General features: G+C 51.0%; 1 long non-coding RNA gene and 1 other non-coding gene across 3 annotated transcripts; one reads left to right on the plus strand and one right to left on the minus strand.

Moving 5' to 3' along the window:
- Positions 1-1,420: 1,420 nt before the first annotated feature.
- LOC103164869 lies at positions 1,421-32,857 on the minus strand. 2 transcript variants are annotated; one of them, XR_005660398.1, is made up of 4 exons: positions 32,729-32,857; positions 26,914-27,065; positions 9,786-11,482; positions 1,421-2,165 (listed from the first exon to the last, which is right to left on the minus strand). It is a non-coding gene; the product is annotated as an uncharacterized LOC103164869 (long non-coding RNA). The 2 variants fall into 2 exon arrangements; XR_484365.4 differs by lacking the exon at positions 32,729-32,857 and having other exon boundaries at positions 26,914-27,211.
- Positions 8,009-8,146, plus strand: LOC114814420. The gene has a single exon (XR_003762218.1). It is a non-coding gene; the product is annotated as a small nucleolar RNA SNORA7 (small nucleolar RNA).
- Positions 32,858-71,735: the final 38,878 nt, after the last annotated feature.

Raw genomic sequence — 71,735 nt, forward strand, 5'->3', positions numbered from 1 at the left:
TATAAAATGAATAAATTACAGATATGGGCATAAGGCCCGTGGGGCTGAGAAGGGGGAGAGATAAAGGGAGCAAGTCAGGGTAATGCAGGAGTGAGTGGGAGAAGAGGGCCGAGTCAGGGAAGACCTCTTGGAGGAGATGTGCCTTCCGTAAGGCTTTGAAAGGGAGAAATTGTCACATACCGGGAGGGAGGGTATTCCGGGCCAGAGGCAAGACGTGGGCAAGGGTTCGGCGGCGAGATTGATGAGATCGAAGAACGGTGAGAAGGTTGGCATTAGAGGAGCAAAGTGTGTGGGACCGGTGAGGTGAAGTAGCACAGGGGAGGCAGCATGGCATAGTGGTGAGAGCCCAGGCCTGGGAGTCAGAAGGTTATGAGTTCTAATGCCGGCTCCGCCACTTGTCTACTCTGTGGCCTTGGCAAGTATATTCACTTCTCTGCTCAGTGGAAAGAGCCCGGGCTTGGGAGTCAGAGGTCATGAGTTCGAATCCCGGCTCTGCCACTTGTCAGCTGTGTGACTGTGGGCAAGTCACTTCACTTCTCTGTGCCTCAGTTCCCTCATCTGTAAAATGGGGATTAACTGCGAGCCTCACTTGGGACAACCTGATGACCCTCTATCTCCCCCAGCGCTTAGAACAGTGCTCGGCACATAGTAAGCGCTTAACAAATGCCAACATTATCAGTTACCTCATCTGTGAAATGGGGATTGAGACTGTGAGCTCCATGTGGGACAGGGACTGTGCTCAACTCAATTGGCTGATAACTACTCCAGTGCTTAGTACAGTGCCTGGCACACAGTAAGCGCTTAACAAATACCACTATTATAAAAATATATAATAATAATAATAATAATGGTATTTGTTAAGCGCTTACTGTGTGCCAGGCACTATTCTAAGCACTGGAGTAAATACAGGGTAATCAGGTTGTCCCACATGGGGCTCGCAGTCTTAATCCCCATTTTACAGATGAGGTAACTGAGGCACAGAGAGGTTAGGTGACTTGTCCAAGGTCATACAGCCAAAAAGTGGCGGGATTGGGATTAGAATCCACGTCCTCTGACTCCCAAGCCTGTGCTCTTGCCACTAGGCCATGCTGCTTCCGGAGGGGCAAGGTGATTGACTGTTTTAGAGTCAACGGTGAGGAGTTTCTGTTTAATGTGGTGGTAGATGGGAAACCACCGGAGGGTTTTGGAGGAGTGGGGAAACATGTCCTGAACGTTTCTGTAGAAAAATGATCCAGGCAATAGAGTCAAGTATGGGCTGGATTTGGGAGAGATAGGAGGCGGGAAGGTCAGCAAGGAGGCTGATACAGTAATCAAGGAGGGATAGGATGAGTGAGACGCCCCCCCATCTTCACTGTCAACCTTAAAAAAGAAGACAAACGAGCCCAAGAATGCTGCTCAAATGCAAAAAAGAACACTGTTTGGAGTGAATTAAACGATTTAATTGCATTCGAGCTTGACTGAGAAAGACTTCAAATACAAAACGGAGAGTCTCACTTTGGAAACTTTTATTTCAAATGGAAAAGAAATGATAAGAAATTAGCCATCCAAGCAAGAGGCATGCTTTATCTTCCACACGCGTGCTCATATCCAAAATGTAAAAGGAGGCATGGTTTCACTGCAATGCCTGATTCTGTGGGGAAAACAGAATATTCAGGATTTTCCAAAAAATCCATTAATTTATATACCTTCTTTCCAAAAAAATAGCAGAGAACTGCAGGTAATCAATCGAGCAAAGGTATTGATTGAGCGCCGACTATGAACAGAGTACTGTTCTAAGCACTTGGGAGAGTACAGTACAGCACAATTAGCAGACATATTCCTTGCCCCTAACGAGCTTACAGTCTACTCAGGCTCTATTTATATTTTCTTGTAGAGTTCAGCCAGCATAAGCCTCCCTGTGTGCATCTCAAAAGGCTGAGTGGGTGCGGGTCATTCTGGAATAAGCTCTTTCCCTGCCTCCTTATTCTCTTGAGGGTGTGAGAGGGGCAGCCATGCAGGGAAGAGCCTCTTCTGTCTTCTCACTGTCCCCGAAATTTCCCCCGGGATCCGGGTTCGAGGATAAAGTTGCTTCCTGGGAGTTGTCCATTGTTGGTTTCCAGTAGCCCACAGGCCTTCTTTAAGATCAGCTACTGCTGCACTGCCAGAGAATTTCCATAAGCCCGGACCTACATCGGCAAGGGTCAGGAGGTATTCGTTCATTCATTCGATAGTATTTAGTGAGCGCTTACTATGTGCAGAGCACTGTACTAAGCGCTTGGAATGTACAATCAGGCAACAGATAGAGACAATCCCTGCCCACCGATGGGCTTACAGTCTAGTCGGGGGAGACAGAGGGACAAAAACGAGACAACTTAATAGCAATAAATAGAATCAAGGGGATGGACGCTTCATTAACAAAATAAAGAGGGTAATAAAAATATAGACAAATGAGCACAGGGCTGAGGGGAGGGGAAGGGAGAAGGGGAGTTGTGGGGGGAAAGGGGGCTTAGCTGAGGGGAGGAGAAGGGAGGGGCAGAGAGGCAACAGAGGGAGCAGAGGGAAAAGGGGAAGCTCAGTCTGGGAAGGCCTCTTGGAGGAGGTGAGCTCTCAGTAGGGCTTTGAAGAGAGGTAGAGAGCTGGATGCCGGAGAACGGGCATCAAACACCTTGAGGCTCTAGGAACACTGGAGGATTTATTCGACTTCAAAAGAATACTGAGAAACAATGTGGCCTTGTGAATGGAGTGCAGCCCTGAGAGAGAGACCTGGGTTCTAATGCCGATTTCATCACTTGTCTGCTCTGTGAATCACTGAACTTCTCTGGGCCTCAGTTACCTCATCTGGAAAACGGGGATTAGGCCTGGGAGCATCATGTGAGACGTAGACTGTGTCCAACCTGATTTGCTTGTGTCTATCCCAGTGCTTAGTACAGTGCCTAGCACAGAGTAAGAGCTTAACAGATTTTTATCATCAAGGGCTGTCGAGTCGTTTCTGATTCCTAGCAACTCCATGGATATAGTTTCTCCAGAACGTCCTGTCCTCTGCTCTAATCCCCAACCTTTCTAACGGTTCTTCCGTTGTCGTCGTTTTGATCTCTATCCACCTTGCTGCTGCTCTGCCTCTGCCACGTTTTCCCTGGACTTTTCCTGGCATTAGTGCTTAACAAATACCATAAAAAAATGACGGCATTCATTCAGCATTTACTATGTGCCAAGCACAGGGGCATAGATACAAAAGTTTTCAGATGGGATACAGTCCCCGACCCACAAGGGGCTCACGGTCTATTTTATCTCCATTTTATAGAACGATTAATCCAAGGTTACATATATTGAATGTTTATTGCACTGTTCTAAGCATTTGGGAGAATATGAAGCAATAGAGTTGGTAGACACGATCCCTGCTTTCAAAGAGCTTACAGTCTAGAGGAGAAAACATAATAAAATAAATTACAGAGAGGGAAAGCAACAGAGTATAAGTTTACGTCCATGAGAATTCCGAGGGGGGATAGGGTGAATATCAAAGCGCTCGGGAATAGGAATGCAAGTGCATACGTGACGGCAGGAGGAAGAATTAGGATGGGGAGGTGAGAAGGAAGACTTCCTGGAGGAGTTTTGATTTTAGCGGGGTTTTGAAGATGGGGAAAGCAGTGGAAGATGGTGGTTTTGATTTTAGCGGGGTTTTGAAGATGGGGAAAGCAGTGGAAGATGGTGGTCTGTCATATATGACGGGGAAGGGAGATACAGGTAGGAGGGAGGTCATAAGCACGGTCAGTGGCAAAAGAGAAAATTGAGGCACAGTAAGTGGGATGGTGTTAAAGGAGCAAAGAGTGAGGACTGTGTTGTAATGGGAGTTGAGCAAGAGTTTAAAGCTAACGGCAAGACGTTTTGGCCAGTCGCAGAGACGGAGAGGTAACCATGGTACAGTGCTCTGCACACATTAAATGCTCAATAAATATGCTTAATTGATGGATTGATGGATTTAGTGGCGAGACTCGCAAAATGACTTTTCATAAAAATGATCTGGGCAACAGAGTGATGCAGGGACAAGAGAGGGGAAAGGCCAGCGAGGAGGCTGATTCAGTAGTCGAGATGGGACATGATAGTGCCCGGATCAGCGTGGTAGCAATTTGGATGAAGAGGGAGGGGTAGATTCTAGAGATGTTGTCTAGGTAGAACTGATAGAATTTGGTTACTGATTTGCTTACCGTGAGAAGGGAACATACCAACTCTGTTGTATTCTACTCTCCCAAATACTTAGTATAGTGTTGTGCACGTTATAAGCACTTAATTGTAAGCACTTAATAAATACCACTGATCGTTAGGCAGATTGAAAGAGATGAGTTAAGGATAACGCCCTGACTGTGAGACGAGGAGTTGGTGGTGTTGGTGTCTACAGTGATGCAGTGATGGGAATGTCTCCATCCTCATCCGCTCCTCCGCCGCCCACCTCCTCACCGTCCCTCGGTCTCGCCCATCCCGCCGTCGACCCCCGGGCCACGTCCTCCCGCGGTCCCGGAACGCCCTCCCTCCTCACCTCCGCCAAACCGATTCTCTTCCCCTCTTCGAAACCCTACTTGAAACTCACCTCCTCCGAGAGGCCTTCCCAGACTGAGCTCCCCTTCTCCCTCTACTCCCTCTGCCGCCCCCCCTTCACCTCTCCGCAGCTTAACCCTCTTTTCCCCCCATCTCCCTCCGCTCCTCCCCCTCTCCCTTCCCATCCCCTCGGCACCGTACTCGTCTGCTCGACTATATATATTTATTACCCTATCTATTTTGTTAATGAGATGTGCATCGCCTCGATTCCATTTAGTCGCCATTGTTTTTACGAGACGTCCTTCCCCTCGACTCTATTCATCGCCATCGTTCCCGTCCGTCCGTCTCCCCCGATCAGACCGTGGGCCCGTCAGACGGCGGGGACCGTCTCTATCTGTTGCCGACTTGTTCGTTCCAAGCGCTTAGTACGGTGCTCTGCACATAATGAGCGCTCAATAAATACTATTGAATGAATGAATGTCGTGAGGGAGGAGTGTGATGGGAAGATGAGGAGTTCTGCTTTGGACATGTTAAATTCAAGTCCCGGCAGGTCATCCAAGTAGGGCTATCTTGAAGACAGAAGGTAATGAGAGATTACAGAAAAGAAGAGAGATCGGGGCTTGCTGGAATAATAATAGGAATAATTATGGTATTCCTTAAGTCTTTACTATGTGCCAGGCACCGTGCTGAGTGCTGGGGTGGATAAAAGGTAATCGGGTGGGACACGGTCCCTGTCCCAGCTGGGGCTCACAGACTCAATCCCCATTTTACGTGTGAGATAACTGAGGCCCAGAGAAGTGAAATGCCTTGCCTACATTACACAGCGGACAAGTGGAGGATCTGATATTAGAATCCATGACCTTCTGACCCCCAGGCCCGGGATCTATCCACTAGGCCACACTGCTTGGTAAAGGTAGATTGGGAAGTCATGTGAGTAGCGAAGGTTGTTGAGCAGTAGGAGATTGAGAATGGAGGCTTGAGGGACTAATTCAGTTAATTCCATCATAATTATTGAGAGCATAATTATTATTAACTGCTCGGGAGAGTACGATACAACAATTATCAGATACATTCCCTCCTCACAGTGAGCTTACAATCTAGAGGTGGGTAGACAGACATTAATATAAATAAACAAGTTAGGTTATGTACATTAGTACTGAGGGGCTGGGAGGGAGGAAGGAAAAAAAAGGGAGCAAGCCAGGGTGACGAACTCCCAGTTAGGGAGTGGGACGCAGAGGAGGAACTGGCAAAAGACTGAGAAGGACCGGCCAGAACAGTAGAAGAACCAGGTGAGGTCAGTGAAACCAAGGTTAGTGTTTCCATGAAAAGGGGCCGATCTGCAATTGCAAAGGCAGCTGAGAGGTCTAAGACGATTAGGATGGAGTAGATTTGTCAAGAAGGAGGTCGTCGGTGACTTCGGAGAAGACGGTTTTATTGGAACAGAGTGGGTGGAGGCCAGATTTCAGGGAGCCGAGGAAAGAGTTGGGTGAGAGGAAGAGGAGGCAGTACATATAAGCCACTCGCTTGAGGACTTTGAAAGGAAATGATAGGAGGGAGATGGGGTGATCACTGGAGGGTGAAGTGGGGTCTAGGGGCAGGTATACTGAGGCAGGAAAGGGTTAGGTGACTTGCCTAAGGTCACTCAGTTGGCCCAGTGGCAGGACTGGGATTAAATAATAATTATGGTAGCAATAATAATTATGGTATTTGTTAAATGCTTACTATTTGTCAAGCACTGTTCTAGGCTCTGAGGTAGATTCCAGTTAATCAGGTCGGACAAAATCCCTGTGCCACGTAAGGCTCACATCCTAAGTGGGAGGGAGACTTGGGATTGAGAAGCAGCGCAGTTTCGTGGAAAGAGCCCGGGTTTGGGAGTCAGAGGTCTTGGGTTCTAATCCCGCCTCCGCCGCTTGTCTGCTGGGTGACCTTGGGCAAGACACTTTACTTCTCTGTGCTTCAGTTACCTCATCTGTAAAATGGGGATGAAGACTATGAGCCCCACGTGAGACAACCTGATTTCTCCGTATCTACCCCAGCGCTTAGAGCAGTGCTTGGCACACAGTAAGTGCTTAACAAATACCATCATTATCATTATCATTCTTGAATCCCCATTTTACAGTTGAGGAAACTGGGGTACAGAGACGTGAAGTGACTTCCCCAAGGTCATACAGCAAGCTAGTGGCAGAGCCGGGTTAGAACCCAGGTCATCTGACTCCCTTTTCCACTAGACCATGCTGCAGACCCCAGATTATCTCCACATAGAGATGACATGTTCTGAAGAGTGCTATATTCTTAGCGAAAACAAGAATACTGTCTTTGGTGTCATCAGCAGCAGCATTAGCGGCCAGAGCAGCAGCATTTTTTACACACTGACTAAATGCGGATCTTTATACGAGGTGCCTACTTTATGCAGAGCACTGTGCCTACTGAGTCCCTATTACGTTCAGTGGACTGTCCTGAGCCCCCACTGCGGGCAAGGACGATCGCAAGAATGTCAGAGATAGGAGCCAGGACGAGACGCAAGGCGCAGAGAAATGATTATAAATACAGTACATTTAAATACAATAATGGTAAATACCGATATATTCTTCCACTCCGTTTTCTCCCACTGATCTCTCCACAACCTCCTTTGCCTGACAGAGGAGGTTTTCGACGTCCTGCCTAGATGTCTGTAAGATCACTTTAAGCATCTCTGGAGCTGAAGTCACTATTGAGAAGCAGCGTGGCTCAGTGGAAAGAGCCCGGGCTTAGGAGTCAGAGGTCATGGGTTCTAATCCCGGCTCTGCCACCTGACAACTGTGGGACTTTGGGCGAGTCACTTAACCTCTCGGTGCCTCAGTTCCCTCATCTGTAAAATGGGAATTGAGACCGTGAGCCTCACGTGGGACAACCTGATTACCTTGTATCTACCCCAGCGCTTAAAACAGTGCTCGGCACATGGTAAGTGCTTAACAGATACCAACATTATTATTATTATTCCTATGCCCACAAGAAACTTCAAGTGTAGAGAAAGATAATCAGGTCAGAGACAGTCCCCGACCCGCGTGCGACTCACAGTCTAAGTGGGAGGGAGATCAGGTATTTCATCCCTATTTTACAGATGAGGAAACTGAGGCTCAGAGCAGTTAAACGACTTGCTCAAGGTCACGAAGCAGATAAGTAGCAAAGGCAGGATTAGAACCCAAGTCCCCTGATTCCCAGGCCAGTGCTCTTTCCATTAGGTCATGCTGCTTCATCTCGATGGGGCCAGAATAGCATTTGCGGGGAGCAAGAACAGCTGGTAATTGTACAGTGCAGTCAGGCACTTCTAGTTCCTGGTTATTCCTAATTAATTACCTGGGAAAATGACTTGGGAAACCTCCAAAACCCTAAGGTTTCCAATGTGAGCTACTGGTTGCCTTGGAAATTATCTCTAGATTTTTCAGTGTAACAGAAATTCCGGGTCACTGACGATCCGGGTGAAGATATATTTCTTAAATTTCAATTTTCTGTTAAGCATATGTTCTCAGGACCGCACCTGGAGAGTTTCCAGTCCTCTATCAGTCTCGACTATGGGAAGGAGAGCCAAGCAGAGGCATATCCATTCCATTCCTAGCTTGGACAGTGGCTAGCGAGAGGAAGTCCATCTGCTACAAGTCAAAACTCACCCGTGCCGGGCAGCAGTGGCGTGGGTGGGAATCGGGAGCGGGGACTCAAATTTACTGTGCAGAATAAGGCAGTGGTAAAACACTTCCTGATTTTTACCGAGAAAGCTCTATGGTTCCACTTCCAGAACGATTGCAGATGGATGTGGGGCCTTCCCGAAGAGATGTGTTCACGGAGTCGTTATGGGTCGAAGACGACTCGAGAGCGTAAGACAAGATGAACGATTAGGTTCCAAGCCGAGGTTTGCCACGCGCCTCTGCTGTGACTTTGGACAAATCTCGTAAGATCTCTCCGCCTCAATTTCTTCATCTATAAATTGGAGATTCAACATCTATGCTCCCTCCTATTTAGACTGCGAGCCCCATGTGGGGCAGGGATTTTGTCCAACCTGATTAACGCGTATCGAGCCCAGAGCTTAATCGAGTCCTTGGCACATAGCAGGCACCTGACAGATAACATATTGTTAGCATTGCGTTAAAAAGCTTCTCAAAGCTATCATTTGTTATATTCTTATATACCGAAAAAAGTAAAAGGGCCTTTTCCACATATAGCGATCGCCACTTTCTTCATTACACTCCGGCGGAACATCATTCATTCAATAGTATTTATGGAGCGCTTACTATGTGCAGAGCACTGTACTAAGCGCTTGGAACGGACAAATCGGTAACAGATAGAGACAGTCCCTGCCCTTTGACGGCTACAGTCTAATCGGGGGAGACGGACAGACAAGAACAATAGCAATTAATAGAATCAAGGGGATGAACATCACTCAGAGTAAGGATGCTGAATTTGTTCAATCTCTTGGAATTATTCTAGATGTGATGCCAATTTGCTTTGGTAGATTTTGGGATATTTTCCATGTGTCTGTTGCATGTCCCAACACCACTTAACTTCTCTGTGCCTCAGTTCCCTCATCTGTAAAATGGGGATTAAGACTGTGAGCCCCACGTGGGACAACCTGATTCCCCTATGTCTACCCCAGTGCTTAGAACAGTGCTCGGCACATAGTAAGCGCTTAACAAATACCAACACTTTCCTCACCCCCAGGCAAATCACAGATCAGTACAGTGAGACTGAGTGAGACTGATATCAGTGAGACACTGATAGAAGCAGCGTGGCTCAGTGGAAAGAGCACGGGCTTTGGAGTCAGGGCTCACGAGTTCGAATCCCAGCTCTGCCACTTGTCGGCTGTGTGACTGTGGGCGAGTCACTTAACTTCTCCGTGCCTCAGTTCCCTCATCTGTAAAATGGGGATTAAGACTGTGAGCCCCACGTGGGACAACCTGATTCCTCTATGTCTACCCCAGCGCTTAGAACAGTGCTTGGCACGTAGTAAGCGCTTAACAAATACCAACATTATTATTATTATTATTACAGTGGAAGCTTGAATTCGTCTCTCATTTTTCAGATAGCTGCTTGTTCTTTCCATCCCATTTACTTAAAATCTTAGCACCTTACATCAGTGAATTTGTAGAAATATTTCCAAATAACAACTATCAGTAAACATTAGTTAATGTAGTTAATGGTCAACCTCTGTAGAATCTCTGTTTCCCATTATTTATGGCTCAGTTAAAAGGATTCTGGCTGTTTATCTAAGGCATTTTGAAGGAAGGATTTAGTGGAAGACTCACCTTTACAAATCCTGGTTTTCCTGCTTGGGATCAAAACACTGGATTTCAGTGAATTAGTTAATTTTGCTATGACATAATTGGAATGTCGCACCATGATCTTTTCCTGAAGATCGTTTGCTTCCTGTCACAATCAGAGCCAGATTATATTCATAGTAGCTGTTTTGGTTCTAAATGAGCGACTTTCGTTGGAGAAAAGGCATCCTTCCCTCTTTATCTCAATTAATGTCTTTGGATTCAGGGATTCCACTCACCAGCCAATTTAGGTTAGAGTTTATCTTCTGATAACAGCCCCTGCTCTCAGACAACATTAAAAGGAACATCCTGTTGTTCAGATGTTATTTAGTAACAGGAAAAAAAAAAAAACCTTCCTGCAGTTAAACTTTTTTCAGTTCTTGGAAAATGGGGTTACTTTGAGGTAAAAAGGGTGTCCAAATATTTATTTAGTAGCTAAGAGCCAATAATTTCAAAACAGCAAATTTCAGAATTTTTGGATTGAAACACCTACTTTCTATCTAAAAAATTAAACAACTAAAGTCACAGTTTTCATTTTGGCAAATATAAGATACTGAGACAAATAGAAAACATCATCATCATCTACGCTGTAGATTTAAAAGAGCACTTCATGTTCTGACCAGGCCAGAAGTAAATTTGACTTATACAATTTTATTTACATTCATACTTCAACTACATAGAGAGTGATTCAGATCAATTCCTTACAATCCACCCTTAACCCTTTGGCTTTCTGTAGTGAAATATAGGATAATTATCCGTTCTTCTAACAGATCTATTCCTGAAGATCTAGTAAAATTACAGTCAATGGAATTAGATTTCTGGAGAGCAAAAATTAAAGTTCATATGGAAACATCATTCTTTGCTTTCTTATTTGGATCGATTAAAATCTCAAGCGGGCATCAAAGGCAGAGTCAGGCTGATTAAGGTCCAGGCTGGGAAGGAGGGCATTTTGCAAGTTCCCTTTTCAGGCAAATAAAATCACTGCATTGTGAGCCAAACAGCTTCACTTCTGCCTGGGAACTCACTGCGCTCCGTTCAGTAAACAGGACTACTGAACCAAGCCGGCCTTCCTCAGCATTTTTTCCCTCTGTTGCCTAAGAAGCTGAGATTTGTGTTTCTCAGAAAACACAGATTAAATCCTAGGGAAATCATTTCAAACCTTGGTCTGAAAATCACAAAAGAATGGAAGAGTAAGGTGACTAAGGAAATCAAATCCTAGTGATTGACTCCAAAAAAAGAAAAGGAAATATAGACAATTCTTAAGAGCAAAAACCTCAGAACTCATTTCTTTGTCCAAACTTAATTCACAGCTCCAAAATGCATATATTCCTCGCAGCATTTAAAGTACATACCACCTGGGAGTATCGAAGATGATCAAGTCTGAAATCTTGGGATGTTTCTGTAGCATGACAAAGGTGGATAAGAAGCGTGTGCAGGTGTCTAGGGTGTACAGTCCCACTCTTAGTAAATCTAAACAAGTTTGGCATTAGAATGAGGAGCCTTAACATTTTTTAAAGCTTTAACTCTCACCCTACCTTCTTTAAATGTTGAAACAAAGGTCATTCATTCTCACATTGGCAGACTATGTTTTGCAGGCTTTAAGATAATTGAGGAAGGTCAGTTAGGAAGAGCCCATCTGCCATCTCGGAAGGATTCACTCCTCTCCTGGAGCCATCTAGAGCCGTCTGCGGGGGAGATGATGCGAAAACAGGAGCATTTATAGGTTTTTTTCACCATACTTAGTATCGGGCACACTTCCTGCCCTCACTGAACTGACAATCTAAAAGGACCTTATGATCTATCTAAAGAAAGGGGATTTCTTGGGAAGAAAATATGTCCGTCCAGCTGTGCTTCACTATGTCTTCAAATTGTTTCTCCTGCCCTCTGGATTTACATAACCCCTCTTCCACTTCACCAAGCAGCAACTGACTGGATATCCTGCTGTCATAATAATCAACCAGTCGATCAATCGGTTGTATTTATTGAGCACTTTCTGTATGCAGGTGGCTGAACTAAATGCTGGGGACCGAACTATATAATAGTATGACAGAGCTGGTAGACATGTTCCCTGCCCACAACGAGTTCACAGTCTAGAGGGGGAGACAGATATTAATATAAATAAATTACTACTGATAATAATTAGTATAATAATAATTCTACTAATAATACTAAAATTCTATAATACTAATAAAACTACAATACTATAATATATGGTAGTTCTTTGTTAAACATTTACTACGTGCCAGGCACTTTACTAAGTGCTGGGGTGGAATCAAACAAGTGGGGTTGGACACATTCCCTGTCCCACATGGAGCTCACAGTCTCAAACCCCATTTTATAGATGGAATAACTGAGACACAGAGGAAGTGAAGTGACTCGCCCAAGATCACACAGCAGATAAGCGGAGGAGCTGCGATTAGAACCCGTGTCCTACTGACTCCCGGACCCGTGCTCCTTCTTCTATGACATGCTGCCTCTATGAATAATAATACTAATTATACTGACGTTTGTTAACTGCTATGTGCCAAGCACTGGGTTAAGAGCTGGGTGAACATAAGATAATTCGGTCAGATACAGTCCCTGGCCCACAAGGGGTTCACAATCGAATCCCCAGTTTGATCCCCATTTTACAGGCGAGGAAACTGAGGCACAGAGAGGTTAAACGACATGCCCAGGGTCACGTGGCCGGCGAAAAGTAGAGCCGGGATGAGAACCCAGATCTCCTGACTCCCAGCCCTGCGTTCTCTTCACTCTATTCTCTTTATAATTCCTGAGGAGCAGAGCAAAGTCACTGCGAGGTTCAAAGAAGATGATCTGGCTGGCTGTAGTAGGAAATCTCAACCGTCATTTGATTTGAGTAAAGTCTGTAGGTGACACTGTCAAAAAAGCTTCAGAAATTAGATTGTATCTTCTGATTTAAATCCAGAACCCGAATCCCGGCTCTACCACTCGTCAGCCGTGTGACTGTGGGCAAGTCACTTCACTTCTCTGTGCCTCAGTTACCTATTCTGCAAAAATGGGGATTAAAAAATGTGAGCCTCACGTGGGACAACCTGATCGCCCTGTATCTCCCCCAGCGCTTAGAACAGTGCTCTGCACATAGTAAGCGCTTAACAAATACCAACTCTATTATTATTATAGAGAAGGCAGACGATGGAACCCAGCAGTTCACTGTTGGGAGAGCTTTGCAGCAGGGAGACCAGCCGGGCGGCCAGCGACTGCGAGAGGGATGGCTCTCCTGGAGGAAAGACTTCTGAAATTTGATCTACCAAGAGGAAAGTCTGAAACCCACTATCTTTAACAGGCCAACCTTACGGAAGGGTGTGCCCTCAGTCTTTTCAGCCACGCTCACGTGCACAGATAGGATCTCACTTACAGTAGTGTCAAAAAAAAAAATGACACATTTCTAAAAGAAGCCGCGTGGCCTGATGGAAAGAGTGTGGCCCTGGCAGTCAGAAGGACCTGGGTTCTACTTCCGACTTGGCCACTTCTCTGATGCGTGACAGCAAATCATTCACTTCTCTGTGCCCCTGTTATTTCATTTCTGAAATGGGAATTAAGACTGTGAAAACCCCATGTGGACTGTGTCCAACCGGATTAGTTTGTATCTACCCAGCGGTAGTACAGTGTCTGGCACGTAGTAAGCACTTAACAAATACCATTAACGAAAAAGTGCCTAGGTGTTGGGATTAAATACACGGCAGCCGGGCGCCGGTTTCTTCTGTCATCCCACACCTATGGAAACAAACTCATGAACCCCGGGATGATAACGTCCCCTCGGGGTGCTGGGCTACACCCATTTAAAATAATAATAATAATGTTGGTAATTGTTAAGCGCTTACTATGTGCAGAGCACTGTTCTAAGCGCTGGAGGAGATACAGGGTCATCAGGTTGTCCCATGTGAGGCTCACAGTCTTAATCCCCATTTTACAGATGAGGGAACTGCGGCACAGAGAAGTGAAGTGACTTGCCCACAGTCACACAGCTGACAAGCGGCGGAGCCGGGATTAAAAAAGAAGCAAAACCGTGAAGGGTTTCATTTTATTTTAGCCAAGGACCACTCTCTTTTATAAATGTGTATCTCCAGTACCTTTATGCTTCAGGCAACTGAGCCTCTTCCCCACACTCAGAACGATCCTAATGGAATCTTTCTGTACCTCTTAATGTACTCAACTGCAAAGCAAATAAATGAACTCAGTGACAAGGTCGGCAGGTTTGGGGAAGAAGAGATTTAGAGAGGCACCTCTCCCTGATTTAAAGTGGAAAAATCTTGAGGTAGAAGCGCAGAGAAAGAATAGGGTGAAGACCTGGCCTGGCTTCGCTGGAAAATGAAGGGAGTTTTGCTGTATTTATCAATTAACGTTTGGGGGAAAAATGAAGTCAATGACGATTGCACTCTTATCTGTGAATATTCAAGGCCGAAGAGATGTTAGTGTCTACCTTGACCGGGCGCTGCGTTTTAACCCTGTAAAACATTAGCTTGGATGTTGAAGTTCTTCACATGGCCCCATGATATGTGTGGATTCCCCAATCTGATGAAGTCGTTGAAGGATTTGAGCCGCCGGTCCCTATGAAGTAGCATTAACACCCCGATTGTGTCACTTAATAATAATAATAATAATCATGGTATTTGTTAAGCGCTCACTATGTGCCGAGCACTGTCCTAAGCGCTGGGGGAGATACAGGATAATCAGATCGTCCCACGTAGGGCTCACATTTTTTAATCCCCATTTTTGCAGAATAGGTAACTGAGGCACAGAGAAGTGAAGTGACTTGCCCGAGGTCACACAGCAGACAAGTGGCGGGGGCCGGGATTAGAACCCACGACCGCTGACTCCCAAGCCCGGGCTCTTTCCACTAAGCCACGCCGCTTCTCACCGCTTACTTTTGTCTTCTTGATCAGAACCAGAACATAACGACCAAAAATAATAAGACGGTTAAATAGTTCAACTTAAAAGACTGGTGCTTGACAAAATGAGAGATGAACGTCGGAGGGAACTGGGTTACTGTGACTGAAGGACTTACGGGAGAAGCAGCGTGGCTCAGTGGAAAGAGCCCGGGCTTGGGAGTCGGAGGTCATGGGTTCGAATCCCGGCTCTTCCACTTGTCAGCTGTGTGACTGTGGGCAAGTCACTTCTCTATGCCTCAGTTCCCTCATCGGTAAAATGGGGATTAACTGTGAGCCTCACGTGGGACAACCCGATGACCCTGTATCTACCCCAGCGCTTAGAACAGTGCTCTGCACATAGTAAGCGCTTAACAGATACTAACATTATTATCACCATTAACACGGTGAAGAAAAGCTAAAGATGATGGTAGAAATCAAAATTAATAGGTGAAGAAGCCCCACCTCTCCTTTCTAATGCTCTCCATCCTGCCCTCTCCACCCTGTTTTAGAGCCTCCATTCTTTTAATCTCTCTTGGTTTTTTTCTCCCTTTGGCCGTCATCTCTGACCATCTGGGCTTATTTTCTTCAACCCCTCCCGTATTTTCTCTGGGCCGCAGCCACCACAGTGCTTAATTTCCTCGGTCCTCAACTGTCCCCTTCGGCTTGGGAGTCAGAGGTCACGGGTTTGAATCCCGACTCTGCCACTTGTCAGCTGTGTGACTGTGGGCGAGTCACTTAACCTCTCGGTGCCTCATTTCCCTCATCTGTAAAATGGGGATTAGGACTGTGAGCCTCACTGGGACAACCTGATGACCCTGTATCTACCCCAGCGCTTAGAACAGTGCTCTGCACATAGTAAGTGCTTGACAAATACCAACGCTATTATTATTATTACATCTCCTCGGGCCTAAGGATTGAGCAAATGGAACGAGGAAGTCACATTGTCAAAACTATCTCCTAACCGCCCACAGTATGTATGTTTCCAATAGCGCTGGATTTTTCTTTTTTTCTTTAATGGAAACTCCTGGAGGGAAAAAAAATTCATCTTGTTTTGGGACAGGAGCCAAATAAATGCTGGGGCAACTGGGTTCTCTCCGGTTCTGAGCTCGTTCTGGGAAGAAGATCTGGCCTTCGTAATGGATGGAGCACGGGCCTAGGAGTCAGAAGGCCATGGGTTCTAATCCCAGCTCCGCCACATGTCTGCTGTGTGACCTTGGGCAAGTCACTTCACTTCTCTGGGCCTCAGTTACCTCATCTGGAAAATGGGGATTGAGACTGTGAGGCCCCGGTGAGACAGGGACAGTGTCTAAGCCGATTTGCTTGTATCCACCCCAGTGCTTAGTACAATGCTTGAAACGTAGTAAGTGCTTAACAAACATCACATTTCTTATTATTATCATTATTGTCATTTTTCTGGAACCATTCCTGACCCGGGTTATAAAGATTCCTTTAGCTCCCTGAATACTAACTGTGGTTTCACTGCAGCGTGATTCGGTATCTTTACATGAGTCGCGGGTGACATAACCATGTGCAATGTGACATATTATGTCATGTGCCATGTGAAGGGTGGCACTTCCAATCAATCAGTGGTATTTATCGTGCACCTACATTGTTCAGGGCACTGGAGTAAGCACTTGGGAGAGTTCAATACAACACCACCATCTTTCCTGTCTCACAGGCCTGTAACCCTGGCCCTGTCCTTGATGCAGCTCTCTCACTGAACTGACATATTCAATCTCGATGAAGCCAAGTCCCGTTGGTTCTAGCTTCACACCGGCTCTGAAATCTTCCTTTTCCTCCCCCTCCAAACTGCTTACATTTTTATCCAAGTGCTTATCCCAGCCCACCTTGGCTCCTGTATCAGCTTCTTCGCTGACTTCTCTGTTTCCTGTTTAATCCCTTATCCAGTCCTTACTACACTCTGCCGTCCAGATCATTTTTCTAAAAAAAGTTCAGTCCACATCTATGCATTCCTCAATAACCTCTAAAGGTTGCTCATCGGTCTCTACATCAAACAGAAATGCCTTACCATAGACTTCAAGGCACTCGCTCGGTTCTCCAGAGAAGCAGCGTGGCTCAGTGGAAAGAGCATGGGCTTGGGAGTCAGAGGTCATGAGTTCAAATCCCAGCTCTGCCACTTGTCAGTTGTGTGACTGTGGGCGAGTCACTTAACTTCTCTGTGCCTCAGTTACCTCATCTGTAAAATGGGGATTAACTGTGAGCCTCACGTGGGACAACCTGATTACCCTGTATCTACCCCAGCGCTTAGAACAGTGCTCGGCACATAGTAAGCGTTTAACAAATACCAACATTATTATTATTCTTCTCCCCATCCCACTTTACCTTGCTGATTTCCTTCTACATCCCAACCTGCATGTTTCGCTCTTCTATCGCCAACGTACACTGTGTACATCCATCTCATCTTTTCTTTCTTTTTTTTTCCTAATGGTACCTGTTAAGAACTACGGTGAGCCAGTCACTGTACTAAGTTCTGAGGTAATGATTGTCGTATTTTTGAAGGGCTTACTATGTGGCATGTATTGTTTTAATTTCTGGGGAAATTACAAGATCATCACATCAGACAGTTGTTTTTTCATTATTTTATGGTGTTTGTTAAGCGCTTACTATATGCCAGGCCCTGTTCTGAGTGCTGGGGTAGATACAAGCTAATCAAGTTGGACACGGTCCATGTCCCGCGTGAGGCTCACGGTCTTAATCCCTATAACTGAGGACCAGGGAAGTTGAGTGACTCACCCAAGGTCACACAGCAGGCATGTGGAGGAGTCGGGATTAGAGCACAGGTCCTCCGATTCCCGGGCCCAGGCCTTTTCCATTAGACCACACTGCTCATCTGTCACTGCCAATCCCTTGCCCATCTACTGGCCTGAAACTCCCAACTCCTTCATATTGGACAAACCGTCATTCGTTCCACCTTCAAATCTCAACTAAATCACATCTCCTCCAAGGGGGCCTGTCTGACTAAACTCTCATTTCCCCTATGCCCACTCCTTTAGTTTCATCTATGCTTTTGAACTAAACCCTTTAAGCCCTTTGATATTCACCCCAACCCACAGAACTTAATATGCACTTGTCCTTCTACCCTGTCATTTCTCCTCTCTATAATTTATTTCAACATCTTGTGTCCCCTTCTAATCTGTAAACTTCTTGTGGGCAGGGATCCGGTCTACTATACTATATTATATATTATATTGTATCCTCCCAAGCACTTAGCATGGTGTTCTGTACGCAGTAAGGCCTCAATAAATACCACTGACTGATTGAATTGAGAGAGATTTAACAGTGTGAGAGTTTGGCAAGCAAGAACTAAGGCTGACCTTCCCTTCCACAGTCTACGGACTCTATGGCTATCCTTCGCTCTGCATTTTCTAGCTGCATTTAAGAACGGTGCCGTGCCCTTTAAAAGTAGATGTCAGGGTTTCAAATAACTCCATGTGAAAATCCAAAGGGTTTGGAAAGCGGCATTTTGCGAAACATCAGGGAAATTTCTAAAAGATTCCTCTATGCGTTTCGGCGACCTGGGAACGGTGCCAGGAACCTAAGGCAAATTTATTTTAGTTAAACATTAAATGTTGTGGGTGCTGTTTCTCAAGCCTCAGTATTATTCTGCCCCTCAACCATTTCTTCTCCTCCCTATGGTGACTCTTTAAGACATAGAATGTCCCAACTCAGCGCCATGAGCATTTCTCAGGCTTGGAGAGCAAACCTGGCAACCTGAGGAGGGCTCTGGGACTTGGACACAATGTACTTTTGGACCCCGACACCTCTGGCCGGGAGCTGGGACAGTATCCCACTCAGGTCCCTGGAGGGGCACAGTCATTAAGGACCCTCTAGACTGTAAGTTCACCATGGCAGAGAACATGTCTGTTCTATTGATAACAATAATAATTATTATTGTGGTACTTAAGTGCTTACTATGCGTCAGGCACTGTAATAAGCCCTGTGGCGGATACAAGCAGATTGAGTTGGACACAGTCCCTGTCCCACGCGGGGCTCACAGTCTTCAACCCCATTTTACAGATGAGGTCAATGAGGCACAGAGACGGGAAGTGATTTAACCAAGGTCACACAGCAGACAAGTGACAGAGTCGGGATTAGAACCCATGTCCTTCTGACCCTCGGGCCTAAGCTCAATCCACTACGCCAAGCTGTTTCTCACATGCCATGCCGATTTTTGCATTTCTTCACATACTGTTTCTCTGGGCTCCGAACAAATAAAAAGAGACCTGCCAGATTTCCGATAAATTACTTGATAGAACTTGGAGAGAAAAGCGGGAAGTTTCTGGGATATTTTCCTGGGTGGACAAAATGCCTTGCAGCTCAGGAGTTCATAAATGGAATGAAGGTGTATCATCGATCGGACTCTAGAGTTAGTTGCATGGAAATGAAATAGAAATACGTAAATAGGTGTTTTCATTCAAGATGAAAGGATGCTTGCTTTTATCTCTGGGCATACTATTTTACATTAGTGAAGAAGGAGTTTTATCCAATAACGTGCCCAATTTAAATAACCAGATAATATTGGAAAATACACAAAAATGAGATGTCAAACAATTTAGTGCAAAATTCAGCCTCCTCAAAGAAGTATTTTTGAGAATAGGACCATCTACAATGCTTCAGCAACTTATAAATCTTATTGCAAATTGCTTCTGATTCTCAGATAACAGAAGCTCCTACCATGGAATCCCCTTCAGTAGAAATCCCAAATGGAAACAAAAATGCAACAGATGGAGTGCTCTATACCTCTCCTGATCAGGATGAGGAATGTTGAAAGGCAATATTCAGAGGGATCGAGAAAGCTATAAAACCGGGTCAGAGAGCAGTCACTGGCCATTTCAATTAATCTTGCATAAATGGGTGTGGGGTTTGGGGGCAGGATAAGTCACTGTTTGCTAGAACACTTCGAGTTCACAACATACTCAATTAATGTTATTTAGTGAGCGCTTGTCATGTGCGGAGCGGTGTACTAAATGTTTGGGAAAGCACAATACGACAGAGTGGGTAGATTGATCCCTGCAGGCAAGGAGTTTCCAGTCCAAGGGGAGACAGACACTAGAACAGATAATGGGGAGGGGAAAGAGTCCCCTCTCAGGGTGGCACCTGGAGAGTTTCCAGTCCTCTACCAGTCTCGGCTACGGGACGGAGAGTCAAGCAGAGGGCTTCCCATTCCATTCCTAGCTTGGGCAGTGACTAGGCGGCGGAAGGCCACCTGCTACAAGTCAAAACTCCCTTTTGCCGGGCAGCAGCGACTGCGGGAGAGAGTCGAGGGTGGAGACTCAAGTTGACCGTGTGGAAGCAGGCAGTGGTCAACCATTTCTGGATTTTTGCCAAGAAAACTCTCGGGATCCACCACCAGAACGATTGCAGATGGAGAGCGGGGCCTTCTGGGAGAGATGTGTCCGTGGTGTCGCATTAGACAAGACAAGGGGAAAGAGTGAAGTAAGAAAAGATGCTCCTCAGGATTTAATTCTGTGTAGTGACAGGATCTGGTGTAGGAAATGCATGAGGGAAGCCATCCTGAAAAGGAACTCCAGGCTCAATAAATTGTTGCTCAAAAAAATACTACCACAGAGGGCAAGGAAACTCCTTTTGGATCTTGCCAGTGGTAAGCTCTGTTGCACTGTGGACAGAGCATTATATCGAGCTGTGTGAGAGACTCCAACAGAAAGAAGCAGTCCATGCTCTCAAAGGGCTTGCAATTTAATGCGGTAGGTGGGGAGGAGGGAGAAGGGCAGGCAAACAAATTACTTACAAATACTGGGGGCAGGAAATCACTGTTGGGAATAGGAGTACATCATCCTATTGGTTGAACTTTGATCTCATCTATCCCGTCGTCAGTGTCCTGCCCACATTCTCCCTTTGGTCGGGAACTCTCCGCCCCTTCATAGCCAGCTGACCACCACGCTCTCCGCCTTCAGAGCCCTCCTGCATTTATACCTCCTCCCGGACTAACCCCTCATTTCCCCACCCTATCCACCCTCTCCTCACTTGGATCTGTACCCCTTAAGTACTTTGATACTCTCCCCATCCCCAGCGCCCCGGCACTTATGTTCATATAATAATAATTATGGCATTTGTTAAGTGCTTACTATGTGCCAGGCACTGTACTAAGCACTGGGGTGGATACAAGCAAATCGGGTTGGACACAGTCTCTGTCCCATGTAGGGCTCACCGTCTCAATCCCCATTTTACAGGTGAGGTCACTGAGGCCCAGAGAAGTGACTTGCCCAAGGTCACACGGCAGACAAGTGGCAGAGACAGGATTAGAACTCATGACCTTCTGACTCCCAGGGCCGTGCTCTATCCACTGAGCCACGCTGCTTCTAATAATAATAACGATGAAGATGTTTGTTAAGCGCGTACTATGCGACAAGCACCGTGCTAAGTGCTGGGGTGGGCACAAGGTAATCAGGTTGTCCCAGTCTTAATCGCCGTTTTACAGATGAGGTCCTTGAGGCACAGAGAAATGAGGTGACTTGCCAAAGTCACACAGCTGATAAGCGGCGGAGCCAGGATTAGAACCCATGACCTCCGACTCCCAAGCCCGGGCTCTTTCCACTAAGCCACGCTGAAAGGGGGGTGGCTAACACTCTGCCATTACACTCACTCTGCCATTTCCCCTCTCTATAATTTATTTGAATATCTGTCTCCCCCTCTAGACTGAAAGATCCTTGTGGGCAAGGATTTGTATTTATCAACTCTACCGTTTTGTATTCTCCCCGGCACTTAGTGTATACACAGTTAACGCTCGGTAAATACCACTGATAACCTGTTTCACTTATTTTTTCCACTATCAATGGATCAATTAATGGGATCTAGTGAATACCTACTATGTGCAGCGTATTCGTAGATGTTAAGGTTAGGGGAATCAATGGTATTAACTGAGTGCTTACTGTGTTCTGCGCACTGTACTGAGCGCCTGAAAGAGTACGAGAAGCAGAGTGGCTCAGTGGAAAGAGCCCGGGCTTGGGAGTCAGAGGTCGTGGGTTCTCATCCCAGCACCGCCGCTTGCCAGCTGTGTGACTTTGGGCCAGTCGCTTCACTTCCCTGTGCCTCGGTTACCTCATCTGTCAGATGGGGATTAAAAACTGTGAGCCCCACGTGGGACGACCTGATCACCTTGTATCCCCCCAGCGCTTAGAACAGTGCTTTGCACATAGTAAGCGCTTAGCAAGTACAACCATTATTATTATGATCCAACAGAGTCGGTAGGCATGTTCCCTGCCCACAGTGAGCTTACAGTCCGTGTAAGGTGCTAGTAGTGAGTAGCTGTTTGGTTGACACGATAGTCGGCGGGGAAATGCCTCCTGGACGAGGTGGGGCTTTAAAAATGGGGAGAGCAGATCTGAAGGCGGAAGCCATTTGTGACAGGGAGGACGTGAGTAGGCTTCAGTGACAAAATGAAGGTGATAGTTATAAAGAGAGCAGGGAGGCACAGATGACATTAGCTTCTAGGACAGTGAGACTGGTGGTGGTGTCAAATGGGACGGGAAAATTAGGAGGAGAAGCATTTTAGGAAGGATGTCGAATGGCTAATTTAAGGTACCAGTGAGATATCAAGAAGGAGAGGTACTGGAGGCAAGAGGAAGCGCTCTATGGAACAGTGGGAGAGAGCTCGGGGTGGGTGAAGGCAATTTAATAATGGTGGTATTTGTTAAGGGCCTACTATGTGCAAAGCACTGTCCTAAGCGCTGGGGGGATACAAGGCGATCAGGTTGTCCCACGTGGGGCTCACAGTCTTCATCCCCATTTTACAGATGAGGTCACTGAGGCACAGAGGAAGTGAAGCGACTGGCCCAAAGTCACACAGCCGACAAGCGGCAGAGCTGGGATTAGAACCCACGACCTCTGACTCCTAAGCCCGGGCTCTTTCCACCGAGCCGCGCTGCTTCTCTGTAAGAGGTCATCCTCTTAGAGGTAGAAGTCGAAGCCGTGACGAGTGAGGGTAAAATGAGAAAAGTAGGGAATCCAGAGGCAGAACCCTGTTACACACCGACAGGTAGGAGCAGAGAGGAGAAGAGCCGGCGAATGAGCCCGAGAAGGACCAGTCAGAGAGGTCAGATTGAGATAGAAGAGTATTTTCAGTCAGTCGGTCACATTTATTGAACGCTTACTGTGTGCAGACCACTGTATAAGTGCTTGGGAGAGTACAATATAGAAGTATGATAACGTTCCCTGCCCACAGTGAGTTTACAGTCTAGAGGGGGAGACAGACATTAATATAAATAAATCAAATCAGAGATATGTACATAAGTGCTGTGGGGCTGGAAGGGGGGTGAAAGAAGGGAGCGAGTCAGGATGACGTAGAAGGGAATGGGAGAAGAGGAAAGAAAGGCCTCTTGGAGGAGATGTGCCTTTGATAGGCTTTGAAGGTGGGATAGCATTTTCGCCGGTAAGGAGCGGTCACGCCCTCTAGACTGTAAACTCCGTGGTACCGTCCTCTCCCGGTCGCTTCGTACAGTGCTCTACGCACAGAAAGTACTCATTAAATACCATTGATTGAGAGATTGGTCGGTCAGTATATTTGAAGGCACCGAAAGTCTAAGGAGGAGTAGGACAAAAACCATAGGTTTGGGACTCGACCGTGACTTGGCTAAGAGAAGGTTACCGTAGACCTTGGAGAGCACAGTTTTCGTGGAGGGAGGGGGTAAAAATCAGATTATAGTGGGTCGAGGAAGAGAGGAAGCTGGAAGAGAGGAAATGAAGGCAGTAGGTGAAGAGCCATTCAAAGAGTTTGACCTGGAATGGAATCAGGTAGGTGGGTTGAGAGCTGGAGGGTGTGGGGTACAGAAGAGGAATTTTTTTTTTAGGTTTAGAAGATACTTAAGCATGATTAAAGCCAGAAAGAAATGTGTCAGCCAAGAGTAAGAAGTTGAAGATAGAGGCGAAATAGAGGACAGGAGGAAGAGTTTTTAAGTGAGAGGATATAGCACACAGGGAGAAGCAGCGTGGCCTGTGCAAAGAGTCGGAAGCCCCGGGTTCTAATCTAAGCACCGCCGCATGCCAGCTGCGTGACCTCGGGCAAGGCATTAAACTTCTCTGGGCCTGAGTTTTCTAATCTGTAAAATGGGGATCAAATTCCTGTTATCCCTCCCTCTCAGACTGTGAGCCCTGTGTGGGACAGGGACTGTGTCTGATATGATTATCTTGTATCTTTTCCAGTGTGGAGCTCAGTGTTTGGCACATACTAAGCCCTAATAAACTATTGTGATTACTATCGAGGTCGCAGGGTCAAATTTGGGTGAGGAAACTCCCTCTTGAGAGACAGCTGGGCAGAAGGAGGTAAAAGAGGAGGAGAGAGAAGAGCATTAAGGAGGGAGTGTCTTGGGGAGGTTAATGTCTAATGAAGAGGTGGGATCCCTGGAAACTCCAGACAAGCATTAAATGTTTGGAATTCTTGGCAGGGAGATGGTCGGCTGGCGAGTCGATGAGGGCCACGGAGTAGTGTTGCTGAACACAAGAGATTTCGGTGTTTTAGCGGCCAGAAGAGAATGCAAAGTAGGAGAAGCCGGCCTGGTGCTTGGATTTCTGCCCACGGTTTTCGTCATGGGAACGGAAGAACAGAAGTAGTGGACCGAAGGGTTGATCTAGGGCCGGGGATTGGTGCGAAAAGGAAATGGTGCGAGGTAGAGAAGAAAGTGTTGCCGGTATGAACTTCTCTGCATCCAGTTAGGGGAGGATTGACAGGGTGTCCAGGAGGGGCGGGAAGGCCTGGAAGGAGTAAAAAGCCTTCGGAGTTCAGGGGTCACCGCATCAACAGTATAGAATCGATAAGGTTAGAAATGATCTGTTTATGCTCAGGTCTAGCGCGCGTCTAGGTCGGGGTATGGCCGATGTGGGACGGACCAGGAAATCAGAGGAGCCGAGAAGGGTGTGAAAAAAAGTGACTGGGGTCAGGAGTGCTATCGGCTGAAGCAGCCAGTTCCACCTGAGGGGCTCTCAATAAATCGATCGGTAGTATTTATTGAGCGCTTTTTAGGTGTAAAGCATAATATTCAGCACTTGGGAGAGTACAGAAGAATCAGTGGTCACCATTCCCTGTACTCAGTGAGTTTAAGATTTAGAGGCTCTGTTAGGGCTGACGCAGTGTCAGTAGGAAAAGGATGAGTTCCAGCGTCAGCTGTCTTCGGGTGCAAGTCGTCTGGGAAGCTCGTTTTGTTTTTACCAAGAAGAGAGTGGGTTAAATGGGGTAGGAGCGGTGAAAGATGTTGGTCCCTGGATGAGGACTGATCAGACAGCCTTAAAATTTACAGTGTGCTTGTCCTGTTTCAATTATTTCCAAGGTTTTCTAGATTTAGCTCTAAAGCACTTAAATTTCACTGTGTTTCGAGTTTAGTAATCTTTCCCTTGCTGCTATTAGTGCAAACACAGTGACCCTTGTTACCGATATAACTTTACCAATACAAAAAAGTAAGAAGCGAAAGTGAAGCTGACGTGTTCGTCGTGCGTTAAGTTTAATGGTGCTGTGATATCTATGCAGGTCCTGGACAAAATGCTCCGTATATTTAGAATCAAACCCTCCGGGTTTTCCAATTATGCAATTTGTAGCAACTCTCTAAATTTTCCAATGTTTCTCAGGCCTGAGGAAAGTTCAAATTTAAGAAGGATAGCACGGTACAAGGACCTGCCGGATTAGGAACCCAAAAATCTCTTCCGTGGAAACGTGTCTGTTATATTGTCGTGGAGTGCTCTTCCAAATGCTTAGGACACTGCTCTGGCCCACGGTAAGCTCTCAAATAAATATTGATTTGTTTCTTCCCCCCTCGCCAAACTACTCACTTCATCTCAATCTCAACTGTCTGGCCCGGAAATCCCTCCACCTTCCTAGCTGAGAGAACACTACTCTGTCCACATTCAAAGTTTTATTACAATCCCATCTCTTCCAAGAAGCCTTGCCCCAGGTAAAGTCCTTATTTCCCTTACTCCTTCTTGCATTGTCTGTGCGCTTGGATCTATCCCCTTTAAGCACTTGATATTCACCCCCCCCCCAACCCTGCTTTGCACACAGTAAACAATCAATAAACATTACTACCACTACCAATAACTGTGGCATTTGTTAAGCTCTTCTTATATTCCAGACATTTAGCACACTGGGGTGGATACAAGCAAATCGTATTGGACACACCTTCTGTCCCACAGTGGGGCCCACAGTTTTAATCCCCATTTTACAGATGAAGTAACTGAGGCACAGAGAAGTAAAGCCACTTGGCCACGGTCCAAGAGCGGACACGTGGAAGAGTCGGGATTAGAACTCGGTTCCTTCTTACCTAGGAGATGTAAATTACGTAGGAGAAGGAGCATGGCTTAGGGGCAAGAGCCCGGGTTGGGGAGTCAGAGGTCATGGGTTCTAATCCCGGCTCCGCCGCTTGCCAGCTGTGTGACTTTGGGCAAGTCACTTCACTTCTCTGTGCCTCAGTGACCTCATCTGTAAAATGGGGATTAAAAACCGTGAGCCCCACGTGGGACAATCTGATTACCCTGTATCCCCTCAGCGCTTAGAACAGTGCTTTGCACACAGTAAGCGCTTAACAAACACCACCATTATTATTATTATTATAATTCTTCCCAGGCCTGTGCTCTATCCACTGGGCCTCGCTGCTTCCGATCGACTCACTGATCGATTGGCTCTACTTCTCAGTGAGACATGGCCCATTTTGATTTCATTTAGCTTTATCTACCTAACCCATACAAAGAGCCCAGGTTTTTTTTTTAAGGCCACACTCTATTATGAAGTTTCATTTTCAAAGGCCAACAGTTTAAGCCACTCCATAGTATACCTTTACACTTATGGACCTGTGAATTGATTGCAGACGTGAAGTGTCCTAATTCCCCCTCGATGCTCGGCATGTCAACTTGCAGGCGGTAAATCTGTAAATCCGGCTGGAGCTTCCTTCTGTCGTTGTCATGAGAAGCAGCGTGGCTTAGTGGAAGGAGCACGGGCTTGGGAGTCAGAGGTCTTGGGTTCTAATTCCCGGCTCCGCCGCTTATCAGCTGCGTGACTTTCGGCAAGTCACTTAACTTCTCTGTGCCTCAGTTATCTCATCTGTAAAATGGGGATTACGACTGTGAGCCCCACGTGGGACCACCTGATTACCTTGCATCTACCCCAGCCCTTAGAACAGTGCCTGGTACATAGTAAGCGCTTAATAAATACCATCGTTATTATGATTACCGTTGCATCTCCCTCTCCAGAAATCATCAAGTCCTACCTGGGGTGAAATGACGAGGCCTAGCCTGAGACAGTATGGACGGAGCCTAGCCTGTGTTCTCCGCTGCTGTGATCCTTGTGTTTTCGGTCGCGGCTCCTTCCTCCCACGGATGCCGTTATCGTGTAGCGGAGATCTGGAGTTCCAACAGACGGCTGGGGAAAGGACGAGAAATGGGAGCGCGGGCAGAGCACAGTCAGAGGATCGTGGCAGCTGGGCGGTTGCTCCCCTGCTCCTACGAGCTGAGTAGGGCAGGGCAGGGATCTTCCCGGAGAAGCAGAATGGTCTAGTGGATGAGGTACGGGTCCGGGAGTCAGAAGGACCCGGGTTCTAATGCCGGCTCCGCCATTTCCTGCTGTGTGACCTCGGGCCTCTCTGGGCCTCAGTTCCCTCCTCTGTAAAATGGCGATTAGGACCGTGAGCCCCAGATGGTATTACTGCTGCTATGCGGCTTTCAGACCCGGATCTACGGCAGAAGGCACACGGTTTTTCAAGCGGTTTCTTCCTTGTCACCTCCCGCCCATCCTCAGCATAAAATGACCAGGCCGAAGAACCGAAAACGAGGTCTTGGATCACAGGGCAGTGGGGAAGCGAAGGCCCAAGGATGGCACGGTTGGGATACCACCCTGGCACGCAGAAGGCTAGAGAGGGCTAGACTCAGTGGAAAGAGCCCGGGCTTGGGAGTCGGAGGTCGTGGGTTCTAATCCCGGCTCCGTCGCTTGCCAGCTGTGTGACTTTGGACAAGTCGCTTAACTTCTCTGTGCCTCAGTTACCTCATCTGTAAAAGGGGGATGAAGACTGTGAGCCCCACGTGGGACAACGTGATCACTCTGTATCCCCCAGCGCTTAGAACGGTGCTTTGCACATAGTAAGCGCTTAACAAATACCACCATTTTAGACAGGGTGGCAGGTAGAGGGCGAGCTTTGGGGGTTTTTTAATGGTACTTAAGTGCTTTCTACGTGCCAGGCGCTGTACTAAACGCTGAGGAAGACAGAAGCAGGTTAGATACAGTCCGTGTCCCACCTACGTTCAGAGTGTAAACTCCTCGTGGACAGGCCCCATGGATCAGAAGCAAATTCTCACATCTGCTTTGAGCCGCTTTGTCATCGCCTCAAGCGTGGGAGCATAGACTCGGTTAAAAATAGTAGAACAATCAATAAAATACGAATAGTAGCAATCAATCAATCAATCAATCGGTGATGTTAATCGAGCACTTGCTATGTGCAGATTACTGTAACAGTGTTGGTATTTGTTAAGCGCTTACCATGTGCAGAGCACCGCTCTGAGCGCTGGGGGAGATACGGGGTCGTCAGGTTGTCCTGTGTGGGTCTCACGGTCTTCATCCCCATTTGACAGATGAGGTAACTGAGGCACCGAGAAGTGAAGTGACTTGCCCACAGTCACACAGCTGACAAGTGGCGGAGCGGGGATTCGAACCCGTGCCCTCTGACTCCCAAACCCGGCCTCTTTCCACTGAGCCACGCTGCTCTCTTGGGAGAGTACAATGCAACAAACTTAACAGATCAATAATAGTGGTTATAATAGTAACCGCCATATTTATTGAGCACCCATTTTGGGTGGTTTTGACACATTCCATGTCCACGAGGAGTTTACCTTCTGAACGTAGGTGGCTTAAAATTCGGTACAACCGGAGTGGTCAAAATAAAGAGGTGAGCACCATTATATATGCGAGTACTAAAGAGGATCCCCTCTCAGGACCGTACCTGGAGTTTCCTGGACTCTGGCCATTCTCGGCTACCAGAGGGATAATCAAGCAGAGGCCTACCCATTCCATTCCTAGCTTGGCCAGTGGCTGACGAGCGGAAGGCCATCTGCCGCTGGACGGTACCGGGAGAGAGCCGGGGGCGGACACTCAGGTTTCGCGTGTGGAAGAAGGCGATGGTAAACCGCCTCCGTATTTTTACCGAGAAAACTCGACGGCTACACCACCGGAACGACTGCAGATGGACGGTGGGGCGTTCTGGGAGAGATGTGTCCGTGGATCGGAGAAGACTCCACAGCGTAAGCGCTTAGTAGAGTGCTCTGCACACAGTAGGTTCTTAATAAATATGATTGAATGACTAAGACAAAAGAGGGCGTCAACGATCTGGAAAGTGCTGGAACTGGCTGAAGGGATGCTATGGCACTGGGGCCTGGGAAACCCGCCGGTGGAAGCTTATAAGTGGGATTCGGGGGCAGGGATTGTGTCTACCAAATCCATTTTACTGTACTCTCCCAAGTGCTTAGAACAGTGACCCGTACACGGTAAGAGCTCAATAAACGCCACCGATCGATGAGTTGATCGACTCCCTCCTAAATTGATCCGCTTTAGAAAGGAAGCTCACCGCGGGCAGGGAATACGTCTGCCAGCCCCGTTGCACTGTACAAGTGCTCAGTACGGTGCTCTGCACACAGCACTCAGTAAATACCATTTATTAATTGATCGATTAAAAGAAAAGGACCAAATTCACCACACGGTCCCGCTTTCCTCCTTCGATAATGGGCCCAGGCAGGGTACCTTCAATTCTGACTCAGATAGCTATATCGTCCTCAGACTCCAACATCATATCAGCTTTCCAAAGGATGACCTTATGGTCACCACTATCACCAGCCTTTATTAACTACCGACTGGACGCTCAGCCCTGTACTAAGCACTTGAGGTCGTAAAATCAATCATATTTATCGAGTGCTTACTGTGTGCGTCCATTCATTCATTCAATCGTATTTACTGAGCGCTCACCGTGTGCCGAACGCCGTATTGAGTACTTGAAAAGTACAATTCAGCAACAAGTAGGGACAAGCCTCCCCACAACGGGCTCACAGTCTAGAAGCGGGGAGACAGACATCAAAACAAGTGAACGGGCAACAATAGCATCGATATAAATATATACGATTACTGATAAATACACATCATTAATTAAATAAATAGAATTCTTCATCTGTACGTATATATCACACAAGTTCTATGGGGTAAGGAGGGGAGTAGTGGGGAGGGGAGGGGAAGCAGAGGAAAAGGGGGGCTTAGTCTGGGAAGGTCTTCTGGAGGAGGTGAGCTTTAGTAGCGCTTTGAAGGGGGGAAGTGTGCTAGTGTGGCAGATTTGAGGAGGGAGGGTATTCCAGGCCAGAGGTAGGACATGGGAGAGGCAAGAACGAGTCACGGGCAAGAGGAGGTTAGCGGCACCAGAAGAGCGGAGAGTGTGGGTTGGGCTGTAGAAGGCGAGAAAGGAGGTGAAGTAAGAGGGGACAAGAGGATGGAGAGCTCTGAAGCCAATAGTGAGGAGTTTTGGCTTGATACGGAGGTTGATGGGCGACCACTGGAGATTTCTGAGGAGGGGGGCGACATGCCCAGAGCGTTTCTGTAGAATGATAATCCGGGCAGCAGAGTAAAGTGAAGACTGAAATGGGGAGAGACAGGAGCTGGGGAGATCAGAAAGGAATAATCATGTTGGTATTTGTTAAGCGCTTACTATGTGCCGAGCACTGTTCTAAGCGCTGGGGTAGATACGGGGTAATGAGGTTGTCCCACGTGAGGCTCACAGTTAATCCCCGTTTTACAGTTGAGGTAACTGAGGCACAGAGAAGTGAAGTGACTCGCCCACAGTCACGCAGCTGACAAGTGGCAGAGCTGGGATTCGAACGCATGACCTCTGACTCCCAAGCCCGGGCTCTTTCCACGGAGCCACGCTGCTTCTCAGCTATGCAGTAATCCAGTCGGGATATGATGAGTGATTGTACTAACGTGTGCAGGGCCCTAAGGGTTTGGGAGAGTACAATATAACAGATTTGCTAGATGGGTTCCCAACCAACAGGGAGCTTATAGTCTAGAGCTATAAAGATAAAATAGAGGTGCAAAGTGTGTGTGTGTATATATATATATATATATATATATATATATATATCAGACTCCTTTCATTATATATAGATATACATATAAAGAAAGGAGTCCGAGTATCACAGAGGCTGAGGAGAGGACATGAGTGGAAAGGTGAGGGATCCATCACGGAAAGCTTCCTGGAGGACGATGCCTTTTAGAAGTGCTTGAAAAAGGGACACAGCTAGTCAAAATCAAGTTGGCGGAGAATATTTTACAGGGGGTAGGAGGAAGGAGAATCAAGAGAGAAAAATAGGAGATTTGCTTGAGACGATGAACTGGGATGTGATGGGAGAGAGAAGAAAGAGCCAGCTGGAATTTTGGTTCTGAAGGGGTGGGGGGTGGGGGGGCAACTGGAGCCACTGGAGATTTCTGAGGAGGGGAGTGATGTGCCCCACTAAGAATTTTAGGAAGATGATGTATCCCGAGGTGTACGAACCAGAAAATGTGGCTACAGTTATGATTATAGAAATACACTTTTGAAAAACAGAATTCACCTTGGCGTCAACTCATTTTAAAACCTGGGAAACTGCATTAAGAAATTAAATAGCTTAAATAGCTTTCTCCACATCACGGAGCAGTGGGTGGGCACATCCAGCATTATCATTAATAAAGATACGTTAGTGAGAATGATAATAATAATAACTTCGGTATCCATTAAGCACTTACTATGTGCTAAGCCCTGTACTGAGCAGTGGGGTAGGAACAAGATGATCAAGTTGGATACAGTCCCTGTCCCCCCTGAGGCTCACAGTCTAAGAGGAAGGGAAAACAGGTACTCAATCCCCATTTTATAAATCAGTTACACAGAAGTCAGGTGACTTGCCCAAAGTGTTACAGCAGGCAAGTGGTGGAACTGGAATTAGAACTCGGGTAGCCTAGTGGAAAGGGCGTGGGACTGTGAGTCAGAGAAATGACGTTCTAATCAAGGCTCCCTCACTTGTCTGCTGTGTGACCTCAGGCAAATCACTGACTTCTCTAAGCCTCAGTTTTCTCATCTGTAAAATGGTGATTACCACCTCCCCCTCTCACTTAAACCGTGAGCCCCCGTGAGATTGGGATCACGTCCAGGCTGATTATCTTGTGTTTATGCCAAGGGTTTAGTACAGTGTTTGGCCCATAATAAGTGCTTAACAATTATCTGCCCTTTCCTCTCCATCTAAACTGCTACTTCCTGCCCGGATTACTGCATCGGCCTCCTAGCTGACCTCCCTGCCTCCTGTCTCTCCTCATTCCAGTTAATATTTCACTTGGCTGCCCGGATCGTTTTGCTACGAAAACATTCAGGACGAGTTTCCCCACGCCTCAAAAAACTCTAGTGGTAGTTCAGCCACTTCCACGTCAAGCAGAGACTCCTCACTATTGGCTTTAAAGCCCTCAGTCACCTTGCCCCCTCCTACCTCACCTGGCTACTCTCCTACTACAGTCCGGCCCGTACACGTCGCTCCTCTGACGCTAACCATCTCACTGTGCCTTGATCTTGTCTATCTCAGCGCTGACCCCTCGTCCGAGTCCTGCCTCTGGCCTAGGAACACCCTCCCTCCTCAAATCGTACATATGATTACTCTCCCCGCCTTCGAAAACCTTCTTGAAGGCCCATCTCCTCCAAGAGGCCTCCCCCGACTAAGCCCTCCTTTCTTTTACTCCCACTCCCTTCCTCGGCACCCTGACTTTCTCCCTTTGTACCTCGCAGCCTCACGGCACTTATGTACATATCTGTAATTTATTTAATTATATTAATGGCTGTTCTCCCCTCCCCACCCCCAGACTTTAAGCTCGCTATGGGCAGGGGATGTGTCCGTTCATTGTCGTATTGCACCCTCCCAAACGCTTAGTAAAGTGCTCTACACACTGAAAGTGCTCAATAAATACGACTGACTGAACGAATGATGATGATGACGACGATTATAGTTTGTGGTTATTATTATGGCAATTTGATCTCCTACCTCCCAGGCCTTTATTCTTTCCCACCTTCATCGTCATGTTGCAATCACAGCTTCCAGGCAGACACTCTTCATGTTTGGAATGGTTCTTGAATGGCGAGAGGAAATTTGAATTTCAAACGTGTATCCTATAGACAACCACTCTCCTTGTGTAATGGACGGGTATTAGGTGAATGAATAAATAATAGACTGATAGCAGGGTTTGGACCGTAACACTTACCGTATTTCCTTGGCAGTGATACCGACATTTCAGGGAATCATTGCTGAGTGAATTTCTGGGCAGCTAGCTTAATTTCACAATTCTTTATTTCCCACTGTAAATTTTCCTTAGGCATTGAATACTTATATTCCTCTAGATGCTCAGCAGGAATTTGTGTTCCCTAGCATCATGCCACTGAATTTCCATTTCTCTTTCATAATTTGCAGTTATATGAACTTCTAAAATCACAATAACGACAGAACCTGCAGAGGTACGACGCTGTATGTCTGTCTTATTAATGTTGTAGTTTAACAATTCCTTTTTTCACACAATCGAGATTTTTTTAATTACCAAAAAGTAATTTGAGTTCCTATAGGATTTCAGCCACCTATTTAAAACTGTACCCTCTCAAGGTCACACCTGGAGAGTTTCCAGACCTCTACCAGTCGCGGCTACGGGAGGGAGAGTCGAGCGGAGGCCTAGCCAGTCCATTTCTAGCCCGGCCAGTGGCTAGCGGGTGGAAGGCCATCTGCTACAAGTCCAAACTCCCCCGTGCTGGGCAGCTGCGGCATACGGGAGAGATTCGAGGGCGGAGACTCGGGTTTTCTGCGCGGGAGGAGGCGGTGGCAAACCGCTTCCGTATTTTAACGGAGGAAACTCTATGGATCCACTACCAGAACGATTGCAAATGAAGGTGGGGCGTTCTGGGAGAGATGCGTCCCTGGTTTTGCTACGGGTCGGAGATGACTCGACGGCATAGAACAAGACGACTTGAAGCCGATGTCGCCGCGAATGAACAGATCTCTCTCTCTGAACAAAAGAGTTCCAGGTGAGTCGGTAGGTTAGATGCCTTCCTGGTGAGGAAGGTTTGCAGATATCTGGAATGTGAATATCTTTAAAATGCTCAGGGACTTGCATATATAGGTAGAATTTGCTTTGGGTGACTCAGTGAAAATTGCTCTTCGTTCTCTCGTTACTGATTTGGGGTGATCCCTGCCACGCGGCACGCCGATTTATAACACCGGCCAAAGGTTTGCACAAACACAGATTTCTTCAGTTCGAAGTCCATCTATTTGTGGTCTCCCTCTAATAAAGTTGGGCCTTTTGACTGGTTGCCTCGTAATCCCCGGGGCTCAGGAAGAAACGTCTTTACAGCCCGGGTGATAGGGACTGGGGAAAACAGGCGGATACCGGTTCGACCTCCCGGTTGCTCTGTTGTTCACCCTCAAAGCCCATTCTGACAAACAGTGAGTCAGCAATATCGACTCCGTTGCGGTGGATCGCACAATTGGGCCTCCCAAAATCTCGCCGTTGGATGATAATAATAATAAAGTTGGAATTTGTTAGGCGCTTACTATGTGCGGAGCACCGTTCTAAGCGCTGGGGGAGATACCGGGTCATCGGGTTGTCCCACGCGAGGCTCACAGTCTTAATCCCTGTGATGAGGTAACTGAGGCACAGGGAAGTCGAGAGACTTGCCCTCGGTCACACAGCTGACAAGTGGCCGAGCGGGGATTCGAACCCATGACCACCTCTGACTCCCAAGGCCGGGCTCGTTCCACTGAGCCACGCTGCTTCCCTTGGGATAAGGCGTCTGTCTCTCAGCTGGTGGAAGACAAACTCACAAATTTGGTAGATGACGTATTCATTCATTCAATAGTATTTATTGAGCGCTCACTATGTGCAGAGCACCGTACTAAGCGCTTGGAACGAACAAGTCGGCAACAGATAGAGACGGTCCCCGCCGTCTGACGGGCCCACGGTCTGATCGGGGGAGACGGACGGAAGGGAACGATGGCGATGAATAGAGTCGAGGGGAAGGACGTCTCGCAAAGACAGTGGAGACTAAATAGAATCGAGGCGATGTACATCTCATTAACAAAACAGATAGGGTGATGAAAATAGATACAGCCGAGCGGACGAGTACGGTGCCGAGGGGATGGGAAGGGAGAGGGGGAGGAGCGGAGGGAGATGGTGGGGGGGGGAAGAGGGTTTAGCTGCGGAGAGGTGGGGGGGGGCGGCAGAGGGAGTAGAGGGAGAAGGGGAGCTCAGTCTGGGAAGGCCTCTCGGAGGAGGTGAGTTTTAAGTAGGGTTTCGAAGAGGGGAAGAGAATCGGTTTGGCGGAGGTGAGGAGCTCAAGCTACTTATGAACACACAGTGCACTTTGAAAATCACTTTCAGCTGCTCCTTGAGGGTTTTTCTAATCTCATCAGCATTTCGGTTACTTGCTTAGAGCCGTGTAGGAGACCTCTGAGAAAGGTCTACAGCATAGAGGCGGTGAATTAGGGGAATGAGCACCACCGATTGTGTCACTCCCTGCTCCTGACCTCCCTGCTCCTTCAGGTTATGAAATTGGGTTCTCGTGACCTGAGAGAATCGAAACCATTCCCAGAGAGGCCCGACTTGTCGCTACCTACAATTTCTCTTTCCGACCTACCTCACTCATTCATTCAGTGGGCGTGGCTCAGTGGAAAGAGCCCGGGCTTGGGAGTCAGAGGTCACGGGTTCGAATCCCGATTCTGCCACTTGTCAGCTGTGTGACCGTGGACGAGTCACTTCACTTCTCTGGAACTCAGTCACTTCATCTGTAAAATAGGGATTAAGACTGTGAGCCTCACGTGGGACAACCCGATTACCCTGTATACCCCAGCGCTTAGAACAGTGCTCTGCACATAGTAAGCGCTTAACAAATACCCACATTATTATAGAGAAGCGGCGTGGCTCAGTGGAAAGAATCCGGGCTTTGGAGTCAGGGGTCACGGGTTCGAATCCCGGCTCGGCCACCTGTCAGCTGTGTGACTGTGGGCGAGTCGCTTCACTTTTCGGGGCCTCGGTTACCTCATCTGGAAAATGGGGATTAACTGTGAGCCTCCCGTGGGACGACCCGATTACCCTGTATCTACCCCAGCGCTTAGAACGGTGCTCTGCACGTAGTAAGCGCTTAACAGACACCAACATTGCTATTTAATGAGCCCTTACTGTGCGCGGAGCACCGTACTGAGCGTTCGGAAAGTACGACTCAGCAACAAAGAGAGGCAGTCCCGGTCCACAACGGATTCACAGTCTAGAAGGGGAGAGGCAGACATCGAAGCAGGTAAACAGGCATCAGTGGCCTCAATGTAAATAAATAGAATTATAGATATATACACATCAAAACAAGTAACCAGGGATTAATAGAAATAGAATTATAGATATGTACCTATATGCACAAGTGCCGTGGGGCGGGGGGGGTAGAGCAAAGGGAGCCAGTGGGGATTATGGAGAGGGGAGGGGGAGCTGAGGAAAAGGTGGGGCTCAGTCTGGGTTTACTTCTTCGGTGACCTACTTCTTCAGGCTATAACACATGGCCCTCGTGATCCGAGGGAATCAAAATAATAATAATGATAATAATGATGTTGGTATTCGTTAAGCGCTCACTAGGTGCCGAGCACCGTTCTAAGCACTGGGGTTGATACAAGGTGATCAGGTCGTCCCACCTGGGGCTCACGGTCTTAATCCCCGTTTTCCAGAGGAGGGAACTGAGGCACCGAGAAGTGAAGTGACTCGCCCAAAGTCACACAGCTGACAAGTGGCGGAGCTGGGATTAGAACCCATGACCTCTGACTCCTAAGCCCGGGCTCTTTCCACTGAGCCACGCTGCTTCTCTCAAAATGCCTGACAGGTAGCGAACGGAGTTCACTGTCCGCTGTCTACAAAGCAGACCGATGTGAAGGTTCTGACTAAGCCATTTCTTAGAAACTAATAAGGAAGCGGGGAGCTGTCGCCCAGCTGAAAATCTGAAAGAAAATTGACAATACCCAACTGCACCAACAGGTAAACCCTGCCAGACGATAAACACCCCAGACCACAGACTCCTGATCAAGACTCTGAAAGCTGAACTGAAACTGTAAAAATTCCTTTTCAGGAAGAGTCAGTACAGCACCGGCTGAACGTAATTGTATGTAATTAATGCTTTTATCTTGATTAGACTGAGAGGGATGACTCACTTGCCCGGGGAATGGATAACAACTAATGGGGTCATGAAGCTTGAGGTAGAGAGGAAATCGTGCTCATTTCTAGACTGACCCAGGTATGTTCAGATTCACGCAATCTGTTTTGGGCCCCTTAGACCATAATCCCTTAAAATAATACAATCCTCCTAAGTGATTCGCTCATTACAGCGTGAGTTTCCACTCTGGGCCTCGACTAGATCTTCGCTAGAGAATTAGCGGAGGCCAGTTGTCTGACAATACTGAGAACAATCACGGTATCTGTGAAGTGCTCGCTGTGTGCCAAGCCCCGTTCTAAACCCTGGGTTAGTTACGAGGTAATCAGATCGACCCATATGGGCCTCAGAATCTTAATCCCCATTTTATAGATGAGGTAACTGAGGCGCAGAGGAGTAAGTGGCTTGTCCATGGTCACACAGCAAACAAGTGGCAGAACTGGGATTAGAATCCAGATCCTTCTGGCTTCCGGGCCCATGCTGTATCCACTGTGCCGTGCTTGGCTCGGTTTGGACAGGTGATTTGGGGGTTTTTTTGGTGGGGGGGCTTTTTTGGCATCTGTTAAGCACTTACTATGTGCAAAGCACCGTTCTAAGCACTGGGGAGGATAACAAGGTGATCAGGTGGGGCAAACAGTCTTAATGCCCATTTTACGGATGGGGGAACTGAGGCACAGAGAAGTTAAGTGACTTGCCCAAAGTCACACAGCTGAGAAACGGCGGGACCGGGATTCGAACCCATGACCTCCGACTCCCCAGCCCGTGCTCTTTCCACTGAGCCACGCTGCGGGGTTTGATGCCCCTCCTCCCCTGCGTGGGCAGAATTGGATGCATTACCTGCCCCTAGGTGAAGAACTGGGGAAACCATTCTGACCTCCATTTTCAGGAAGTTATAGAGCCTGGTGAAGGAAGAAAGAGCTTGCCCCGGTTTGCCAATGAATCAGCTTGGACCAGAAGTCAAATTTCCTGACTTTCTGTTTTTTTTTCATCCGCGCCGCCTTCCTGGAACATCTAAAAATGACCATTCATTCATTCAATAGTATTTACTGAGCGCTTACTATGTTCAGAGGACTGTACTAAGCGGTTGGAACGGGGTAACGGATAGAGACGGTCCCTGCCCTTTGACGGGCTCACAGTCAAATCGGGGGAGACGGACAGAGAAAAACAATAGCAATAAATAGAATCGAGGGGATGAACGTCTCATTGAAACAATAGCAAATAAATAGAATCATGGTGATGTACATCTCATTAGAAAAATAAATAGGGTAATGAAAATATATGCAGTTGAGCGGACGAGTACGGCGCTGAAGGGAGGGGAAGGGAGAGGGGGAGGAGCAGAGGGAAAGGGGGGGAGAGAGGGCTTAGCTGAGGAGAGGTGAAGAGGGGGGTAATAATAATAATAATGTTGGTATTTGTTAAGCGCTTACTGTGTGCAGAGCACTGTTCTGAGCGCTGGAGGTGATACAGGGTGATCAGGTTGTCCCACGTGAGGCTCAGAGTGAATCCCCATTTTACAGATGAGGTAAGTGAGGCACTGAAGTGAAGTGACTTGTTCAGAGTTGGTGACTCTGAGCTCCCCTGAGCCTGCAGAGGCTAATTTAGGGGCCGAAGCTCAGGGCCTCGGGCAGGAGCTGTCACTGTAATTCCCATCGCCACTGGATCAAATACCACGTGCCAGTACCCTGCCCCTTTCACTGCGATTTGCTCCCGCCATAACTCCTGGCAGTGGGGTCCTCCGCAGCCTACAGGAGTTTTCTGGGAATGTGGTGGCAGCTGTCACCCCACTCCGTTCGTTGTGCTCTTATCATTATTTCTAATAATAATTGTGGGTTTTTTTAAGCACTCACTACGTGCCAGGCCCCCTCTGCGGATCACGCCTGGGAGCTTCCAGGACTCCTTCAGTCTTGACTGCGGGAAGGAGAGTCAAAGAGAGGGGTAGCCGTTCCGTTGGACGGGGAGCAGAGGGAGAAGGGCAGTTCAGTGTGGGAAGGCCTCTCGGAGGAGGCGAGCTTTCAGTAGGGTTTTGAAGAGGGGAAGAGAATGCGTTTGGCGGAGGCGAGGAGGGAGGGCGTTCCGGGCGGCCCGGGGGGTCGACGGCGGGATGGGCGAGGACGGGGGACTGTCTTATACGGTAGGAATATTGATAGCCAGAAGCACTGTGGCTTAGTGGAAAGAGCATGGGTTTGGGAGCCAGAAGACCTGGGTTCTAATCCCAGCTCGGTTGCTTGCTGTGTGACCTTGGGCTAGTCCCTCAACTTCTCTGTGTCTCGGTGATCTCATCTGGAACGTGGCATTTCAATCCTCCTCTCTCCAATTTAGACCGTGAGCCCGATGTGGGGCAGAGATTATGTCCAACCTGATAATCGCATGTCCGCCCCAGTGCTTAGAGCAGTGATGGACACCTAGTAAGGGTTTAACAAATACCATAAAGGCAACAGTATCTGTCACTTAATTTGCTACTCTCTCTGTAGGTATTTATAGGCACATACACACTTCCAACCTTCTAATCGATCACAAAATCTGGGACAATCACATTCTGGGACAATCACAAACAATCACAAAATCAATCTATCAATCTAATCAATTACAAAATCTGGGACAATCACAAACAATCACAAAATCAATCTATCAATCTAGTCTAGAAGCAGCGTGGCTCAGCGGAAAGAGCCCGGGCTTGGGAGTCAGAGGTCCTGGGTTCGAAGCCCGGCTCTGCCACTTGTCAGCTGTGTGACTGTGGGCGAGCGACTTCACTTCTCTGGGCCTCAGTTCCCTCATCTGGAAAATGGGGATTAACCGTGAGCCTCACGTGGGACGACCCGATGACCCTGTATCTACCCGGCGCTTAGAACAGTGCCCTGCACCTAGTAAGCGCTTGACAAATACCAACATTATAATCAATCACAAAATCTGGGAGTCAATCAACCCTTAAATCAACCCTAGTAAATCTAGGTAGAGTTGGGAGAAATTTAGAGCCGGATCTTTAATTTGCCAACGGGAACCTCCTCCCAAAATGTAGTTTATCTTCCTACAGGATATGAACTCGTAACTCCAATAGTAAAAGGAGGTGGGCAGATTTGCGTTTAGGGGTTTCCTTCCGAATTTCGTGACTTAGTTCTGGAAAGAGGTTAAGCGGGTGGGTAGATTGACCCAGATCGGCCTCACTGACCCTCTAACCTACATTCCACTACCTCGTTTGCGCGAAGCTGATTTACTAAACCCTTCTTCCTCCTCACACTTCTTCCGGAAAATGAGCCATTCACCCTCATCTCCTGGGCTGGAGCTGGGCTGTTTACTAGAAGGCCTTTTTCTCATGGTCGGTAGTTAGTTGTTAGCAGGGTATTGTAATGCTCTTGACATTTGGCCCCAGGTCATTTCGACAGACGAGTTTAATTAATTTGCCGTCTAAATTACTCCACCTCCTGCAGTTAGGGATTAAAGTTCAATTGGGTTGGGTGGTTTTGTAATTCTTTAAAGCATTGTTTCTTACTAATCCCCTTGATCTTTTGTGTTTTCCTTTGGGACCAAGGGAAAAAGGTAAGGAAGGGGGAGGAATGCTTGTCCTAATTGGTCAGCGTGTGCACTTTGATTAGGAAATGGAAGGCCAAAGAGAACTAGAAACTGGATTGGGACAGGGGAAAACTGCCTCTTTATCCAGAATAGGGCGTGATCTTGTGACCAGAGAGTCCTTTTCTTGAGAGAAAAATAGTTTACTACCTGGATTCACTAATTTACTACTAGTTTACTAGTTAATTTACTAGTTTACTGCACTAGATTCACCAATGAACTAAAATCCTTATGAGCTACGGTAAATAATGATGGTATTTATTCATTCATTCATTAGTATTTATTGAGCGCTTACTGTGTGCAGGGCACTGTACTAAGCGCTTGGAAGGTACAATTCGGCAGCAGATAGAGACCATCCCTGCCCAGTGCCGGGCTCACAGTCTAATCGGGGGAGACAGCAAAGCAAAAGAGAACAAAACATTTATTAAGCTTTTACTATGCGTCAAGCACTGTTCCGAGGGCCAGGGTAATGATAATAGTAATAATGTTGGTATTTGTTAAGCGCTTACTAGGTGCAGAGCACCGTTCTAAGCGCTGGCGTAGATACAGGGTCGTCAGGTTGTCCCACGTGAGGCTTACGGTCTTCATCCCCATTTTCCAGATGAGGTAACTGAGACCCAGAGACTAATAATAATGTTGGTATTTGTTAAGCGCTTACTCTGTGCAGAGCACCGTTTTAAGTGCTGGGGTAGACACAGGGGAATCAGATGGTGCCTCGTGGGGCTCACAGTCTTAATCCCCATTTTACAGATGAGGTAACTGAGGCACAGAGAAGTGAAGTGACTTGGCCGCGGTCACACAGCTGCCAAGTGGCAGAGCCGGGATTCGAACCCAGCTGCTTCTCGTAGAAAGTGGATCCAAATGAATACATTTTATCCAGTTCCTGTTCCTCAGTAGGCCCCGAGTTTAAACCGGAGGAAGAACAGGTATTGAATCCCCATCTAACAGTTGCGGAGACCGAGTCATAGAAAAGTTAAGTGAGTTGTCCAAGGTCACAGAGCAGACGTGTGGCCGAGCTGAGATTAGAACCCAGGTCCTTTGACTCCCAGGCCTGTGCTCTTCCCGCTGGACCGTAAATGGAATACTTTTTGCCCGGGCATGAGAAGTCAAGGACAAGGATTAGATTTGGGAGGATGGGGACGGGAAAGGATGCCTCAGTGACCTCATCTGGAAACGTGGGGCAACCTGATGACCCTGTATCTCCCCCAGCGCTTAGAACGGTGCTCGGCACATAGGTAAGCGCTTAACCAGTACCAACAATATTATTATAGTTGCTCTGAGCTACTAGGGAGATCTGCCTTGTGAAGACTCTATCTCCAGATCGCAGTAAAACCCTCTTAAACTGTGGGAAGGCATGTTGCATAGTGGACAACCTGGGTTCTAATCCCACCTCGGCCATTTGCCTGCTGTGTGACCCTGAGCAGATCACTCAACTTCTCTGTACCTATGCGACCTCACCTGTATCAACTATGGGCAGGAGCGGGTCCGCTAATTCCACCGTCAGGCGCTTAGGACAGGGCCCGGCACATAGTAAGAGCTCAATAAATACCATCGATCGATTGAGTAAGCAGCGTGGCTCAGTGGAAGGAACCCGGGTTTGGGAGTCAGATGTCATGGGTTCGAATTCCAGCTCCGCCACTTGGCAGCTGTGTGACTGTGGGCGAGTCACTTCACTTCCCTGGGCCTCAGATACCTCATCTGTAAAACGGGGATTAACCGTGAGCCTCCCGTGGGTCGACCTGATGACCCTGTATCTACCCCGGTGCTTAGAAGAGTGCTCTGCACATAGTAAGCGCTTAACAAATACCAACATTATTGGTATTAACAATACCAGGACAAGGACCAGGAAAAATATCAGAGAGGCTGTGCACTTGGCTCGGGTCACTGAATGGTTACTCCAGCGCTTAGAACGGTGCTTTGCACATAGTGAGTGGTTAACAAACACCATCGTTATTGTTACTCAGTGGAAAGAGGCCGGGCTTGGGAGCCCGAGGTCACGGGCTCGAATTCCGGCCCCGCCACTTGTCAGCTGTGCGACTGTGGGCGAGTCACTTCGCTTCTCTGGGCCTCAGTTCCCTCATCTGTAAAATGGGGATTAAGACTGTGAGCCTCACGCGGGACCACCTGATGACCCTGTATCCACCCCGGCGCTTAGAACGGTGCTCTGCGCGTAGCGAGCGCTTAACAAATACCGACGTCATTATTATTATCATTATTCCGCTCGCTACTTTGAAGAGTTTCTCCCCAGACCCTTCTGGCTTGTAGGATCCGGGACAGAAAGTCCCCCTGAGAAGCAACAGGGCCTAGTGGATAGATCACGGACCTGGGAGTCAGAAGGACCTGGCTTCTAATCCCCGCTCCGACATTTGTCCGCTGTGTCACCTTGGGCAAGTCAGTTCACTTCTTTTGGCCTCGGTTATCTCATCTGTCGAATGGGGTTTGAGACTGTGAGGCCCTTGTGGGGCAACCTGATTAGCTTATACATACCCCAGCGCTTAGAACAGTGCCTGACACGTGATAAGGGCTCAATAGATACCATAAAAAAAGTTCAGGGGTCTAATCAATTGCATCAATTTGGTGCTGAGTCTGGGCAGACAGAACACATGGTTATGTGGCTCAGCGGCTAGAGCCCGGGCTTGGGAGTCCAGAGGTCATGGGTTCTAATTCCAGCTCTGCCACTTGTCGGCTGTGTGACCGTGGGCGAGTCGCTTCACTTCTCTGGGCCTCAGTTCCCTCATCTGGAAAATGGGGATTAACCGTGAGCCTCACGTGGGACGACCTGATGACCCCGTATCTACCCCAGCGCTTAGAACGGTGCCCTGCACATAGTAAGCGCTGAACAAATAACAAATACCGACGCTATTATAATAGCTCAGACACACAGAGGGCTCGCGGTATCAAGTGGGAGGTTGGGGAAGAGCAGACAAATAGAAAAAGTTCAAAAAATTGAGTCCCAACAGGTTAAAAAGCAGATCAAGGAATCCCGGAAGTAAGCTGGAGCCCAGCAGGATTGCATACAGTACGAGAAAAAATTCTGGAATGAGTCTCCGCTTCAGAGATTGACCGGCTGCCCACTCCTGCCTTTCTAATGATGTTCGTTAAATAATAATAGTAATTATGGTATTTGTTAAGTGCCTACTATGGGCAAGGCACTCTACTATGCGCTGGGGTGGATACTAGGTAATTGGGTTGGACACAGTCTCTTTCCCACCTGGGGCTCACAGTCTTAATCCCCACTTTACAGATGAGGTAACAGGCACAGAGAAGTGAAGTGATCTGCCCAAGGACACACAGCAGACAAGCGGGGGAGCTGGGATTAGAACCCATGACCCGCTCAGTCTCAGGCCCGCGCTCCATCCACTAAGCCATGCTGCTTATTATGTGACAGGCACCGTACTAAGCACCGGGGTAGATATTCATGCATTCATTCATTCGATCGTATATATCGAGCGCTTACTGTGTGCACAGCACCGGACAAAGTGCTCGGAGAGTACAACAGATAGAGACAGTCCTTATCCAACGATACGGCCTAGAAAGGGGAGACGGACAACGGAACGAAACCCGCAGACAGGCATCGGCACCATCAAAATAGACAAATGGAACTATAGATAGATACACATTAATAAAGTCAATAGAGTAATAAATATGTACAGATATACAAGGTAATTGAGTTGGACCCAGTCCCTCTCTCGCAGAGGGCTCAAGGTTTTAATCCCCATTTTACAGCTGAGGTAACCGAGGCACAGCGAAACTAATTGATTTGCCCAAGGTCAAACGGCAGACAAGTGGCGGGGCGGGATCAGAACCCAGGTGACTCCCAGGCCGGTGATTATTCACTAAACCGTGCCGCTTCGCTTGCCCAAGGCAGGGAGGCAGGGTGGTGAGGGTCAGAGTCCCTTTTAGGAGCAGAAGTAAGAGCGTTTATTAAGCGCTTCCTGTTCGCAGACCCTCTACTAAGTGCTGGGAGAGAATACGTAGGTGGGGAAGTCGACTGGTTAGAATTTTTTTATTTCTTTCGGCACTGAATAGAAGGTGCAAATGAAAAATTGCACCGCAGGAGTGTAATGGCGTTTAACTGTTCAAAGGGTTCTGTTTAAAAACCTCCCTGCTAGATTGTAAACTCCTCGAAAGTAAGGAATCGGGTCTTCCGATTCAATTATGCTCTCCCAAGCGCTTAATACAGTGCTCTGCAAACAGGATGGGCTTAATAAATATGAGTGTGTGATCGACCATTAATAATGATAATAGTGATGGTAACGGTAATGATAATGATGGTAACAGCAATAATAATTGAGATGATAATAGTGACGGCATCCGTTAAGCACTTGCGATGTGCAAAGCACCCTTCTAAGCCCTGGGGAGGATACAAGGTGATCAGGTTGTCCCACGTGGGGCTCACGGTCTTAATCCCCATTTGACAGACGGGGTAACTGAGGCACAGAGAAGTTAAATGATTTGCCCCGAGTCACCCAGCTGACCGGTGGCCGAGTCAGGATTTGAACCCGTGACCTCCGACTCCCAAGGCTCTGCTCTTTAGTAATAATAATAATGCTGGTATCTGTTAAGCTCTTATCGTGTGTCAAGCACTGGTCTGAGCCCTGGGATAGACACAGGGTAAATCAGGTTGCCCCTCGTGGGGCTCACGGTCTTCATCCCCACTTTCCAGATGAGGTCACTGAGGCCCAGAGAAGTGAAGTGACTGGCCCAGTCTCACAGCTGACAGGGGCGGAGTCAGGATTAGAACCTGCGACCCCTGACTCCCAAACCCGGGCTTTTTTCACTAAACCACGCTGCTTCTCTTCCTAACTACCACACACTGCACTGAAGTAGACGCGAGATAATCAGGTTGGACACAGACCCTGTCCCGCTCGGGACTCGCGGCCTGAGAAGGAGGGCAAACAGGCGCCGAATACCCATTTTGCGGATGAAGAAACCGAAGCACAGACAGGGTGGGTGACTTATGCGAGGTCGCGCTGCAGGCAAGTGGCAGAGCTGGGAGCATTCATTCATTCCTCCATTCAGCGGCATTTATCGGGCGCTTACTAGGTGCAGAGCACCGTACTAAGCGCGTGGAACGGACAGTTCGGCAACAGACAGAGACAGTCCCTGCCCCGTGACGGGCTCACGGTCTAATCGGGGGAGACGGACGGACAAAAACGGTAGCAGTAAAGAGAATCGAGGGGATGGACGGCTCACTGACAGAATAAATAAGGTAATAGAACCCGGATCCTCTTACTTCCAGGCGCGGGCTCTTTCTACTAGGCCACACTGCTCCTCAGAGGACCTTCCGTTGGGCCCCGGCCTTGGAGGCCACGGAAACGCAGGGCGATCGGCAGCTGTGCTGTCGGGAGTTGGATTGGCTAAGATTTCTCTCTCCCTGCTGCCTCCGGCTAGGGTCCCCTTTGCGGTCACCCCTGCTCCCGTTACCGGGTTCCCCCGAAGACCGTGAGTTTCTGGTGGATGGGGATTATCTCCCTTTATTACTGCGTCGTGCTTTCCCGAGCGTTCAGCGCGGCGGTCTGCGCACAGGCAGCGCTCGGTAAAAACGAGTGAATGAACGAAATGGATGACGGACCCCCAGCTGAGGTCGAAAGTGTATCTTTCTGGTGTTGGGATAGGAGGAAATTTGGGAATCGTCCCTCCCGAGGTGGGAGCCTCCTTTGTTCCCGAAAGAGGGTCCGGACCTCCTTCGACTGCCCTTCAGATCGGGCCTGGGGAAAGAAAATCGTTTCCATCCTTTCACTCGCTAGAACGTTGGCTTTACCTCTCGAAGACGGGGTCTTTGGATCGAAGAATGGAGGCTGGCTCTTTCATAAAAGGGATGGCTTTTCTGCCGCGGAACCAGCGGGTCCGGCAGAATCAGGATGGGAGAAGAACAGTGACAACTGCCGTGTCCGCGAAGCACGCGCACTGTGCCGAACGCCGCGCTCTGCGCCGGGGACGTTACGGTTCAGTCAGTCCGGACCCAGTCTCTGCTCACGGTATATGTGGGAGGGAGAACAGCCGCTAGACGGATGAGGAAACCGAGGCGCAGCCAGGTGAAACGACTTGCCCGAGGTCACGCAAATGGCAAGTGGGGGAACCGGAGTTAGATCCTAGAGTTAGAGATCCTAGATCCTAGAGATCCTAGAGAGAGTCAGGATCCTGGAGGTAGAGAAGCGGCGTGGCTCGGTGGAAAGTGCCTGGGCTTGGGAGTCGGGGGTCATGGGTTCGAATCCCGGCTCCGCTGTGTGACTGTGGGCAAGTCTCTTCACTTCTCTGTGCCTCAGTGACCTCATCTGTAAAATGGGGATTAACCGTGAGCCTCACGTGGGACGACCTGATGACCCCGTATCTCCCTCAGCGCTTAGAACGGTGCTCTGCGCATAGTAAGCGCTTCACAGATACCGACATTATTATCCCGAGTCTCCTCCCTCCCAAGTCTCCTCCTACTGGGCCTTGCCAGAGGGCAGCCATTTTCGAGGGTATTCCCTTCCTGAGGGTTGTTGATAATGACCAAGAAAACAACAACAACACACACGAACACACACACAGAGAAATAACGGGGCAAGCCGGTGTTGCTTTTCATTTCCTTCTATTTGAGTTGACTGGATGCCTTCGCTCCCAATTAAAGGACAGTTGCGCGGGCAGAGTAATGAGGTACAAGAGAGAGGCATAGAAACCTAGGAGTAAAAAAGTAGGAGTCGGTTTCCATCACAGCGAGGGAAAGGATCGAAAACATGAGCAGAGCGAGGCATCTCGCGTGGTATAAAACTCTGGCGGAGCTTCGAAAGCCTTAAAATTCGGGAACTCTGCGGCCTTAAGCGTTCGCTAGTACCTCGGCGTGACAGCGGGAGACCGAGCGGGGTCAGGGCGCCTATCGGTATTTCTTAATCGTCGGGTCGTAACTGCCCGGGGAACCTGGCAAGTTCTTGAAATCAGAGAGCCCGACTGAGAGACGCACCTGCTGCCGGGGGCCGCAGAACCACCTGGCTGAGGTCACTGACTGCGTTTGAAGGGGGAGGAGGAAGTCTGCCGTACGGTCCCGGCGAGACTTCGGTTCACGGACTTGCCGGGGCGGGAGAAGGGGCTAATCACGTCCGATGGAGTAACAATGATAACGTTGGTATCTGTCAAGCGCTTACTATGTGCAGGGCACTTTTCTAAGCGCTGGGGGAGATACAGGTCGATCGGGTTGTCCCACGTGAGGCTCGCAGTCTTAATCCCCATTTTACGGATGAGGGAACCGAGGCCCAGAGAAGCGAAGTGACTCGCCCACGGTCACGCGGCTGACGAGTGGCAGAGCCGGGAGTCGAACCCGTGACCTCTGACTCCCAAGCCCGGGCTCCTTCCACCGAGCCACGCTGCTTAATCAGTCGATGGTATCTACTGAGCACTTACCATGTGCCGAGCCCTGTCCTAAGCGCTTGGAAGAGTATCTTTCCACCGAGCCGGGGAACTGGGGGTTGAGGGAAGGGGGGGAGTTGGGCTCCTGGGCGGGGTCTATTCATTCGATCGGATTTATTAAGCGCTTACTGTGTGCGGAACGCTGTACTGAGCGCTTTGACGGAGGGCGAAGGAGGAGGGCGGAGCGGGGCTCGGAACAGCCGGACTTCGGCGTCCCCGGGTCGCGTACTGTCAAACTGTTAGCGGGGTAGGGAATTGGGCTCTGTCAACCCTCCGTTCGCACCGCAGAGCGTTCATACTACTCTACTAATAACGATAGCGTTTGTTACGCACTGTACTAAGCGCCGAGGTAGAGACAAGAAATCGGTTTGGACACGGTCCCTGTCCCTCACGGGGCTCCCGGTATTAATCCCCATTTTACGATGAGGTGAACTGAGGCCACAGAGAAGTGAGGTGATTCGCCCGAGGTCACACAGCGGACATGCGGCCGAACGGGGATTAGGAGTCAGGTCCTTCTGATTCCCGGGCCCGGGCCCCGAGTGTTCCCGGCGCCCCGGCGCGAGACATCCAGGCCGGGATAATGGATCGATGGATCGGTCGGTGGTATTTATCGAGCGCTCCCTACGTGCGGTTCCGCCAGCCCCACAGCTCTGACCCAGCTCTCCCGGTCCCGCGGCCCCGCCCGCTCAGGAGAGAGACGATGAAGGGCGAGGGACCTACGGAGTTTAAGCCGGGAGGGTGGATTTTTGATTCTGGGTGGGGGGATGAGGTCCCCGGGCAGGAGGACCGAGCTGGGGGAGAATGGAGGCCCAGACGCCCGTGAGACGGGGAGGAGGGAACCGGTGGCCGACGTCTTCGCCTCCGACGCCCGTTTTGGGTGACTCCCAAAACTACGTGGGCCTGGACACTTGTCCGCAACTAGAGCGGCTCTCTGTCTGCGGCCTCTCCCCTCTCCGGTCCGCCCTCCACTGTGCTGCCCACCTCACGGGAAGCAGCGTGGCTCAGTGGAAAGAGCGCGGGCTGGGGAGTCGGAGGTCACGGGTTCTAATCCCGGCCCCGCCTCCAGTCGGCTGTGTGACCTCGGGCAAGTCGCTTCGCTTCTCTGGGCCTCAGTTACCTCGTCTGTCAAATGGGGATGAAAAAGCCGTGAGCCCCACGTGGGCCAACCTGATCACCTCGCATCCCCCAGCGCCTAGAACGGTGCTCTGCACGTAGTAAACGCTCAACAGATACCACAGTTTAGCAAATTTCGAAATGGTCATTCCGCACGCATCTCCCCAGGGGCAAAATCAGGGTTAACGGAGATTAGGTGGTCTACCAAGAAGACCAGCCCTCACGAACTACAATCCCCTAGAGCGCTTCCAAACCTGGCGACAGATCACCTTACTTGTTAAGCCAGTTCCCATCCCTAGAGCTACCTTTTTTTCTCCCTCCTAACTGGAAATCCATTTTTGTCTTCCTCCTCTTTCAGAGGCTGAGCCCTTTAAGGTTGGGTCTCGTGAGTTCTGCTTCTGTTATGCTTCCCCCGGATACTTATCGCGGTGTTCTTCACCCAGTAGGCGCTCCGTAAACACTACTGGATGAGTGATTCCCTCTGCCTTGATTCCTACCATCCCTGCTCTGCCACTCGTCAGCTGTGTGACTGTGGGCAAGTCACTTCACTCCCTCTGGGCCTCAGTGACCTCATCTGGGAAATGGGGATTAAGACCGTGAGCCTCGCGTGGGACAGCCTGATGACCCTGCATCTCCCCCAGCGCTTAGAACGGCGCTCTGCACATAGTAAGCGCTTAACAGATACCGACATCATTATTATTCTCATCACCATCCCGCCAACCTCCTAGCCCCCCTTCTCCCTCTCCAACGCCGCGCTCTGTCGCCGCTCCCCATAAACAGTCAGGGGCCGCGATTTCTAATCCCGGCTCCGCCACTTGTCGGCCGTGTGACCTCGGGCAAGCCGCTTCGCTTCTCCGTGCCTCAGTCACCTCCTCTGTAAAAGTGGGGTTGAAGGCTGTGAGCCCCTCGTGGGACCACCCGATCTCCTCGTATCTACCCCGGCGCTAGGCCGGTCCTTGGCGCGTAGTAAGTGCTTCACGAATACTATTATTATTACAAACTCGGTGTGTCGTCCAAACTGTCTCTCGGTCTCTTCTAGCGATTCTCCCTCTCGTGCCTCAGTGTTGGCAGGGAACGTGTCTATAAACTCCTCTGTACTGTACTCTCCCCAGCCCTCACTACAGCGCTGTGCACACAGTAAGCACTCAGAAACCCCACTGATTGCCTTCTTACCCCAAAGCAGAAGCACCGTGGCCTAGTGGAGAGAGCTAGGGAATTAGAGGACCTGGGTTCTAATCCCGGATCCACCACTTCCCTGCTGTGTCACCCAAGGCAAGTCTCTTCACTTCTCTGGGCCTCAGTTATCTCGTCTGTAAAATGGGGATTAAGACTGTGAGCTCTAGGCAGGGAATGTGTCCGTTTATCGTTACACTGTACTCTCCCAAACGCTCATTACAGTGGTCTGCATGCAATGAACATGGCTGTGACTGAGTGGCAGGGACTGTGTCCAACCCGGTTATCTTGTATCTGCCCCAGTGCTTAGTATAGTACCTGGTACAGAGTAAGCGCTTAACACGTATCATAAGGAAAATCGGCATCGAGTAAGATAAAGAGAGGGAACCAAAAACTCAACAGGGTCAGACTTTCTGGCTTCTACCCTTTGACCAGCCCCTGCCCGGGCCCCTGACCGCTGCAGACCATGACAGTCTGGGTCCGCACGGGCTGGGCATCCCCCTGACCTACTCAGTTTTGCCACCGCTCCTCCCCGGTCCTGCCGTTTCCATTCGGTCGTCGGCCGCCACGACGTCGCCTCCTCCACCGTCACGGTTACCGGCCGACCTCATCGTCACTTCCGATCCCACGGCTGGCCCGGTTCGCTGGAGACTTTATAGAACGAAAGGAGCCACAGCGGGACGGTCTTCATTCTGGGTCACTTCTGTTGACCAAAATCCCCCGGTTAAGCAGAGCAGACTCAGGAGCCACGATGAAAGGGGAAGGACAACGGAGGAGGAGCCGGCGATGACGGGAAGGCTTTCGGCTGCGTGGCCCGCTCACCTTTGACCCCTCCTGGCGCTGACCCTGCCCTTGACTTGCGAGTTCTGTTGGATTTTAAAAACTACGTCAGTGGCATAGACCCACAGTTGGCATAACTCGTCTCTCTAGTCCAAGATGACATTCATCTTTAAATGAGAATTAGAGAAAAGACCGGACGTTTTTGATTAGGAGGCCCCCTGAGGGAGAGGGGACAGTGTCTAATTCACACTGGTGTAGTTCTCTCCGATCACTTAGTACAGTGCTCAACAACCAGTAAAAGTTTAATAAACGCCGTTACTACTCTTACCGCCGCTCTTTTATCGGACTGTCTCTAATAATCGGGCAATTTCAGGTATCCGTTCGTCCCCTCCATTCACAATATCCCTAGTGAAATCAAATACTTCTCCGAGGGACCACGGCTGTCCGGGCATATCTCCGTCAGATGCGTTGGGAAATTCAATAGCCGCCGGCCTAACTGGATGCTTCGGGGTTAGGTTTAACGGGCAATAGTCACTTCTGGGGCAAACCGACCTCTCTAAGTTGAAAGATCACCTTGCCCAATGTGTGCGAGAGGATCAACAAACATGTCTACGGCATCCAATGGAAATAAATGGCTTGGTCATTTTGGCCTTGGCGTGCTCGGCCTGATGACCGCAGAGAAGGGAGACGGTCAGAGATGGCTGCATCTGAAGGCTGGACGGCGGAAAGGATAAAAAACCCCGATGGCCTCTCCCTCGGTTTGACGATCTCAGAATGTACCTTTCTCATTCATCCACGCACGGGAGATTGTTCATCCTCTTCCCCGAGGAACTCTAAGACCAGGGGAGGATGGCGGGGGAGTCGCATCTGCTCGGGATCATATCATCATGAGGTTCCGCTTGAAGGCAGGGGGATGCCCGGCAGGACTCCTTGAGGTTCTTCCTAGCTGAAGGACTCTGCCAACCCGTGGACTCACTGCTGCTTTTTCTGAATATTTGTGTTCCAAGTCCCGAGGGGACAGATTGCCTTAGGAGTGCACAGGGTGTCCTTCTGCCCCGCTTAGAGAGGGAGAGGAAACTCTGCCCCTTAAAAAAATGGGGTTGATGGAAGGTGAACCACTGGGGCATCGTGGGCTGGAACCTACCTCCTTGCTTCCAGACAAAGTCAGTCGAAAGGATTTGACAAAGGGCCTCTGGAAGCAAATCTCTGTTTTGGGGCGGTTTTTTGTGGTGGTTTTCACGGGGGTTTTTTATGGTATGGTATTTTGTTGGTATTTTTTATGGTGCCCGGAACCGGGCACCATACTATACCCTGAGGAAGATACAAGCTGATCAGAGGGGTCGCAGTTCACGCCCCACCTGGGGCTCCCCGTCTGAAATCCCCATTTTACAGATGAGGTAACTGAGGCACAGAGAAGTCAAGTGACCTGGTCAAGGGCACAAAGCAGATGAATGGCAGAGCCGGGCTTAGAACCCCGGTCCTCTGACGCGCGGGCCCTGGCTCTTTCCACTAGGCCGTGCTGCTTCCCTACTTCTTCCGCTTCGGGAAAAACAGGCTACGTTTCCTGCCCTTAAAGATTTGGGACTAATCTCAAATACGCAAAATCCCATCGCCCCCAGGGAAGCCTAAGCACACTGACAAAATGCCTACGGAGGAAAGAAACATCTTTCCAGCAAAAGATAGCTGGGCAGTGGGGTGATTAGAGGAATAAGGCCAGACCAGGCAACTTCTGTCCTCCCGCTGCTGCTTTTTCCCCCTCTCCTTTCTCATTAGCTCGTAACCTTCGCCCTGCTTCTGTTTAACAGCCTCCCCCTTCTCCCCTGCCCCCCCCAGACCTGTCCCTATCGCCACGACTTTCTGGTGAGTGGCTAGGTGGACGAGTCACTAATTTAGAGTAAATATTTCGAGACCCCAACATCTTATCCGGCGGACGTGAGCGCCACGGTCCCCGGCGGTGTGAAATACAGATGAGGGTGGAGAAATGTCTACTCGGTGAAAAGGGCACACGAAGGTATCTTGGCCCCTCGCCACAGACCGCCCCGCCGACTCCCATCGGCCATCTCGCGATGTCTCCCGCTGGTCACGGGGGAGGGAGTGGAGATGACTCTGTGCAGACGTCACCGCTACTGAAAAAGTGACTCAAGTGGCTGTTGACCGACAGTAGTGCGCCCTATCCTCGTTCCCCTGCCCGGAGGCCCGTGTACGTAGTCGGTTCGGGCTAGGATTCCTTCGGTCGCTGGAGAGGAAGCAGCGTCGACTGAAAACACGCTTTCTGAGGAGCCCTATTCGGTAGGCGCTGCATGAAACAGTGTCCTAAAGGACGCCTGCCTCGTTAAACTCAAACCTGCCGCACCGGAGGATAGTGCCCGGTAAACCTCTATCTCGTCACGTGCGTGTGACCGCACCAAAAAGGTCCGGTGGTTATCCGTCCACCTTCCACATCGGACGGAAACTCCTTGCCGTCAGCTGGAAAGCGTTCGGTCGCCCCGTCCCCTCCCACCTCCCCGACTCGCTCGCGTTCCGCAGCGCCGCCGGCGCACTTCGCTCCTCTATCGCCGACCTGCTCACCGTACCTCGATCTCGTCTGTCTCACTGCCGACCTCTCTCCCACATCCCGCCTCTGGCCTGGAGCGCCCGCCCCCTTCCCGTCCCACGGAAGATCCCTTTCTCACCTTCGGACGCTTATTGAAGGTCCATCTCCTCCGAGGCTTAAGCCCTCCTTTCCTTCTCTCCCGCTCCCTTCTGCGTTGCCCTGGGCTGCCCCCTTTATTCACCCTCCCCGACACAGTAGCACGTAGCTGTGATTTATTGACATTAACACGTCCCCCGCTCTAGACCGCAAGCTTGTTGAGAACGGGTTTTGCTATACTGTAGTCTATTAAAGCGCTTAAAACGGTGTTCTGCGTGCGATAAGTGCTGAATGAATAGGATGGATTGACTTATACCAAGCTAACCTGCTCCTCCTTCCGTCCCCTCGCCACACCGTTTCCCCAGCTTGGAATCAGTCGGTCAATCGGCGTTACCTAGTAAGCTCTTACTCGGGGAAGCAACGTGGGCTAGCGGAAGGAGCGCGGGGCTGGGGGTCCGGGGACCCGGGTTCTAATCCCGGCTCTGCCGCTCGCCTAGTGTGTGACCGTGGGCAAGTCACTTGACTTCTCGCTGTCTCGGCGTCCTCATCTGCAAAACGGGGATTCGGCACCTGTTCTCCTTTCTACTTTATAATGTGAGTCCCGTGAGAGGCCTCGTTGTCTTCCATCCACCCCAGTGCTTAGGATAGTGCTCGGCACATAGTACTTAAATACCACGGTTATTATTATCGTTATCGTTATTGCCTGTACTAAGCACTTGGAAGAACGCAACTGAGCTGATACGTTCCCTGCCCACAGGGAGCTCACAGTCTAGGGGGACAGACGTTAAAATCGAATCAATTTGGATATAATAATAGATGACGTTGGTATTTGTTAAGCGCTTGCTAGGTGCCGAGCACTGCTCTCAGCGCTGGGGGAGATACAGGGTCGTCAGGTTGTCCCACGTGGGGCTCCCGCACTTTTAATCCCCATTTTACAGATGAGGGAGCTGAGGCACAGAGAGGTCAGGTGACTCGCCCACAGTCACACAGCCGACAAGTGGCAGAGCCGGGAGTCGAACCCGTGACCTCTGACTCCGAAGCCCGGGCTCTTTCCACTGAGCCACGCTGCTTCGCCACGCTGCTTCTTCTCATATGTGGATAAGTGCTGTGGGGCCGAAGGTGGGGCGAACATCACGCGCTTAAAGAGTAATAATGATAATAACGACGGTATCTGTTAAGCGCTTACTATGTGCCAAACACTATTCTAAATGCTGAGGTAGATACAAGGTAATCAGGTTGTCCCATGTGGGGCTCGCAGTCTTCATTCCCATTTTACGATGAGGTCACTGAGGCCCAGAGAAGCCAAGTGACTCGCCCACGGTCACACGGCTGACAAGTGGCAGATCCGGGGTTCGAACCCATGACCTCTGACTCCAGAGCCCGTGCTCTTTCCACTGAGCCACGCTGCCTCTCTAGCACTCGGGCACCCACCTTCGTCCTCAGAGCTTACGTAGACGCATTTCTTCCGTTGCGCATTCAATTATTTCTCTCAATTATTCCGTTGGGAAATATTTTTGGCCGCCCGCCCCCCCGATCGTGTCCACTCCTCGCGGTCGGCGATTACGCCACTTGCCTGTTCAGTTTTGACTTTACCACAGTCATTACCCCCGGTGGACCCTTAATGGATATCATTACCCTGACTTGTTGGAATTTTGAGGCCGCTCCTATACTTTTCAGGGAGATCATCTTTCGTTCGCTCAGTAATGTTTATTGAGCACTTACCACGCGCAGAGCACTGTCCTAAGCGCTTGGAACGGACAAGTCGGCAACAGATAGAGACGGTCCCTGCCCTCCGACGGGCTCACGGTCTAATCGGGGGAGACGGACGGACGAGAGCGATGGCAGTAAATAGAATCGAGGGGAGGGACATCTCGTAAAAACAATAGCAAATAAATAGAATCGGGGCGATGTCCATCTCAGGAACAAAAGAAAGCAAAAGTTAGAACAAAGGAAGCATTAGGTCCCGCAGAATCGAATGCATCGGTGCAGTACGAGGCAATCTTTACAGGCACATTTTGTTGGCGGGATCAGCTCCCGTCCCCTAAATCGCGACGCGTTTTCTCTTCGTATCCGACGGGCGGTTACGCTTCCGACCCTCAAGGCCGTATCGAAGGCACATCTTCTCCAAGAGGCCTTCCTTGACCTCCTCTCCTCTTCCCCCCCCCTTCCTTCCGCATCACCTTGACTTGCTCCTTTTATTCCTCCCCCCCGCCCCAGCCCCACGGCCCTCATGCACGTATCTATCATTTCATTCACTGATAGTAACGTCTGTGTCCCCATCTAGACCGTAAGCTCACCGTGGGCCGGGGACGCGTCTTTTATAATGGTTGCTCCCATGCACTCGGCACGGCGTTCCGCACACAGTATGCGCTCGGTGAATACCTGTCTGCTGGGTGACCTCGGGCAAGTCGCTTAACTTCTCTGGGCCTCAGTTACCTCACCTGTAAAAACGGGGATTAAAAAACGTGAGCCCCATGTGGGACCATCTGATTATCCCGTATCTCCCCCAGCGCTTAGAACAGTGCTCTGCACATAGTGAGCGCTTAACAAATACCGTAACGGTTATTAAATACGATCGGCCGACCGACTTCCCACGGTCGAGCTGATACTTCAGTTTTCTCTCTTTTTTTACGGTATTCGTTCAGCTCTCACCCCGTGCCGGGCCCCGTACTAAACACCGCGGTGGTCACGCCAGGTTGAATCGGGGAAGTGGTTTGCAATCATTTCCCTAGATTTAGGGGTCCTCCGTGTCGGGGTTTAGTCATCTGCAAGCGGTCATTCTTGAATGATTGTTTCTTGGAGGACGCCTGAAGTCTTACTGAGGTGGAAAAGCTCCTTAGGGGTGCAAAGCCATTTCCTAAGCCCGGCACAAAGGATTCTTCCCGCGTCTCCCAGCACGGCTGCACAGAATTAGTCGAACAGGCCCAGGGCCTCTGCGCATCCCTGCTCTACCCCATTTGCGATGGGGAACAGGTCAGTCGGTCGGTTGTATCTATTGAGCGCTGACTACGTGCGGAACATTCATTCAGTAGTATTTAGCGAGCGCCGTACTAAGCGCTTGGGACGGACAAATCGGTAACAGGCCGAGACGGTCCCTGCCCTCTGATGGGCTTACAGTCTTGGGAGAGTGACGGTGTAACACTAAACGGACGCGTTCCCTGCCCCCGGCGAGCTTACAGCCTAGAGGGGGAGACAGACGGCAATATAAATAAATCACAGATCTGTACGTAAGTGCCGGGGGGGCTGGGAGAGGGGGATGAATAAAGGGAACAAATCAGGGCGACGCAGAAGGGAGTGGGAGAAGAGGAAAGGAGGATTTAGAAGGCCTCTTGGAAGGGACGCGCCTTCAACGAGGCTCTGAGACGGGGGCGGGGAGTCACCGTCTGTCGGAGATGAGCCCTGCCCTCCCACCCCGGAGCAGCAGTTCCCGGTCACTCTGGATATTTCCCGCTCTGTCTCAGTTTCACAGTCATCCTCAAACCCAGGTGTCTGCCTCCGGCGTCTTCCCGCTCCTCCCATACTTCACTCTGCTGCCTAGATCACTGATCGAAGAAAAGTCCTGTACTCATCTCCCCACTCAAAACGAGCCCCCAGAGGTCACCCATCCTTACCCATGTAAGACAGAACATCTTTACCTTTATTTAGTTTTTTAAGACACTCAATCAGATCCCTCCCTCCCACCTAACCTCAGTTCCCTCCCACTGTCACCCAGACCACACATTTCGCTCCTCCAACATCAATCCGTTTACCGTGCCTCGGTCTCATCGGGGAAGCGGCGTGGCTTAGTGGAAAGAGCCCGGGCTTGGGAGTCAGCTCCGCCGATTGTCAGCTGTGGGCGGGTCACTTCTCTGTGCCTCAGTCACCTTATCCGTGACACGGGGATGAAGACCGTGAGCCCTACTTGGGACGACCTGATCGCCTCGTATCTCCCCCAGCGCTTAGAGCAGTGCTCGGCACATAGGAGGCGCTTAACGGACGCCGACGTTGTCATCGATACACGAGGAGGGAGGGCGTTCCGGGCCAGAGGCGGGACGTGGGCGAGGGACCGACGGCGAGATAGACAAGATCGAGGTAGATGGAGAAGGGTAGCATTAGAGGAGCGGAGTGTGAGGGCTGGATTGTAGCAGGGGAGTGGCGAAGTGAGTTCAGAAGAGGACGTGTGCATCCAGTCGCTCATCCGGCCGCACTTGATGAGCGCGTACTGTGTGCGGAGAACTGTACTCGGTGCTCGGGAAGTACGGTTCAACGACAAATAGAGACGATCCCCGCCCGCAACGGGCTCACGGTCTAGAAGAGATGGAGCCAGATATCGAAACAAGTAAACGGTCATAGCAAAAGAAGTAAACGGTACGCACGGAGCTCCTACTGTGCGCAGAGCACCGGGCTAAGCACTCGGGAGCAGTACAGCACGGTCGGTGGATGCGATCCCCGCCCAGGAGAAGCTTCTGGGGTGGAAGAGGGACATCTGAATAAGTTGCAGATAGGGGCCATTTACATAAGCGTTGTGTAACCCCGGGGGCGCCGTGCGGATCTTGATAAAATCCTCAGGACGCGGGAAGATTTTTAATAGATGCCGGAGCCGCCCGTGATGACGACGACGGCCAGGGCGTTTTCCGAGCGCTTACTACGAGCCAAGCGCCGTTCTAAGCGCCGGAGTAGTCACGGGGTAATCGAGCGGTCCCCCGTGGGGCGTACCGGCTCAGCACTGTACTAAGCACCGGGGGAGAGAGAAGATGATGAGGATGGACGCATTCTCTGCCCCGCCCGGGGCTCACGGTCTCGATCCCCATTTTCCAGATGAGGTGAGGCTGGAGTGCAGAAGATTTAAGTGACAGGGGGTGAAGCTGGGCTTAGGACCCGGGTCCTCTGACTCCCAGGGCCATGATCTTTACTTTAGGCCATTTTTCTTTAAGGGTAGCTGTTAGTTATTTACCGTGTGCAGGGCACTGAATTAAGAACCGCAGTAGATTCGCTCATTCTTTCGTTCCACCGTGTCCGTCGAGCGCTCGTACGACACGACGACGAAGGGTGGCATTCCCTGCCCACGGCGGGCTCGCAGTCTAGACGGGAGGGAGACAGACACCGATGATAATGATAACAATAACGTTAGCATTTGTTCTATGTGCAGAGCACCGTTCTAAGCGCCGGGGGAGAGACGGGGGTCATCGGATTGTCCCACGTGAGGCTCACGGTCTTCATCCCCATTTTCCAGAGGAGGGAACCGAGGGCCAGAGAAGTGAAGCGACTCGCCCACGGTCGCACGGCGGACAGGTGGCGGAGGCGGCATTCGAACCCATGACCTCTGACTCCCAAGCCCGGGCTCTTGCCACCGAGCCACGATGCAAACAGACAGACCTCAAAACGAATAAATAGAACCCCCCCGGATACCTACATGAATGCCGTGGGGCTGGGAGAGGGAGGAAGCGCTGAGGGGGCGGGTCAGGGTGACGCAGAAGGCAGCGGGAGATGAGGAAAAGTGAGGCTTCTCCCGGGAATCCTCCGGGAGGAGACGTACCTCAGTGAGGCTTCGAAGTCGGGAAGAGCAACCGTCCGGTGGATTTGAGGAAGGAAGGCGTCCCGGGCCGGAGACGGGATGTGGGCCCGGGGTCGGCGACGCCGGCGGGATCGAGGCACGGTGAGGAGGTTAGCACAGAGGGGCGAAATGCAAACTAATCAGGCCGGACACAGTTTATCTCCCACGTGGGGCCCGCAGGTCTCATCCCCATTTTGCGGGAGAGGACCCCGAGGCACAGAGAAGCCGAGCCACTTGCCCAGAGGCGCGCGGCAGACAGATGGCGAAGCCGAGATTAGGACCCGGTTCCTCCCGACTCCCCGGCCCGGGCTATTTCCGCTAAGCCCTGCCGCTTCTCGCATTTTGCGGAGCGATGAAGTCCTTACTTAATTAAGGGACTGTTTCCGAAGATGGGGCAGCGTAGGTCGGAAGCGCCAGAGGAAAACCGAAATTAATCCTCTTTAGTCCAGCTGACGATAAACGTCCGGAGACGTCCGGCGTTTAATACAGTTTTAATAAGGGGCTGGTTGGGTCTCAGGAAGGAGAGAGAACCCCGGAATCCTCTCTTGAAAACACGCCTCATTTTGGGGTTCTCCGGGAAGATTCCCTATACCATTACCGGGTTACGAACGTAGACGATAAGTCAAAAGCGCGCTTCATTTTCACGCCGCGGGGCAGGCGGGCGTGTTCGGCCGCGGACGTCGCTCTCCTTAGAATACGCAAAGCTTTCGTGCTTTACGTAACTCCCCTTGACAGCTTTAAAAGTCCGCTGAGCGCAGCACTCAGGGTAACCGTTCTACCGTTCGGTCCTAAATAACGGGACCCGCTAGCTGGGCTTCTTCCGGATCTGAAGCGAACGAAGAAGGCGAAGATGAGTTTGGCTACCAGGGCTTCTCCCCTTCCGGCGCGCCGCCGGGCGGGGTTGTTTTTCTTCGCGAGTAATAATAACGTCGGTATCCGTTAAGCGCCGACTACGGGCGGAGCACCGTTCTAAGCGCCGGGGGGAGATACGGGGCCATCGGGCCGTCCCACGGGAGGCTCGCGGTCAATCCCCATTTTCCAGACGAGGTGACCGAGGGCCGGAGAGGCGAAGCGACTCGCCCGCGGTCACACGGCGGACGGGTGGCGGCATTCGAACCCGTGACCTCTGACTCGCGGGCCCCGGGCCCTTCCCACTGAGCCACGCCGCCTCTAGCCCGGACTCCCCGCTCTTTCATAGCTTGGTTCCTTGCCGGCAGCGTGGCCTCATTTCCATAACGAGGAAAGGAGCGGGTAGTTAGGAGGAGGACGAAATTAAAAGGCGCGACCTCTCGACTGCGCCGATCTAGAAGATATTTCCTTGCCCCGGAACGGCAGCCCCGTCCCCGGCCCCGCACGGAACTCCCCTGTGAATTCACAGCGACCCGGGGCTGCCCTTCCATTCGGTCATTCGTTCGACTGTATTTATCGAACCCTACGCGGGGCCCTGGACCGAGCGCCTGGGAAACTGCGGCATAACAGTAAACAGACACGTTCCTCGCCCACAGCGAGCTTACAGTCTGGAGGCTCTTCTCCGCCCCTTCCCGGGAGCCCCCGACCCTGTGCTTATCAATGAAAACGACGGCGATATCCGTTAAGCACTTACCACGCGCCAGGAACTGTACCGAGCGCCGGGGTGGACAGAAGCAGATCGGTTCGGACACGGCCCCTCCCTCGAGCGGGGCTCTCAGTTTCGATCCCCATTTCACAGACGAGGTGACCGGGGCACAGAGAAGTTGAGCGTCTTGCCCCAGGCCACACGGCGAATGACAGAGTTGGGACGGGACGGATAATGATGAGAATTACGGTATCTGTTAAGCGCTCACTATGCGCCAGGCACTGTACTGAGCGCTGGGGGGGGGGGGGGGATGAAAGCCGATCGGATTGGCAGTCCCCGTCCTACAGAAGGCTCACGCTGTCGCAGATGAGGCAGCTGGGGCTCAGAGAAATGAAGTGACGCGCCCGGAGTCACACGGCGGACAGGTGGCAGAGCCCAGATTAGAACCCGTGACCTCCCGACTTCCAGGCCCGTGCGTTATCCACGACGCCACGTGGATTGGAACCCGTGACCTGCCGACTCCCGGGCCCGCGCCCTGGCCACCGAGACCTCAGAGCCACCGCCGCCCCAGGCTCAGTGGAAAGAGCCCGGGCTTGGGAGTCACCGGTCATGGGTTCGAATCCCGGCTCTGCCGCTCGGCGGCCGTGGGACCGTGGGCGGGTCGCTTCGCTTCCCCGGGCCTCGGTTCCCTCGTCCGGAAGATGGGGATGAAGACCGGGAGCCCCACGTGGGACAACCCGATGACCCCGTGCCTCCCCCGGCGCTTAGAACGGCGCTCTGCGCGTAGTAAGCGCTTAACCGATACCGACATCATTATTATTGTAAGAGAAGCAGCGTGGCTCAGCGGAAAGAGCCCGGCCTTGGGAGTCAGAGGTCATGAGTTCGAATCCCGGCTGTGCCGCTCGGCGGCCGGGTGACCGTGGGCGAGTCGCTTCGCCCCTCTGGGCCTCAGTGACCTCGTCTGGAAAGCGGGGATTGACCGTGAGCCTCACGTGGGACGACCCGATGACCCCGTCTCTCCCCCGGCGCTCAGAACGGTGCTCGGCACGTAGTGGGCGCTGAACAAATACCGCCGTCACTACTACGAGGCTTTTAGAGCCCGAGTTCCGGGCCCCACCGCAGCTGGTCCGAAGTCCGTCGGCCAAGGGAGAGGGGGATGCGGGCGAGGGAGAGGGACAGGGGAGGAGCCTCGGTGACCTCCTCTGTAAAAATGGGGATTAAAAAAGGGGAGCCCCACGTGGGACAATCTGATGACCCCCCGTATCCGCCCCGGCGCCGAGAACGGCGGCCGGCGCACAGTAGGAGCAGCGCGGCTCAGCGGAAAGAGCGCGGGCCTACGGAGTCGGAGGTCACGGCTTGGACTCCCGGCCCCGCCGCCTGGCAGCCGCGTGACCGTGGGCGAGTCGCTTCGCTTCTCTGGGCCTCGGTGACCTCATCTGGAAAATGGGGGTTGACCGTGAGCCTCACGTGGGATGACCCGATGACCCCGTATCCGCCCCGGCGCTTAGGACGGTGCTCTGCCCACGGTTAAGCGCTTAACAGACGCCCCCGTTATCGTCGTCGTTCAGGAGAGTGGAGAGATCGGCCGAAGGGGGGGAAGAGGCTCAACCGGAGGGCGAGGCGGGGAGGCTCAGCTGGACGGGGAGGAGGGGAAGGGGGTCGTTTTGGCCCTAGACTGCCGGAACCCTCCTCTCAGGGAACCCGTGGCCTGTGTTGACCCCCCCTTCCCTGCCGGCCGATTTCCCTCGAACATCGGATCAGGTGTACTGATTTGAGCCCGTCCAGTGACAGGAAGGTAGCGTAGTCGGGCTCTCCTGCCCCTGGAAGGCGGAGGCCGGGTGGCCGGCGCCCTCGAGGGTCCCCGGACGGCAGAGAAGCAGTGTGGCCCGGTGGAAAGAGCACAGGCCCGGGAGTCGGAGGACCCGTGTCCCAATCCCGACTCCCCCGTCGTCTGCTGGGTGACCTCGAACTTCTCCGCGGCTCAGCTCCCTCGTCTGTAAAATGGGGACGAGACACCCGTTTGCCCTTCTACTTAGACCGCGAGCCCCATAAGGAGCAGGGTTCGTGTGCAACCCGATCGACTCATACCTCCCTCGGTGCTGGACACGCGGTAAGTGCTCGACAGATATAACGATAGCAGGGGAGCTCGGTGGAAAGAGCCCGGGCTTGGGAGTCAGAGGTCGTGGGTTCGAATCCCGGCTCCGCCGCCGGGTGCCTGGGGGCGAGTCGCTTCGCTTCTCCGGGCCCCAGTTCGCCTCATCTGTTAAATGGGGATGAAGACCGTGAGCCTCCCGCGGGACAACCCGATGACCCTGCACGGCTACCCCAGCGCTTAGGCCGGTGCTCCGCACGTAGTAAGCGCTTAACGAATACCAACGTTATCATCGTTGATAATGTTATTATTACCTCTTTGCCTTGCCCCTCCTCCTGGCGTCGGGAGGCTAGAGGTTTCGGTCCCCCTCCAGCCCCCCCCCCCCCCCCGTTTCTTCCCACCTGTGCCTCGCCTCCCTCGGCGAGCCGGTTCTATCCTTCTCCTCAACCCCGTATTGCCTCCTCACTTCTCCCGCGCCCGATCCCGTTCAGAGAATCGAGCAGCGGGATCTCCTGAGCGCTTACCGCGCGTAGAGCACTGCACTGAGCAGTCGCTCCTATCTATTGAGCACTGACTATAGGCAGAAAGTACAGTGCCGTCCAGTTAGCCGTCACGTTCCCCACCCGTAACGGGTTTACACTCCGGGGGGGGGTACGAGCTCGGCGTCTACGGACGGAATGAGGATGTCCGCGCCTAGACTGTGAACTCGGCGGCGGCGGGGATCGTCTCTCTCCATCGCCCTACTGTGCTTTCCCGACATCGTGCTCCGCACGCAGTAAGCGCTCGGTAAATTCGACTGAATGGGTGAAGGAATGAACAGTTGGCGTTGCGGCCGGGCCCGCTGGCACTCTCGTGGCCGGGCTGGCACGCGGATGCCGGGTTGGCCTGCAAATGGCCCGAGACGGCTCCCTGGTAACGGACCCCGACGGGCAGTTCTCTGAGGTATTTCATTCCGTGGCGTTCACCGAGCGCCTACCGTGTGCAGAACGCTGCATTCGGCGCTCGGAAGGTACGATTCGGCAACAGGTAGAGACTGTCTCTACCCAACAGTGGGCTCACGGCTGTTTGTGAAGTGCTTACTAAGTGCCAGGCACTGGGTTCCAATCCCGGATCCGCCGCTTGCCGGCTGAGTGACTCTGGGCAAGTCGCTTCGCTTCTCTGGGCCTCAGTTACCTCACCTGGAAAATGGGGCTTAAAACCGTGAGCCCCACGTGGGTCGACCTGATCACCTTGTATCTCCAGCGCTTAGGACAGTGCTTTGCACATAGTAAGCCCTTAACAAATACCACCATTTATCATTTACTAAGCGCTGGGATAGCTACTAGCTAATTAGGTTGGACGCGGTCCCCGTCCCGCGTACGGCTCGCGCTCTCCGTCCCCATTTTGTAGATGAGGTGACCGAGGCCCAGAGAAGGTAAGTGACGTGCCCACAGTCGCACGGCAGACGAGTGGCAGAGCCAGAATTAGAACCCGGGTCCTCTGACTCCCAGCCCTCTCTTCTCTAGGCAGCCTCGATCCTTCTCAGGGGTTTGTGGCAGAGGGGCAAACCACTTACGATCTGGGTGGCGAGATTCGAGACTGGGGCTCTTGGCCATTTCCATACCCTTCCAGATTCAGAGGGAGTTCGGAAGATTACAGCCAGCTGGTTGGGGGGAGAGCCTTTCTGAAAATATTCAGGAGCAATGTGGACAGGAGCTGAGAAGGACCGGTAGTTTCCCTCCTCCATCTCCCCAAGAGGTGATCTCCATCGCGGGCCACACGGTTTTCTTCTAACTGCGCCGTGTCGACGAGATCGTGGCTGCTTTCATCCATTCCGACGGTCTCCGAGCAGTACGGGTAAATAGGATTATAGAGGCCTGTCGGAATCTCGATCCCTGAGGAAGAGAGGTTAGGATAATACTTTGGGGTTTCTTATAATACTTTTCGCAGCACGTTTGTCGCTTTTTAAAAAAAAAAAAAATTTTAGGTAATTTCAGGGCTCGTCGCGGCCTACTTCGGGCTGTGACCTCTCCACCATATACGCACTCCGGGACCAAGACCGTCAGCGTTTGCCGGCCTCGTTTGCAAAAGTTCACCTGGCTCTGCCGTCGCATGCAATCGAGGCAGGTGAGTCGTGTCCCGCCCGTCTCCGCTTTTCCTCATTCTGACCTCTCACTTGCCTTCTGTCTCTGGGCCCTCTGACCCTTTTCACCTCATATTTCTCCCCCAACCCCCCCGAGCATCCCCACTCCAACTCATGTGCTGCCCCGGCCTTTAAAACCAGGATATATATATGTATACACACACATACACATACATATAGACATATATCATATATATGTATACATGCATATATACATACATACACATACATACTTATCTATATATATATACCTATATACATATATTATATGTATGCATACATATGTATACATATACATATATATATATATACACACACACACACATATATATACATGCACATATGCATACATATATACATATATACACATATTACGTAGGTGTGTACATATATAAACCAGGATATCTATATATGTATATATATATATGTGTATACATACACTATTGGAGTTCAGAGGGGCTGAGGGACTGGGAAGATTGACGAGAGGGAGAAAAAGTTCAGAGCCCGGAGAGTGGGGATGGAAAAACAACCTCTGGAGATTTTGGGGGGGTAACTCCTTGTGGGAGGAGAGGAAGGGGGGGAGGGGGAATTTACAATGTCGTCTCTATTTACTTGGGTGCTTGGCTGCCGTGAGCGGAGTAGTTTCCGGAATGAGTCCTAGCCGACTGGATAAAAATCCGCAGGACTGACAGCCACTCGTAGTATCACCACGCTGTCGAGGCACCTAGCCCCGGGAATGCCCGTTTGGCTCTTTTTAAAAATGACTTCTAAACGGCATGGACTAGTGGAAAGAGCACGGGCCGGGGAGTCAGAGGACCTGGGTTCTAATTCCGGCCCCGCCCCTCGTCTGCCGTGTTCGGAGAAGTCGCGTCACTTCCCCGTTCCTCAGTCACCTCATGGTAACGTTAATGATGTTGGTATCTGTTAAGCGCCTACCGTGTGCGGAGCGCCGTTCTAAGCGCTGGGGGAGATACGGGGTCGTCGGGTCGCCCCACGTGAGGCTCACGGTTAATCCCCGTTTTGCAGGCGAGGTAACTGAGGCACAGAGAGGCGAAGCGACCCGCCCACAGTCACGCGGCTGCCGAGCGGCAGGGCCGGGAGTCGAACTCGGGGCTCCTTCCGCTGAGCCACGCTCCGGATGGGGATTGGGACCGTAAGCCCCGCGTGGGACACGGATCGTTTCGGACCCGATTAGCTTGTATCTACCCTAATGCTCAGTAGGCTGCCCGGCACCCAGTAGACACTTAACCGTCATCATTTAAAAACGCAAGTTACTCGGATTACCGTAATTGTAAAAGTACACTATTTTTCTCGGCGATACCTTAACCTGTGAAGCCATTTTTCGGATTTCATTTTTTCTGACCTGAGCAAGATCAAGACTGAGCCACCCTGAGGGGTTCCTGGGGGGAAGAGTTAGGAATTGTAGAGCAATCGGAAGTATTCGTGGAACCCCTACCCGGACTAGGCATTTGGAGATAGGATCCTGCCCTCGGGGAGCTGGAATAGAATAACCCTGAACTCGAAGACGGTTAAGGAGGCACCCGGTTCCTCCGGACACCCCGCCGTCCCTCAGGAGCGGAACGCCGGGCCGGATGGACCATCGGGCAGACCCGGCGATGGCATCCCTCACAGTCGCGGGAAGCAGCGTGGTCTAATGGAAAGAACACGGTCCCGGGAGTCGGAGGCCCCGGGTTCTAATCCCGACCCCGCCAACTGTCCGTTGCGTTACCTGGGGAAGGTCACTTAACTTCACCCATCCTCCGTCGGCCCCCGCTGTAATTCGCTACCTGTTCCCCCTCCCACTTAGTCTGTTATTCCCGTGTGGAACAGGGACTCCATCTGACCCGACCGACCTGTAATCGGTCGTATTTATTGAGCGCTCGCTACGTGCGGTACCAAGCACTTGGGAGAGTACAGTACAACAGAATTATTTACCCCACTTCTTAGACGATTACTTGAAACAGAGCCCTTGACAAATACTATGACTACTATTATTAATAATCATCCTCTGCTCCTGTTCTCCCTCCTACTTCGTCTGTCAGCCCCACGTGGAACAGGGACCGTATCCGACCCGATTAACCCGTAATCAATCGATCGTACCGATTGAGCGCTCACTATGCGCGGTACTGAGCACTTGGGAGAGTACAACAGAATTATTCGCCCCGGTTCTTAGCACATCACTTGAAACATAGCGCTTAACAAGTACCGTAACTATCATCATCAATAACAATCCTCTGCCCCTAAGGCGCAGCAGATAGGCTCCAGCGTAGCACATCTATGAACAAAAAGGTCTTGAAGCTTTCCGTGTGCCCACGGAACTCAGATACTACGTAATGTGAAATTTGAAACTTATCACTCCTTCAAGCGTTTAGCTCGTTAAGCGTTTCGAATACGCCAGGCACACAGAACCAGTTCGGTAGGCTGTACGCTCCTCGCCGGCCGGGGTCGCGGCTGTTAAGTCCACGGGATTCTCCCAAGCACTTAGTACAGCGTTCTGCCCGGGGTGACTGCTCAATAAATAACACTAAAGAGGTCCTTCCCCTCCCCTCAGCTAAGCCCCCTTTCCCTCTGCTCCTCCCCCTCTCCCTTCCCCTCCCCTCAGCCCTGTGCTCATTTGTCTGTATTTTTATGACCCTCTTTATTGCGTCGATGAGGTGTACATCCCCTCGATTCTATTTATCGTGACGGTGTTGTCTTGTTTTTCGTCCGTCTCCCCCGATTAGACTCTGAGCCCGTCACGGGGCAGGGATCGTCTCTGTCGGTTGCCGACTTGTCCGTCCCAAGCGCTTGGTACGGTGCTCTGCACAAAGTAAGCGCTCAATAAATACTATTGAATGAATGAATGAATGAAAAAGACTTCCAGTCTACGTGAGGGAGAGTGGACCCTCAGAGGAAGGATCAGTGTCAAGCAACAAGAACGGCCTAAAACAAAAAAAATTGGCAGCAGGGAGACAAGTGGAGAAGCAGCGTTTCCTAGCGGAAAGCGCACGGGCCTGAGAGACGGAGGACCTGCGTCTAATCCCGGCTCCACCACTGACCCGCCGTGTGACCTTAGGCGTGTCACTTAACTTCTCTGTGCCTCGATTCCCTTACCTCGTACCGAGCGATGCAGTAGATAGAAGGAAATCAGGTCAGAAGCGAGTGAAATAAGAATAATAATAATAATATATTTTGGTATTACTTCCGCTAAGCACTTGTACCAAGTGCTGAAGCAGATACAAGAAAATCAGGCCCGACGCGGTCCTTGTCCCGCGTGGGGCTCGCAGTCTAATTTCGTCCCCATTTTACCTATGAGGAAACGGAGGCGCACGCAAGTCGAGTGACTTGGCCAAGGTCACCCAACAGGGTGACGGCAAAGCCGGCATCAGAATCGGGGATTAAGACCGTGAGCCTCACGTGGGGCAACCCGACGACCCTGTATCCACGCCAGGGCTTAGAACGGTGCCCTGCACATAGTAAGCGCTTAACGGATACCGACACCATCATCATCATCGTTATCATTATTAGAACGCCGGTCCTCCGACTAGCAGGACCGTGCTCTTTCCACTCTTCATTCGATCGTATTTACCGAGCGCTTCCCGTGCGCACTCTACTGAGCGCTTGGAAAGTACAGTTCGGCAACGGAGACGATCCCTACCCAGCGAGGGGCCCACAGTCTCGAGAGGGGGAGACGGGCGTCGGAGCAAGTAGACGGGCATCGATAGCCTCGGTATAAATAAGTAGAATGATGGAGATGTGCTCATCATTAATAAAATACGTAGACTACGTATGTGAGAAGCAGCGTGGCTCGGTGGAGAGAGCGTGGGCTTTGGAGTCAGGGGTCATGAGTTCGAATCCCATGTCGGCTGTGTGACCGTGGGCAAGTCCCTTCGCTTCTCTGGGCCTCAGTTCCCTCACCTGGAAAATGGGGATGAAGACTGTGAACCGCGCGTGGGACAACCTGATTCCCCTGTGTCTACCCCAGCGCTCAGAACAGTGCTCGGCACATAGTAAGCGCTCGACGAATACCGACATCGTATAGACCCAGGTGCTGTGGGGCGGGGAGGAGAGGGCGGGAGCCGGGGCGATGGGGAGCGGAGGAAAGGGGGGGGGGGGGGCTCAGCCTGGGAAGGCCTCCCTCCTCCTCAACACGCTGGGTGTGGGTGGGTCAGTGTTCAGTTGACCGGTTTCTGGGCTGGAAAATTCTTCATCGCAGTCACTTGACGTGCTTGGCGGCCCGTTAGCAAGACCAGATGGAAACGCGATCGCTTTATTCTTCGGTTGACACTGCCATCTAGTCGCACCGACTTGCCCTGCCTGCCGAGAAGTCACTCGCCAATTCCTACCCGGGGTCCGTCCCGGTCCCCTTCGAAGGACGGGGGGGGCGGCCGGGGCGGCCGAGGTAGCGGAAGTGATGCACAAGGAGGAGGTCGGTCATTCCCGGCTCTGGGCCTAGGCTTGGGTCCACCTCCTCTCCCCGGAGCTTGAGCGGGGCCTTCTTGCATGAGAGAGGAGAAAGAGAGAGAAAAAGAGAGAGAGAATGAGGAATTCCGTCAGCGGTGACTCTGTTCCCCGGCTGCGAGAAGCTTGAACTGTATTTGCAAATAAAGTAGCCCTATTTATTTGGTTAATGAGATGTACATCGCCTCGATTCTAGTGAGTCGCCGTCGTTTTTACGAGACGTCCTTCCCCTCGACTCTGTTCACCGCCATCGTTCTCGTCCGTCCCCCCCCCCCCCGATCGGACCGTGAGCCCGTCAGACGGCGGGGACCGTCTCTGTCCGTTGCCGACTTGTTCGTTCCAAGCGCTTAGCACGGTGCTCTGCACATAGTGAGCGCTCGGTAAATACTATCGAATGAATGATAGCAGACCGGACGCTTGAATAAGCGCAGGAGCTGAGGGCGGTCACATGCGGGAGAGATGGCAGTCCGGTTTGTGTGAGCTGCGGGAGTTAGGAGTTAAGCGGGGAAGGCTTGTTGGAAGAGGCGGAACTGACAACAATAATGATAATGTCGGTATTTGTTAAGCGCTCACTGCGTGCAGAGCGCTGTTCTAAGCGCTGGGGTCGACACAGGGGAATCCAGTTGTCCCACGTGGGGCTCACGGTCTTCATCCCCATTTTCCATTTGAGGGAACTGAGGCCCAGAGAAGCGAAGTGACTCGCCCACAGTCACACGGCTGCCAAGTGGCGGAGCCGGGATTCGAACCCCCGATCTCTGACTCCAAAGCCCGGGCTCCTTCCACTGAGCCACGCCGCTTCTCCTAGGGGGTGACGTGAGTACGGGGGTTCTGTCATCTGTAGGATTTGGGGAGGCAGGACGTTCCGGGAACGGGGGATGGCAGCCGGAGAACCCAGAGAAAGATGGAGTGAGAGGGCTAGGCGGCCGAGAGCAGAGAGAAGAAATCGAGGTCTAATGTTGGTCTTTTGGGATTCGTTAAGCGCTTACTATGCGCGGGGCACTGTTCTAAGCGCTGGGGGAGATACAGGGGATTCAGGCCGTCCCACGGGAGGCTCACGGTTCATCCCCATTTTCCAGATGAGGGAACCGAGGCCCAGAGAAGCGAAGCGACCCGCCCACGGCCCCGCGGCTGACGAGCGGCCGAGCCGGGAGTCGAACCCGTGTCCTCCGACTCCGAAGCCCGGGCTCCCTCCCCCGAGCCACGCTGCTAGCAAGGGAAGAGAGCAGATACGTAAGATGAGGAGTTGTTGAAGAATTCTCCTTTACCTGCTGTGGAGGGAAATGGGAAACCCTTGAACACTTTGGAGGAGAGGGACGAAGACGCATGGAGAAAACAACCCCGGCAGCGCCGTGTGGTGCGGACTGGGGAGAAAACGCCCCGAGCAGCGGCGTGTCTGCCGCTCGCCTCCTCGCCGAGCCCCGTTGGCGCCCATCCCGCCGTCGACCCCCGGCCCCCGTCCTCCCGCCGTCCCCCCTCCCGTTCGCCAAACTAGCTCTCTTCCCGTCTTCGAAGCCCTCCCGAGAGCTCGCCTCCTCCAGGAGGCCTTCCCACACTGAGCTCCCCGCCCCGTTCCTCCCCTTCCCCCCTTCAGGTCCCCTCAGCTGAGCCCCCTTTCCTTCTGCTCCCCCCCTTCCCATCCTCTGCTGCTCCCCCTCCCCTCCGTGCTCATTTATATATATTATTTATTACCCTATTTATTTTGTCGATGAGGCGTGCCTCCCCTCGATTCCATTTCCCGTGATGACGTCGTCTTCGTCCCGTTCTGTTTCGCCCGCGCTTAGACCGTGAGCCCGTCAGCGGGCAGGGACCGTCCCGATCCGTTGCCGGACTGTCCGTTCCGCGCGCCCACCGCGGCGCTCTGCACATAGTAGGGCGCTCAACAGATACCAGCGAATGGATGAACGTCCCGTGGATCGGAACGGGGAGAGCGTCGGAGGCCGGGAGACCAGGGAGGAGGCGGCTGCGATCGTCTAGCTGCGGGAGGACGGCGACCGAAGGGCGGGTCGAAGACGGGTGGATTCGGGAGGTGTGGAGTCGGAAGAGCCGGCAGGATCCGGCCGTAGTAGGACGTGAGGGTCGAAAGACGGTCGTCAGTACTGGGTCGGCGAGACCGGGACGCAGCGTGGTCTAGCGGAAGGCGTCCCCGCCCGGCAATCAGCGAACCCGGGTTCCAATTCTGCCTCCGCCCACCGCCCGCTGTGTGACCTCGGGCGAGTCACTTCTCGGCCCCTCAGCCGCCTCATCCGGTCGAGGACCGGATCCCCGCTCCCTGTCCTGCGAACTCCTCGCGGGAAAGGGACCGGGTCCCCGCCGATCGACTTGTATCTCCCTCAGCTTCAACTGACGTTGGCATTCGTTCGGCGCTGACTACGTGCAGGGCACCGTTCTAAGCGCCGGGGAGGATACGGGGCGATCGGGTCGTCCCACGTGGGGCTCGCG

This window comes from Ornithorhynchus anatinus, chromosome 9 (assembly GCF_004115215.2).
Source record: "Ornithorhynchus anatinus isolate Pmale09 chromosome 9, mOrnAna1.pri.v4, whole genome shotgun sequence".
NCBI lineage: Eukaryota > Metazoa > Chordata > Mammalia > Monotremata > Ornithorhynchidae > Ornithorhynchus > Ornithorhynchus anatinus.